The sequence below is a fragment of the Pseudochaenichthys georgianus genome, chromosome 14 (genome assembly GCF_902827115.2).
Source record: "Pseudochaenichthys georgianus chromosome 14, fPseGeo1.2, whole genome shotgun sequence".
In the NCBI taxonomy this organism is placed as follows: domain Eukaryota; kingdom Metazoa; phylum Chordata; class Actinopteri; order Perciformes; family Channichthyidae; genus Pseudochaenichthys; species Pseudochaenichthys georgianus.
The window spans coordinates 8,602,617-8,674,705 of NC_047516.1; the positions used below are offsets into that span (position 1 = coordinate 8,602,617).

General features: G+C 41.0%; 2 protein-coding genes and 2 long non-coding RNA genes across 5 annotated transcripts in view; 3 read left to right on the plus strand and 1 right to left on the minus strand.

The window, feature by feature from the left end:
• The first annotated feature begins 34,582 nt into the window (after window positions 1-34,582).
• Window positions 34,583-36,962, plus strand: LOC117458903 (uncharacterized). Its single transcript, XR_004553457.2, has 4 exons — window positions 34,583-34,665; window positions 34,761-34,916; window positions 35,255-35,344; window positions 36,153-36,962. It is a non-coding gene; the product is annotated as an uncharacterized lncRNA (long non-coding RNA).
• A 3,187-nt stretch (window positions 36,963-40,149) lies between these two features.
• On the plus strand, window positions 40,150-54,348 carry sap30l (sap30-like). 2 transcript variants are annotated; one of them, XM_034098898.2, is made up of 4 exons: window positions 40,150-40,951; window positions 42,733-42,855; window positions 44,472-44,570; window positions 49,610-52,199. In XM_034098898.2, the coding sequence occupies exons 1-4, from the start codon at window positions 40,766-40,768 to the stop codon at window positions 49,673-49,675; spliced, it is 474 nt and encodes a 157-aa protein (XP_033954789.1). In that variant the 5' UTR covers window positions 40,150-40,765; the 3' UTR covers window positions 49,676-52,199. The 2 variants fall into 2 exon arrangements, with proteins under 2 accessions (XP_033954789.1, XP_033954788.1); XM_034098897.2 differs by lacking the exon at window positions 49,610-52,199 and adding an exon at window positions 52,206-54,348 and having other exon boundaries at window positions 40,164-40,951.
• Window positions 54,349-56,168: 1,820 nt separating this feature from the next.
• On the plus strand, window positions 56,169-58,033 carry LOC139435090 (uncharacterized). The gene is made up of 4 exons (XR_011644361.1): window positions 56,169-56,256; window positions 56,569-56,777; window positions 56,892-57,016; window positions 57,099-58,033. It is a non-coding gene; the product is annotated as an uncharacterized lncRNA (long non-coding RNA).
• Window positions 58,034-71,963: 13,930 nt separating this feature from the next.
• LOC117458109 (heart- and neural crest derivatives-expressed protein 1-like) overlaps window positions 71,964-72,089 on the minus strand; it is a 3,336-nt gene continuing 3,210 nt past the window's right edge. The window contains exon 2 of the mRNA XM_034098366.2: window positions 71,964-72,089. This exon is cut by the window's right edge and continues 1,420 nt beyond it. The gene's annotated coding sequence lies outside the window, so the exon portion shown is untranslated.

Consider the following 72,089-nt stretch of genomic DNA (forward strand, 5'->3'; position numbering starts at 1 on the left):
CTTAAGACCTTCCTTTTTGATAAAGCTTATAGTTAGGGCTGATTAGATTCAGCCCCTAGTTTTGCTGATATAGGCTTAGTTTGTCGGGGGACATCTTACTTCTTCCTTCTCTCTGTCTATACCCGTGTACACTCATGTTCCGATTAACCCAGCTTCCCCAAATGTCTTTCTTTTTGGTGTCTATATACGCTGGGATCCGGAGTCATGGATGATCCTGCGGTCCTGTGTCCTGGATCGCGAGCGCTGGATCTTGAGTCGTGGCTGTGGTCCTGGATCATAGGTCCTGGATGGATATCCTCGTGGATTCATCTTCCTATTATACACACATGCATTTCCAAACATTTGGACTACCTATGTTGCAAATGTATTATCTTTTCAATTTACACACGGCATCTATTGCACGTCTGTCCGTCCTGGGAGAGGGATCCCTCCTCTGTTGCTCTCCCTGAGGTTTCTCCCATTTTTCCCTTTAAACTGGGTTTTCTTTGGAAGTTTTTCCTTGTACGATGTGAGGGTCTAAGGACAGAGGGTGTCGTATTGTCATACTGATATTCTGTACACACTGTGAAGACCACTGAGACAAATGTAACATTTGTGATATTGGGCTATATAAATAAACATTGATTGATTGACAGATACAATGGATAGGCTTTTATAACCAGAAAAAATTCATGGTCTTTTTCAAACATCTCAATATAACAAGTAATTGCTTTTTAAACACCTACATACAACCTTGCTTAAATAATTATATGAGAAAGCTGTAATAGGTTAAGAAGACAAATGTTGCAAGCTAATCTTATAGTTTTATAACATTAATGTTTCTACACCCACACACAGCCATAGCATACAATGTGTTAATCCATTAGAGACACATTATCTCCATTTTCTGTGGAAAAAAAATAGTTTTAATGACTAATTTCAGAGATCATTTAAAAAGGTTTGGAAAGAAGCGGACTTCCTTAAATAGAAAATAATACATTTATTGCAGCAGATTAGCTGAGTTTATTTATGACCACAGAGCTGTTATCAGAGCATTGATTTATACTGCTGCTGGAGAGCAGGAGGAAGGAACATTACGAGATGCTCTGCGGGGTCTTATTTAGATATAATTGCGAGAACGGACTCCTGATATACTATGTTAAATCCAGAAGTCAGTAAACACCATTAATGATTAAAAGTTGATAAATCACACACGCAACTTTTCTTGTTTTTCCCTCACAGAATGGCCTCATCTGCTGCTGAGAGCTACACATTTACACAAACAAAATGGTCTGTTTCTGTTTTTTTTCTTTTCTGTGGTCACAGGTTCAAACCCCACTGCAGTCAGCATGTTGTTGTGTCCCTGGACACTTCACCTGAAATTGCTCCTGTGGGGATTGCCCACAGTATTGAGTATGTAAGTCGCTTTATATAAAAGCATCTAACAAGTTAGATGTAATGATAGTCTGACTATTTCCTCCTTTTCCCCCAACTGACAAGGTTTCTGGAGGGCTTTATCACCTAACCATAAACAGACAATAATTATTGGGCGAACAACTGATGGGATAGTTGTTTTTAGTAGGACCACTTTTTACAGCAGGTCTACATAACTGTAGGAGCATCTGACTTTTTAAAAAAATAAATTCAGCCGTCTTGACCTGAAGCTGAAATTCACTCTTCAGGTGCTTTCACTACCATGTACACATGTAACATCAGTTCTCATTCATAACACTCCGTTCGATGTCTCACTATGGGATGCGCCTCATCGCGGAGCAAACAGAAGCATCAATCTCATTACGCCAATCCTGATTGGCTGGTGATCTTGACGTCAACGTCAGGGGAAATCACCCCCTATAAGTAGCCTGCGCCACGACGCATGCGTCATTCAAACACCTCTTCTCGCTTCAGAGCACATCTCTAATGGTAGCCGGGCTAGCTAAACAGTCCACAGACTGAACCAAAAGCTAATTTCGGTCGACGGGCGTTAGCCGGCTACCCTATTCTGCCTCGCAGAAGAGTATAGTACTAACACACCAGTTTGTATTATAATCAACCTCGCCGTTCTTCCTCTGGAATTAAGGTAAGGTTTTGATTCTCAAGCTGGCAACACACCCGTTGCCAGCTTGTGTTTTTTCCCTCACTGCCGACACCACGGTAGCGAGGACGTTGTTTCTTTTCTCTTCTCACGGAGGAGAAAAGGATTAAAAGGATATTACCACACCAGGTAATATTCTTTGAGGAAAAAAGACCCACACTGTCCTTTTTTCTCCGGATTAAAGACAGATTGGTAACACCTTTTTTCTCGACGTACCTGTTAAGAGCGGGTCCTCTCCACGCCTCGCGGCGAACGAGATGGACGCCTCTCTCCCTCACACCAGAGGAGTCAGGAACTTGGAGGCTCGGCTCTGCGGCTGCGGGTTGAAAGTGTCAGGCACAGACTCACACCAGATCTGTTCGTCCTGCCTCGGGCTGGAACACGCCCAGGAGGCCATTGACAACCCCGGCTCGTGCGGGCATTGTGCCCGCTTCACTATGAAGAGCCTCCGCCGAAGGTTAGCACAACAAGCTAGCCTGTCGGGACAGGACCCCCTCATGTCCACTGGTTTGCCGGCTGGCAATCAAGACACGGGGGCGTCCGCCGCAGAGATGGAGCCCCTCACTGGGTCGGTCTGGGGCTCATCGACAGCGGCAGCCATAAATGTGGTATGTCAATGTCACAATAGCATAGACTTTGTACTACTCTCATTATTCTCCAGTCCATATAATGTTGGGATATAAATAACCCAAATTTAGAATTAAAAATACAAGTTGATAAGAAAGTGAGAAATGTGCACAAAGCTCTAATGACATAATTGCGAAAAAAGTAGAATTCTCTGTTGCTCTATCTCTGCGTGTGGAGGATTTGTCCACACAGCAGCAGAGAACAAACAGCAGTGGGAATTTAACTCCCATAAAAGCTGTTGCTTGTAATAACACTAATAACCAGGAAATGAAAGTGGACACCAGATTAACCCAGCACTGCAGTGGAACGTTCAGTTGCTCTCTGTCAAATTACCACATTAGTCCTAATGGTCACGCAGCGCTCGGATCGTACTCAGCCCTCAAACTGTCACACTATAAACTCTCTTTATCAAAAACACTTGTCTGGTCCAATGCAATCATGTTCTTGCTTTTGAAAACGTTGACTTCATCTGGGTGTTATGTATTAATATTAAAATGGTTGGACATTGTATAATTATTAACGATGTGCTAACTGTTATATAACTTTTTTTGTTGGTTATTTTATGATTTATGATGGCTTTGTTATATTTGTTATGCCTTTACTGGTAGCATCTTCTGAGCTTTGCTCGTATCCCATTGCTCTGTTCATACATGATAACAAATTATTAATAATTTGCATAAAAAAGCAGTCAAGGAGGTATAGCCTAAAGATAATTTAAGGACTCATGTGATGTGAAGAAATGTAACTCAAGGAAAACTCTACCTGAAATAGAGGGATGCGCGTGTGCTAAAAGATGATGAGTAACCTTGAACTTCCAAAAATCGAAATCTTCCAGTCAGGCTCTTAATATATAAAAACATTTAAAAGTCAGAGAACTTGCAAGCAGGCGAGATGGCTGCCAACACTTTCCAGGAAGTACTGTCAGCTTTTGCGTGACAGATTAGCTTTTGCCATTTTAATTCCATGTGACATTGTCAGGATGTCAACAGGGATTAAAAATGAAGACAACAACAAGAAGGACAGAAGTGGGCATTTTGTAAAAAGTGGGTTGAATGTAGGGCCGCCCCTCCCTACAGGCCAATCACGCAGGCTGCAGAGGGCTCCGCCCAGAAGGCCTCAGCTGCTGTGCGCAGTTCTCCGTGGAGTTCTCCGCGCACCCCCACTGACACGCGAGAGTGAGAGGTGACAAGGGGAGCACGTCTGTAACCCGACACCGTTGCAATGAATCGACATCTGACCAATCACGGCTTTGATACAGCCACTAGTGCAGGTGAAGAGATGTCTGTGACAAGACAGTTCTCATTCATAACACTCGAATGTCTCACTCGATGTCTCACTATGGATGCGCCTCATCGCGGAGAAAACAGAAGCATCAATCTCATTACGCCAATCCTGATTGGCTGGTGATCTTGACGTCAGCGTCAGGGGAATCCACCCCCTATAAGTAGCTTGCGCTACGTCGCATGCGTCATTCAAACACCTCTTCTCGCTTCAGAGCACATCTCTATTTTAGCCGGGCTAGCTTAACAGTCCACAGACTGAACCCAAATCTAAATTTCGGTCGACGGGCGCTCGCCGGCTACCCTTCCTGCTTCGCAAGAAGGCTGCTAATACTAACACACCAGTTAGTATTATAATCGACCTCGCCGTTTCTTCCTCGGGAATTAAGGTACGTTTTTGATTTTCTCAAGCTAGCAACACACCTGTCGCTAGCTTGCTTTCCCTCGCTACCGACACCACGGTAGCGAGGACGTTTTTCTTTTCTCTTTCTCACGGAGGAGGTAAGGATTAAAGAATATTAACACACCAGTTAATATTCTTTGAGAAAAAATACCTACACCGTCCTTTTTTTCTCCAGATAAAAGACAGGTTGGTAGCACTTTTTTCTCGACGACGTACCTGTTACGAGCGGGTCCTCTCCACGCCACAAGATGGACGCCTCTCTCCCTCACACCAGAGGAGTCAGGAACTCGGAGGCTCGGCTCTGCGGCTGCGGGTTGAAAATATCAGGCACAGACTCACACCAGGTCTGCTCGTCCTGCCTCGGGCTGGAACACGCCCAGGAGGCTATTGACAACCCCGGCTCGTACGGGCATTGTGCCCGCTTCACCGTAAAGAGCCTCCGTCGACGGTTAGCACGTCAAGCTAGCTTGTCGGGACAGGACCCCCTCATGTCCGTTGATTTGCCGGCTGGCAATCAAGACGCGGGGGCGTCCGCCACAGAGATTGAGCCACGCACTGTGTCGGTCTGGGGCTCATCAACAGCGGCAGCTGCAGAACCGGAGTCACGCGCCGTGTCAGGCTGGGACCCGGTGGCGGCAAGAGACGCGGGAACGGAGCCCCACGCTTTACCAAGCTGGGGCTCCCGGCTGGACCTCACCATGGTTTCGCCCGCGGAGGATGTCCTGGAATTGGATTATATGGAGGACGAAGAGGGTGCCTCTGAGTTCCTCCTGTCTGATTCGGATGAGCAAGAATATACGATATCTTCATGTCATCGGCTCAGGCTGCAAAGCCGGGAGCGATTGCTGCTCTCCCGGGCAATAGCACACCAGCTTCGCCCTGTCTGAGCATGGACCTGCAGGCCGTGTGTCAGCGTGCCGCGTCCAGACTAAACATCCCGTGGCCCGAAATGGCCAAGGAGACCTTCAGGTCCCTTTACGAGGGGAAACATGTTCCCCAAGCAACGAGGACAAAGAGGCAACTCCTTCCGGTCTTCCCGGAGATGTTGGATGAGGTGTCGGTCTCGTGGAGAGACCGTCCCTTTAGCAATAAGGCCCCAATCCAGGGTGCCTCCTCCCTAGACTGTGGCGGTATGGAGAGGCTCGGCCTGCTCCGCATACCGCCTATGGAACCGCTGGTGGCAGCCCACCTCCTACCGAGGCTGGTCCCGTCACCAAGCAGGAACCCCATGCTGCCAGCGAAGGCGGACCGATTCCAGTCGACCATGACTGAACGGTCCTACCGAGCCGCAGCGTTGTCCGCCAGGGCTTTGAACGTTTCCTCGCTGCTAACCGCATACCAAGCGGAGCACTGCGAGGATCTGTCAAGCAATCCTGGACCCTCCACCTCTGTCTCCGCCGAAGGGTCCAGCCGCTGCCTTCACAGCGGCAGTCCTTCGCCCAAGCTGCCTCGAACCCTGCTCGGTTCAAAGTACCGACACAGCAGAGGTCGCAGCCCGCCCCGAGTCTCCAGCCCAGGCAGGAGACGAGGGCGAGTTGGCCTAGAAAATCTCCGGTTCCGGCTGCAGCCCAGGCCAACCCAGAATTTCGGCCAGCAGTCGAGGAAGAAAAAGCGGATGTGTTCCCGCTGCCTCGAGAGATAACTCAACACCATCCTCAAGTCCGCAAAAACACATGTCACAATATTGTTGTTGTTTCTCACATAAACCATGTTCCGCTGATGCATCCAGGCTTCAGGCCAAGGGCGCATCTCAAAAAAATGAAAATAAAAACAATAAAAACAATAAACAGTCCGTCAACTGTTCCCCTTCTGAGAGCAGCTACGGCCTCTCTCAAAAGGCGGATAATAGACGGGTCTGTGAAGGCACCACCGTCACGCGCATGCGCAGTGCCGGCTGGGGTTGTGAAGGCACCACCGTCATGCGCATGCGCAGTGTCCGTGGGGATTGTCGAAATGGGGTACCACCGTGTTCAGACACTAGAGGGCCCCATAACACAACAAATAGAGACTCAGAGGGTAAGAGACGTGACATCTCCGCTGGTTCTAAGGAGCATACAGTGGGAGATGCTCACAACATCTGGGTTTTCAAGACAGTAACACGGGGCTACAGACTCCAATTCGCTGTCACCCCCCCTCGCTTCTCGGGCATTCTGCATTCACAAGCCTGAGGAGAGTCAGCCCATATTCTAGAGAGAGAGATCCTCTCACTTCTAGAAAAGAGGGCTATATCTATAGTACCCGCCGAGCAGAGTCAGAGCGGCTTTTATTCCAAGTATTTCCTCGTTCCCAAACGAGGAGGGAACAGAATTCGGCCAATACTGGATTTGAGGGTTCTGAACACATATCTAAAAAGATACAAATTCAGAATGCTCACTCACACATCTCTGCTGCGTCTCGTGCGACAAAACGACTGGTTTACATCAGTCGACCTGAAAGATGCGTATTTCCACATCCCAGTATATTACCCACACAGGAAATATCTGAGGTTCGCATTTCAGGGGATCTGTTACGAATACAGAGTACTTCCCTTCGGTCTGTCCCTCAGTCCAAGAGTGTTTGTACGATGTACGGAAGCCGCGATAGCCCCGTTAAGACAACAGGGTATTCGCCTGGCGACCTACCTAGACGACTGGCTGCTTCTCGCACAGTCGGAGCAGGAGGCTGTTACGCAGACAAATGTCCTCGTAAAGCACCTGCTTAACCTGGGTTTCATAATAAACACAGAGAAGAGCATGTTGTGCCCCGCGCAGACTATACTCTTCCTGGGTTTACACCTGAAGTCGGTGCCCTTTACAACCTGCCTGTCAGCGGAAAGAGTGAAAGCTTTCAGAGCTTGTCTCGCTCAATTCCAGCTGCGCAAACATGTTCTCTTCAGATCATGCCTGCGGTTACTGGGGCTCATGGCGTCAGCCATCCTGGTCGTACGACTGGGACGCTTACACATGAGGGAGTTTCAGCGCTGGGTAGCCGCTCTAAAACTAAATCCATTCCGGAGAGTAATGGTTACTGTGAAATGCGTAATGGCACTGCGCCACTGGCTGCACCCGACTTTTCTAGTACGGGGCGTGCCTATGGGTGCTGTCCTTTCACGGAAGGTGGTCACCACGGACGCATGTCTGACAGGCTGGGGAGGTATTTACGAAGGTCGTCCGGTGAGGGGTCTCTGGAGCAGAGACCTCCAGCGGGCGCACATAAATTACCTGGAGCTTTTAGCGGTGTTCCTCACCCTAAAACGCTTTCTGCCTTTTCTCAGAGGACATCATGTCCTCGTGAGGACAGACAATACGACCACAATATCGTATATAAACCGCCAAGGGGGTTTGCGTTCTCTCCAGTTACACACGCTGGCACGCAAACTGATCTTATAGAGCGGCGGACGTCTCCTCTCTCTGAGAGCGACGCACGTACCAGGAGTGATGAACCTCGGGGCAGATCTGCTGTCCAGAGGTTCACCACTATATGCAGACTGGACTCTACATCCAAGGATTGTGAGTCAGCTGTGGGTGCGTTACGGCAGAGCCGCGGTAGATCTGTTCGCATCAAAAGAAAATGCTCAATGTCAGCTGTTCTTTTCAATGCGCGATTTAAACGCTCCGTTAGGCGTGGACGCGCTCGCGCACGTTTGGCCTCCGGGCCTTCTGTACGTGTTCCCACCCCTGGCTCTGATACCTCCAACTCTGGCCAGAGTGAGAGAACAACACCACACACTTATCCTGATAGCTCCGCACTGGCTGGCGGAGATATATCAGCTGCTGTGCGGGCAGCCATGGCAGCTCCCACTACGCAGGGACATACTGTCTCAGGCGGGGGGGGCGATCTTTCACCCACACCCAGAGCGCTTGGCACTATTGGCCTGGCCCGTGAGTGGTACAATCTGAATACAGTGGGACTCCCTCAGAAGGTGATAAACACTATTCAGAGTGCGAGAGCTTCCTCCACCAGGTCTCTCTATGACTGTAAGTGGAGGGTGTTTGAGGAGTGGTGCCTTCAAAAAAGGACACATCTCTTTTCAATGTCCTGTCGGGGTGATTTTATCATTTATACAGGACTTGATTGATAAACACAGAGCTTTCTCTACGATCAAAGTGTACCTGGCTGCTATTGCTGCATGCCATGTGGGCTTTGAGGGAAAGACGGCTAGCCAACATCCTTTGGTCTGCCGTTTGATGAAAGGGGCTCGCCCAATTGACATTGAGGCATTTCCTCCGCCGCTGGGTTCCTCCGGGGAATAGCAGCCGGATTTGCTGTGTCCAGTCCGTGCTTTACGCACCTATATGGACAGATGTAGTGGCCAAAAGAGTTTTGTCATAATGACCAACTCTTTGTGTCCTGGGCTAACCCTCAGAAGGGCAAGCCTTTTCCAGAAGGCGGTTAGATCACCGGACGACAGAGTCGGTCTCCGTGTGCACAGACAGGGCTGTTGTTAACGTCGGTCTGTACAACGGACTTGTGCCAAAACTACGACAACTGGCTGCGGAGGGAGACTCCCCCCTTCACTGGAGAACTGCGCTAAAACAGCTGATCACAACGTTCACACTTCTGTTTTCCTCAAGGTTGTGTCTTCCTGGTCGAATGTACTTATTGTAAGTCGCTTTGGATAAAAGCGTCAGCTAAATGCAATGTAATGTAATGTCCCGAAGTACTCCACTAGCCGCCATATTTTGGACATAGTTCGAATGGTGATTAATCATGATTAATACATTTTTAAGCTGTGATTAATCTGATTAAAAATTTTAATCGTTTGACAGCCCTAGTTTTATTATGAAAACGTCGAAACTGGAAATACTGTTTTCAACCCGTAACTTTACATGGAAGCTTGCCGCATATACACGTTCTCCTGACGAAACCTCAAATCATCTTTGTAATATCTATCAAACTATAGATCCTACATATCGACTGGACGTGGATTTCAAAAGTACAATATATACTTCTCGCTAGAAATCTAATCATAAAGCGTTTTAATGGCCAAACTATCCTACAATTTAGGATTTTACAGAGAGGGTTATTTGTGAATAAACAACCCTCTGTAACGTTTGCATTCAACGGGAGCACTAGAGGCCGACCATTTTAAAACGTAATTATAGGTCGTATTAAGACTGCGGTCAAGCCAGCCTCCACTTGGGAAAACACAGTCAAGCCAGCCCGCACGTGATATTGGGGTGCGCGAATATTAGAAGCATTACGGTAAAATCCCAGCGCTGACTCGGTCAATAACAAAAGCACCTATAAAAACAAACCAAACATATTAAATTAAGAAATATGTACTATATAATGTGATCAATAATTATTTAAAACAAACTACGTATAACTACCACGAGTAAATGTAAAATGTAAGGAGTTTCAAAATAAAAGTCCTTTGAAATCTCATATTGAAATCTCATATATGAGCTATCAGCCCTGTGTTTAGATAAGAATAAAACGAAATCTCTCCCTGATCCAAGACTCATCTCACTGCAGGGTGATAGAAGGACACCCCATCTACTCACCCAGAAAAAATCAGGACATTCTGATGTGGAGTTTCAAAATAAAAGACCTTTGAAATCCCATATATGAGCTATCAGCCCTGTGTTTAGATAAGAATAAAACGAAATCTCTCCCTGATCCAAGACTCATCTCACTGCAGGGTGATAGAAGGACACCCCATCTACTCACCCAGAGAAAATCAGGACATTCTGATGTGGAGTTTCAAAATAAAAGACCTTTGAAATCCCATATATGAGCTATCAGCCCCGTGTTTAGATAAGAATAAAACGAGATCTCTCCCTGATCCAAGACTCATCTCACTGCAGGGTGATAGAAGGACACCCCATCTACTCACCCAGAGAAAATCAGGAAATTCTGATGTGGAGTTTCAAAATAAAAGACCTTTGAAATCCCATATATGAGCTATCAGCCCCGTGTTTAGATAAGAATAAAATGAAATCTCTCCCTGATCCAAGACTCATATCACTGCAGGGTGATAGAAGGACACCCCATCTACTCACCCAGAGAAAATCAGGACATTCTGATGTGGAGTTTCAAAATAAAAGACCTTTGAAATCCCATATATGAGCTATCAGCCCCGTGTTTAGATAAGAATAAAACGAAATCTCTCCCTGATCCAAGACTCATCTCACTGCAGGGTGATAGAAGGACACCCCATCTACTCATCCAGAAAAAATCAGGACATTCTGATGTTGTGAGATGAGTCTTGGATCAGGGAGAGATTTCGTTTTATTCTTATCTAAACACAGGGCTGATAGCTCATATATGGGATTTCAAAGGTCTTTTATTTTGAAACTCCACATCAGAATGTCCTGATTTTTTTTTTCTGGGTGAGTAGATGGGGTGTCCTTCTATCACCCTGCAGTGAGATGAGTCTTGGATCCGGGAGAGATTTCGTTTTATTCTTATCTAAACACAGGGCTGATAGCTCATATATGAGATTTCAATGAGATTTCAAAGGACTTTTATTTTGAAACTCCTTACATTTTACATTTACTCGTGGTAGTTATACGTAGTTTGTTTTAAATAATTATTGATCACATTATATAGTACATATTTCTTAATTTAATATGTTTGGTTTGTTTTTATAGGTGGTTTTGTTATTGACCGAGTAAGCGCTGGGATTTTCTGTGTTTTCCCAAGTGGAGGCTGGCTTGACCGCAGTGTATTAAGCGCTTGAATAAACGACATATTTGGTCGTAATAAGGGCTTAAACAATCGACCCATTTGGTCGTATGAGTTGGAGGACTTGTTGCTAATTCTCCCCTTCATGCAGGGCCGGCCCTTGGCACTGGTGAACGAGGCGGTCGCCTTGGGCGCCAGATCTGGAGGGGCGCTGCGCTGGGAGAAAAAAATTAATTTAAAATTATTATTTTTTAAATTGTTATTCTGCCTAATTCTCTGCCCTTGATGTACTACATTTACATTAATAATTGAATAAAGTAAAAACCCTTTGCACCCCGGGCCGGCAACATTTGGCATTTGCCCCTGTTCGATGAGCGCTGCTCACAGCCAAAGTGTGAGCGAGCCTCCGAGCGAGCAAGAGAGAAAGAGAGAGGGCGTGCATCGGTACCGTGGATTGTTGTTGGATTGAGGCTGATAACTACAGCTCAGTGAGGTAAAGGACTCTTGAGTGTTGAGATAGTTCACTTTAGTCTAAGTTATCTCAGTGGGTCTCAAACGGCATAGTCACAATTTATGTAAACAAATATTTCCAAGGCACTCCTTTATAGTTATTAGGATAAATACAGGTTTGAAATCATTCCAATGTATAGGCTACTCTATAGGACAGTAAACCAAACATATCATTTGAAACTGGAGATATTAAAAAATGCATGAATAAATAAATTTTAACTAGGTAAAATAAGATATGAATGAACAACAAAAATAAAATACGATACATTTATTTGTTATTGGCTATGGTAAGTTATTGGTTATGTTCAAATACTTATTTGATTATTAAAATGTAAACCGATCTTTTTCATATGGGTGTTTTAGAGTTGTACCCCCTAGATCTAGTCTCTAGTAATTCTGCTCAAAGTGCACCAGATTGAAGCATTTTACTTTCAAATGTTAAAAAAAATCTTGATATTAATATAACTCATCCATGTTAATTGTGTTAAGGCTTAAAGTTACGCATTATGGGCGCAGCTGCAGCAGTGTCAGGTGGATGCCGTCTCAGGTCGTGTTAAACATCATAATCGATGTTTACAATTTAGTGACGATGCATTTTCAGCTGATGCAAAAGGATTATAAAGAGTTTATTAGAACAATAATGCTGTTCTTCCAACAAGTCCTCCAACTCATACGACCAAATGGGTCGATTGTTTAAGCCCTTATTACGACCAAATATGTCGTTTGTTCAAGCGCTTAATACGACCTATAATTACGTTTTAAAATGGTCGGCCTCTAGTGCTCACGTTGAATGCAAAAGTTACAGAGGGTTGTTTATTCACAAATAACCCTCTCTGTAAAATCCTAAATTGTAGGATAGATTGGCCATTAAAACGCTTTATGATTAGATTTCTAGCGAGAAGTATATATTGTACTTTTGAAATCCACGTCCAGTCGATATGTAGGATCTATAGTTTGATAGATATTACGAAGATGATTTGAGGTTTCGTCAGGAGAACGTGTATATGCGGCAAGCTTCCATGTAAAGTTACGGGTTGAAAACAGTATTTCCGGTTTCGACGTTTTCATAATAAAACCAATGATCAAATGATTTAACAGTGATATCTGCAGTACTCATCCACTAAAAAACATCAGTTTATCCTAGTTAACTATACGACATTAATGGGTTTAAATTGTGTACAATGCTTTTGTGTTTTTCCCATAGGTTTTTCTCTTTCGATTCTGAGAGACGCATTTCTTTTTTCAGAGGTTTTTATAGGCTAAAATCACGCCGCAATGCACGTCGGGATATGGTGTTTATGTGATATGAAATCGGAAAACATTTTTAAAAAAAAATAATACTTTATTCCGAGTGTTCTTGCTTTTCTCTTTGAAAGTCATCACATAACGGCATTGTAATACACGGTTCGGCTGCATTAAATATTACATATCTGCCCTAGATATGTATTTATAGAGCCCTGATCAGAAGACCTTTTGACAAATTGGAAGAGATGCCGCCAAAACTGAATACGTGACGTGGACCATAAATATATCAACAATTAAACAACATCTTCCATTTCTTTTCACGCAATACGTCTCCTTGCAGTATCAACACTAATTCGGCTGACTTTTATATTTGATCCAATTAGTAGATAGTCTGTATTTACACCATAACGGTGCACAGCTGATAGAAAGGGACTTTTTTGTAGTTTTTAAAGATATTACTGATTTTCTGAACTACCTTTCCAACTCCTCATGCAGTTGACTGTTACAGGTCTATACAAGTTCATGGTACAATCATAGACTGTATATATAAACAATGCATAATACAATGATGTGTTATGTGTGGGTACAATGCATAAGCTCATCCAGAATGCAGCGGCTCGTCTGGTCTTCAACCTTCCTACATTTTCCCACACCACTCCGCTTCTCCGCTCCCTTCACTGGCTTCCAGTAACTGCTAGAATTCACTTCAAGACACTGGTACTTGCGTACCATGCTGCGAATGAATCTGGCCCTTCCTACATCCAGGACATGGTTAAACTGTACACCCCAGCGCGTGCACTACCCTCTGCATCAGCCAAACGACTCGCTGCACCCTCGCTGCGAGGGGGACCCAAGTTCCCATCAGCAAAAACACGTGGGTTTGCTATCCTGGCTCCAAATTTGTGGAATGAGCTCCCCATTGACATCAGGACAGCAGAAAGCTTACACACCTTCCGGCGCAGACTGAAAACTCATCTCTTTCGACTCCACCTCGAGCGATAGAATTACTAACAAACAACTGCTAACAGAGCACTTATATACTAATAAAGGACTGGCTTATCTATAGCCAGTTGAGTAGCACTTGAAATGCTTGGCTCTATGAAACCTGATGTACTTATATTATTCTGTTTTCTTCAAGGTTGTGTCTTCCTGGTCGAATGTACTTATTGTAAGTCGCTTTGGATAAAAGCGTCAGCTAAATGCAATGTAATGTAATGTAATAAGCTTCACATTGAGAGACTGAAACTGTATTTTGCTTTACCGTTCTGTTTTAATTTCACAATAAAGTGAATAGTCATATTATGTTTGATATTATTATGTTTTATTAACTAGACCACTGGTCTAAACCGCACCTCCTAGTGGTTAAAGCACGTTATTGAATTTAGTTGTTGAATAAGTTATATTTGATGAAAACATTTAAATATTAAGAGTAGCCTACATACAAAATAGGGGTCAATGATAGAAATATAGAATAGAAAAGATCAAGAAGATACTGTAGTGATCTCTACAATAAAACAGTTTAGTGCAGGACGTCCAAAGATATTATGTGCAAAACAGACAAACTGATAAGGCTGAATTTTACTCAGGTGTAACTAAAGTCTGATTTAAGGGTTGTTTATATTTCACATCATTAATAAGAATCTGCAAAGTAACAAAAATAAATGTAGTAGAGTAAAAATACCAGGTTAACCTCTGAATTGTAGTGGAGTAGAACAAAGTACATGCTGCTGTAAGAAAAACATTTCCCAACTTGGGATCAATAAAGTATCTTATCTTAAGATGATCGATGGTTACTGCCATATTTGCTAAATGTGCATCTGAACCTTGACAAGTGCATGTTTCAGGCTTATCAATTAACAACAGGAGGGGTCACAGACATAAGACCAGCTGTTAAATAAAGCTCTTCTGACCTTAGCTGTCATGTGGGTATATTAATGCTGCCCATTATGGACACAAGCAATTTTCACCATGTATTAATTATATGTTTTAAATTTGATAACACCAATGTGTTTCGTATCCCCTAAACCTCCAGGGATGTATACAGTTTAATACTGGCAACTTCTAATTGTGGGAAATACGAAAACGTCTTTTAAAACTACAATTCCCAATAGAGACGTGCCATAGAACATGTTGCGAAACACACAATAGCCAGCAAGTGTAATTCTGGGGGGTGGAGGGCTGGGCTGGACCCGTCCAAGTCCAGTTTTGGATAGTCTGGCGTGGTTCCATTCCATTTCAAAGAGCTGTTTGACACTCGGCGTAACCTTGTCACACTGCCACTCCAACATCCAATCACAGAGCTTGAGGGCTAATCACGGGGTTTGTAAAGCAAGGTGGATGTTGTAGTCCCAAACGATAGCTGGGGATTCTGGGTAGTGTAGTGTCTTCGGAAATTCTGTAGTGTCTAAACTCCAAAAAAACAATTAGTTTCTCCGAATCGAAGGTTAAAAACACAAAAGCATTGTACACAATTTAAACCAATCAATATCGTGTAATTAACAAGGATAAACTGATGTTTTTTAATGGATGAGTAATGGAGATATCACTGTGTAATCATTTGACAGTGTGGGGAATACTTCCGGTTTTATTATGAAAACTTCGAGACCGGAAATACTGTTTTCACTCACGCTAACTTTACATGGAAGCTGCCCCATATACAGTACACGTTCTCCTGGCGAGACCTCAAATCATCTTCGTATATCTATCAAACTGTAGATCCTACACATCCACTGGACGTAGATTATAAAAGTACAATATACACTTCTCGCTAGAAATCGAATAAAAAAGCATTTTAATGGCCAAACTATTCCACAATTTAGGATTTTCCAGAGAGGGTTATTTGTGAATAAACGACCCTCCGGAGCGTTTGCAATCGACAGGAGCATGTTGTTTCTTACACGACCACTAGAGGTGCTACACTTTAAAACGTAACTCTGGGTCGTATTTAGCTGCTGAACAATCAACCTATATGGTCGTTTTTTGTAGGAGGAAAGGCTGTGTTCTTCAACCGTGTCTGATGGAGTCCGGCTCTAGACAACTTGCAACCCTAGGCGAGATTTTAGCTCAGATTTAAATGAACTATCTAAACACTGAGCGAGTCCTTGCTTACTACCTCACTGAGCTGTAGTTATCAGCCTCTAAGTCTGACTGGAGAGGACTCTCCCTCCACATTATTTTAGAAACATCTTATTCTTATATCCGTTAGAGCAGCTAGCACCAGATTCTAATACCAACATCGCTGGTACCGGCGCGCCCTCCCTCTCTCCCTCGCTCGCTCCCACGCTCACTCGCACTTTGGCTGTGAGCTGCGGGCGGCTGATAAGCCAACATCCCCCATTTTCATCACTTACTGCGCCCATCGTACAGGGCAAATGAAAAGTGTAACCGGGGTGAAAAGGGTGTTACATTTACTTAATTATGAATATTGTTACATCAAGGCCGAAAATTAGGATTAGGATTAGGATTAGCACCAAAGGTTTTTTTCCCTCCCAGAGCTGCCAGCGCAGGGCGTCCCCAGATCTGGTGCCCTAGGGGAACATCTATAACGCCAGAGCTACAGGCCAGCCCTGTTCCTTCCTATTAAGTATCAAGTACTAGCCAATCAGGCGCAGAGGAGGGCGGGTCATTTGCTTTGAGCATTTGTTATTTTTTAATTTTTGTATGTATTCATTTATTTACTTACTTACCTACTTATTCATTCACATACATTCATTATTGTTTAAATGCTTAATTTGAAATAAAAATCAGAGACAATACAAACCAATGACAAAAAAGACAAAACAAAAAGGACATTTGTACATTTTGTAATGCCTGACTTTGTTTTACATTATATTAAATTGTGAAATTAAAGGTCTTAATAGATTTTTTAGTTTTTTAACATAAGCTAAGATTGTGCATTATTGATTCATTGCGTGCGTTGTAAGTGTAGGAAAGTTGGGTTTTGTTCCAGGTAAATTCTATATAGCCTATTATTTGTTTTTTTGCCAGCTGCCAAGAGACAGGTTATGGCTAAATTAGACAGATTGAGGGTCACATGAAACAAAGGTTACCAGTTGGAGTGTTGTGCAAAATCTAGTTTCCAGACCTAGGACTTTCTATTATATTAGTACAGACCATAACTCTGTGCATCACGTCTTTACCCACATTTAGAAGGGCCTTTTGCTGTACAATCAACCACAAACTGTCATATACAGTAGGGGAGGCCTTGACTCACACAGCAAACATAACCATCATCTCAGTTTTGCATACCTCTACTAATTCACCATAAGACTCCAAGTAATTCCACTCTGGGCACTTTTCGGCTCAGTTAATATTCATGGTGCTGCACAAACACACTGATGGGACATCAGAGGCACAATCCAGAGAGGTTGGTTTGCACCATCAGCCCAATAATCACTAAGAGCTTTACAGCATCTCTAAAGTGATGGTTACGATTAAAATTCAGCTTTTAATGAAGCCAGGCAAAAAGAGAGAACGGCGTGGAGGAATTCTACCTGACTGAGTGAACCTTAATTTACTTTAATGCAGCCTGCTAATGGTGTTTTCGTGTTATGGCGGTGGGTTGCAAAACTGCCGCTAAAACAGTTTGATGAGTCAAGGTGGGAGGGTATAACCAATGTCTTTTAGACTCTCAAAACATGTTTACTAAATCGGCCTCAATATGATTGGACCATGCCATTTCTGCAAATGCTCAGTTTTGCAGCCTGTGTTAGAAACCTGGAGTGGAAACTCTCCAACAGTCAACATTATTTTTTTCCTGAGTTGATTTATTCCTGTCTCACTTTCTGTCCACCAAGAAAGAGTAATATTTGGCTTTTATGAATGACTGACTGAGCTTCTTATTATAACTGACTTTCACACTTTTCTCACTAAATCTCCAGAAAGCTAATCTAATTTACTTTTCTGCAGACAGAGCAACGCTGTATACACACAGACTTCTTTTAACTTTTTATTTATCCAGGAGCTCCACTGAGTATAAAAAAACCTTCAGTCTTTCAGAAGTGTCTTCTGTTGTGTATTTGTGGGCCAAATTGGTATTATAGGACATCCGTTCTTCAGAAAGAGAATAGAAATAGAACATGTGGAGGGAATTGCTTTGATGTGCCATTCTCACCATTCACCTCCATTATGTTGGGGATTGAAACAGATATATCAAAACTCTATACAAGAGGCTGAGGATATACCCACAAACCCAGTTTAAACAGAAAACAGAAGACATGAGGAGTTTTAATGCAGCCTGGAACTTTTTTTTTGTATTTCTTCTCAAATATTGTTTTTGCATGTACATACAGGTAGATTTCATGCATCAGCAATTATCCATTTTAAATATTTTAATACCAATTTTGTGTAAATTTATGCTCAAAGTTACAAAAATGAAGCACTAAAAAGGTAAAACATTCATTATCACCCGAATATATTTACCCAATATACATATATTCCCAAAATTGATATTTCCTGCATCCCCCGCACAGAGCAAAATAAGAGCAGTGAGTCACGATGTTGAGTCACTGGCTTGGCTCGTCAATCAATTTGAATTTACTAAATATTTTTGCCTCAGCTTACTGCTAGATACTGTTAGAAATTAAAATCAATGTTTTATGGCATAATGTACCTTAAACATACCGTCAGTTTAAATGCTATTTTATTCTGGAAAAACCCGGAAGTTCTCAATACTAAGCTTTTATTCTGAAAATCCGTCATGACGACATCCGGGACTACTGCCCATTAGTATCATTAAAGTGGCTATTGACGCCGTTAACATGTATTACGTATCTAACAGATATTCCCCACTCAGCGAGACACCCGCTGAGAAGCCAACTCTGGTTATTGGTAGCTCTATTATGAGACACGTGAATTTAGAGACCGAAGCCTCCACAGTCACATGCATTCCGGGGGCCAGAGCGGGCGACGTTGAGGCGCATCTTAAACTGTTGGCTAAAAATAAACATAAATACGGTAGGATTGTTATTCACGTCGGTGGTAATGATGTTCGTTTACGCCAATCAGAATGCACCAAACTTAATGTGGAGTCGGTGTGTAGTTATGCTAAAACAATGTCGGACACCGTAATCTTCTCTGGTCCCCTCCCCAATCTGATCAATGATGACATGTATAGCCGCATGTCATCATTTCAGCGCTGGTTGTCTTGGTGGTGCCCAGCAAACAATGTGGGCTTCGTAAATAATTGGACAGCCTTCTGGGGAAAACCTGGTCTGATTAAGAGAGACGGCATTCATCCTACTTTGAAAGGTGCAGATCTCATTTCGGCAAACATTTCAGGGCTTTGTGGACTTAATCCATGACAAACTGGAGTTGAGACCAGGAGGCAGAGTCGCAGTCTTACACGCTTCTCTGCGCTCTCTCCTAGGCAGTCACCCATAGGAATCCCGAACCCAATAAAATACCCAATATTAACGGTGTGTGTGTCTGCCCAAGGACAATTTAAGGTAAAACCTAATAGAGGTGTCATACATAATAACCTAATAAAAGTAAATGTAACAACTACTACAGTGCAACAAAACAGGAAGATTAAATGTGGTCTCTTAAACATAAGATCTCTAGCATCTAAAGCAATATTGGTAAATGATTTAATATCAGATTATAATATTGATATATGCTGTCTCACTGAAACTTGGTTGAGACATGAAGAATATGTCAGCATAAATGAGGCCACTCCACCCAGCCATGTCAACACTCATATTGCTCGAGGCACGGGCCGAGGAGGTGGAGTTGCAGCAATCTTTGACTCAAGTTTACTTATCAATACTAAACCAAAATTAAATTATACCTCTTTTGAAAGCCTCGTTTTTAGTCTTACGCATCCGACCTGGAAAACTTTGCAGCCAATCTTATTTGTTACAGTGTATCGTGCACCAGGTCCTTATTCAGAATTCTTATCAGAATTCTCTGAGTTTTTATCAACTTTGGTTCTTAAAACAGACAAAGTAATTATCGTAGGTGACTTTAATATTCATCTTGACGATGATAAAAATAGCCTTACTGTTGCATTTAACTCTATATTAGATTCTGTTGGTTTCTGTCAGAGTGTAAATAAACCAACCCACTGCTATAATCACACTCTCGACCTTGTTCTGACTTATGGTATTGAAATTGAGCAACTATTAGTCGAACCGCATAATCCTGCTTTATCCGACCATTTCTTAGTAACTTTTGAAGTACTGTTACTAGACTACAAAGCATTAGTCAAAAGCTCTTGCAGCAGAAACCTATCTGTTAGTGCTATAGCCACATTTAAGGAAGAGATTCCACCAATACTTAACTCGATAGCATGTCTGCATGTAGGGGAGGAAACTTATACAAAATGTACACCACCCCAAATTGATCATGTTGTTGATAGTGCTATAGATGCGCTGCGAATAAAATTAGACTCTGTTGCTCCTTTGAAAAAAAAGAAAATAAAACAACATAGATTAGCTCCATGGCATAATGCCGAAACCCGCAAAATAAAGCAAAAGTCTAGACAACTTGAAAGGATATGGCGTTCCACTAAACTTGAAGAATCTCGTTTAATTTGGCATATTACTCTCAATGAATATAAGAAAGCACTGCGTAAAGCGAGAGCAGCCTACTACTCTTCATTAATAGATGAGAATAAGAATAATGCAAGATTTCTTTTCAGCACTGTAGCCAGGCTGACAGAGAGCCACAGCTCCATTGAGCCTTCTATTCCCATAGCACTCGGTAGCAATGATTTTATGTGCTTTTTTAACGATAAAATTGTTACTCTTAGAAACAAAATTAATGACCTCTTGCCTTTGACCAGTATAGTGTTATCAACAGCTCCCGGAAACGTAAGTTCTAATATTACACTAGATAGTAAACTAGAATGCTTTTCAGCCATAAGCCTTGAACAATTAAATTCAATGATTCTCTCTTCTAAACCATCAACGTGCATGTTAGACCCAATTCCAACTAAGCTGTTGAAGGAAGTTTTTCCATTAATTAGCACTTCTTTATTAAATATTATGAATATGTCTTTATTATCAGGCTATGTTCCACAATCATTCAAAGTAGCAGTGATAAAACCGCTTCTTAAAAAGCACAACCTCGATCCAGAGGTTTTAGCCAACTATAGACCTATTTCTAATCTTCCGTTCCTCTCAAAAATTCTTGAGAAAGCGGTCGCAAAACAGTTGTCTGATTACTTAAAAAACAATGATTTATTTGAAGACTTTCAGTCTGGCTTTAGAACACATCATAGCACAGAGACAGCTCTGGTTAAAGTCACAAATGATATTCTAATAGCCTCAGACAAGGGACTTGTCTCTATTCTTGTTTTGCTCGATCTCAGTGCTGCATTTGATACTATCGACCATGATATCCTATTGCAAAGACTAGAGCACTTAGTTGGCATACAGGGAACTGCTTTAGGCTGGTTTAGGTCCTATCTATCTGAACGCTCTCAGTTTGTACGTGTTAACGATGAATCTTCCAAGCAAACCAAAGTTAGCCATGGAGTGCCACAGGGCTCAGTGCTCGGACCTATTTTGTTCACATTATATATGCTTCCGTTAGGCAATATTATAAGGAATCATTCTGTAAACTTTCATTGTTATGCGGATGATACTCAACTATATTTATCAATCAAGCCTGATGAAATTAATCATCTAAATAAAATTCAAGACTGCCTTAAGGACTTAAAAACGTGGATGACCTTAAACTTTTTGATGTTAAACACGACCAAAACTGAAGTTATTGTACTTGGCCCGAAGAATCTACGAAACAAATTATCTAAAGATATACTAACTATGGATGGCATTAATTTGGCCTCCAGTGAGACTGTAAGGAATCTTGGTGTTATATTTGATCAGGATTTATCCTTTAACGCCCACATAAAATCAATTTCAAGGACCGCCTACTTCCATCTACGTAACATTGCAAAAATCAGGCATATCTTGCCTCAAAACGATGCAGAGAAACTAGTCCATGCATTTGTTACTTCTAGGCTGGATTATTGTAACTCTTTATTATCAGGGAGTACCAAGAAGTCAATCAAGTCGCTTCAGCTGATTCAAAATGCTGCGGCTCGTGTACTAACCAGAGTTAGGAAAAGGGACCACATTACTCCTGTTCTGGCTGCCTTACACTGGCTCCCTATAGAACACAGGATAGAATTTAAAATTCTTCTTCTCGCCTACAAAGCCCTTAATGGGCAGGCGCCATCTTACCTTAAAGAACTCATTATACCCTACTGTCCTACTAGGGCATTGCGTTCCAAGAATGCAGGGTTGTTGGTTGTTCCTAGAATCTCTAAAAGTATAATGGGAGCCAGAGCCTTTTCTTATCAAGCTCCACATTTGTGGAATCAGCTTCCAGTTTGTGTTCGGGCGGCAGACACCCTATCCGTTTTTAAGAGTGCGCTTAAGACCTTCCTTTTTGATAAAGCTTATAGTTAGGGCTGATTAGATTCAGCCCCTAGTTTTGCTGATATAGACTTAGTTTGTCGGGGGTCATCTTACTTCTTCCTTCTCTCTGTCTATACCTGTGTACTCTCATGTTCCGATTAACCCAGCTTCCCCAAATGTCTTTCTTTTGGTGTCTATATACGCTGGGATCCGGAGTCATGGATGATCCTGCGGTCCTGTGTCCTGGATCGCGAGCGCTGGATCTTGAGTCGTGGCTGTGGTCCTGGATCATAAGTCCTGGATGGATATCCTCGTGGATTCATCTTCCTATTATACACACATGCATTTCCAAACATCTGGACTACCTATGTTGCAAATGTATTATCTTTTCAATTTAAACACGGCATCTATTGCACGTCTGTCCGTCCTGGGAGAGGGATCCCTCCTCTGTGGCTCTCCCTGAGGTTTCTCCCATTTTTCCCTTTAAACTGGGTTTTCTTTGGAAGTTTTTCCTTGTACGATGTGAGGGTCTAAGGACAGAGGGTGTCGTATTGTCATACTGATATTCTGTACACACTGTGAAGACCACTGAGACGAATGTAACATTTGTGATATTGGGCTATATAAATAAACATTGATTGATTGATTGATTACATATAATGTTATGAAAGAGATAAGGAGGAGAAAAGGCATGTGGAAGTAAGCAATGAATGTAAAATGTCGAAATCCTCTGTTTAACGCGATATCGGACACAGGAGAACGAGGGGGGAAGTCCCCTGCGTCACTACAGCTCCCAGAGAGGAGGAGCGAACAGCGAGCAAGCGGGAAAGACGAATGCTTGTAAGCTCTCTTCTGCACGGCCACCAAGGGAGAGGGAGCTGCAGCCTTACTCTCCTGTTCGGACAATATTCTGTTTGTGACATTATCACGCTTTTTATTAATTAAAGTACCAATTTGAACCTTCTCAGAGACTCCATTTAGTTTCCCTTTAAACTTCTGTCCTGGACGCTAGAATAATCATACACAGATAACAATACCCTGAGCTATTATCCTTCTTCTTCAGTGTCAGCCAGGCAAAATTAGATTTTCTCAGACTGGAAGATGAACTCTTATCAACCCTCATGTTATTTTGAATATCAACAACAGAGAGAGAGAGAGAGAGAGAGAGAGAGAGAGAGAGAGAGAGAGAGAGAGAGAGAGAGAGAGAGAGAGAGAGAGAGAGTGAGAGAGAGTGGGGGGGGATGTGAGAGAGAGTGGGGGGGGATGTGAGCCATGGTTTAAAGCTCTGAAAAGATTATTCACAGACCATCTTTGTGGTCGCTTCAGAATTACTTTTGGGTGACTTTCACAGTCTGTTTGGTCAAAGTTTAAGATTCCAAAAATATTTTATAGCAGACCATGTCAGATGAAACTCGGAATCTTTAAATGGGGATTAGCCAGGTCAGATAATTGTTCAGGTGATTTCCTGAATGATTTAAATTGTTAAAACCCTGAACCCTACAAAGCAAGAGGGCAAAATAGTTTCTTCACTGAGTACTTTGTCTAGTTTCTGATGTAAGAGCAGATCTCTCAATGTCACAGGCTTCATGTAGCAGCTGAAGTTATTTTCCTTATTCCTTACATTATATTTCTCTACAAATTTGTGTTGTTTTGACATTTGTAGATCGCTGTGAAAAAAGTGTCAGCCAGATGCGTCAATGTAAATGTGGAGAAAACAACCATCCACAAAATAAGAAACAGTATTCCTTTAACGGATATTTATGATAATGTAGTAATTTATTTCATTTTTAAGTGAGTTCTTATGAAATAACCACATTTTTCATGACAAAAATAATACCTCTGCATGTGGCTTCTCTCATGGCTCTAATAGGACTTTTTCCTTTTACATTGCCTTCCACACAAAACATATGCCTTGACCTGGTGTCGGGAAAAAAGCTGTAATGAAACATTGAAACACCACGGCTATTCACATTTTAGTATGCATATACTGAGAGTAGCTAATGTTTATTAGGGTGTGTTCACACCTAATAGTCCGCTCTCTGGTGCGCACCAGACCACAGTTTGTTACATTGTTTCATTTTTCAGAAGGTTCGGTTTGCGTTCAGGGCAAAACTCAAACGGACTATAAACTTTAAACACAAGTCATGTGCTCGGAAATGCTGTTCAACCATTGGTCAGACATTAAGGGGGTACAAACGCAAATCCCGGCAATTTCTAGCGGAGCCTCCGCCATGGAGCATCGGCACTTTCGGCAGGTTATTATCATGCTGCTGTTAGTCTGGAGATCAACAGACATATGATTATATAATCAGACAACGTCCGTTAAAAAACATTATTACATGGCTTTGTTGACTGTATACAGTTTGGCTGAAACTAACTGACAAGACAAGAGCGACAAGAAAACAGCGGTGCAGTAACGGGCAGAAACTGTTTGTAGATGTATGTGCATTAATGAATAAGGCAACTCAGGCTGTGTCTCAACGCCGTGTATTCACATTGAGCAGGCAATCATACAACTGAGGTATATTCACGTGAGGCAGATATATATATAACACAGGCACAATACGTCCACAGGGTGGAGCTGCAACCTAGCCTAAACCACCCTGTAACATCTCCCTTCCTTTTGTTAAGTAACAACACAGGATCAATACTGCCATTAAACTGTTGACCTTCAATCAGAACATTAATCAAATGATTTCAACAACAAATAGTGCACATAGCAGAGACACTTCAATAATAGCCGGATCCGAACACATCAGCAATAAACTCAAAACAATCAATCACATTTGTTTTACAATCTCTTTTACAATCTCTCTACTTTTTTTCAATCTTTATCTTCCATGTGTGTTGGAGTGCGCACAGTCCAAGTGTGTGTGTGTGTGTGTGTGTGTGTGTGTGTATGTGTGCGTGACCTAGAGGTCAAGTCTGTCAGGAGGTCTAATCAGCCGTCCGCTCCGGGAGATGGCCCGGCCCTGTAACTCACGGCATGGTGTATCCCCAGTCTGCGGGGAAGAGCGCGACGACCCCGGGGGTGATGGCCTTGGAGACTCCTCGGGGACGCCAACGACCTCTCTGGCGCTCCCCCCACTCGCAGGCTGCTCCGGGGCCGATTCTGGGAGAACTGACGGCTGGAGAAGGGCCGCCTCTGCTGGTCGAAGATCAACCCTGTTGCGCCGATACGTGGTCCCCTCCACACCGACCAGATAGGACCGGAGTCCCAACTGCTGAAGGCACACACCTCTCCTCCATCTGCCCGTCCTGTCTCCTGGGAGTGGCTTCATCCGTATGGGCTGGCCGACGTTCAGCTCCGGCAGATCCTTGGCTGATCTGTCATATGTCAGCTTTGCTGCTTGATGTTTCATTTTCAGCTTGTCAGAAACACCCATGACGACCTGAGGCACCAGTAGCTGATCGGCCACAGGGAGAAGGGTTCTCAGTCTCCGCGACATAAGCCGCTGTGCTGGGCTGCAATGCATACCCTCAGTGGGCGTATTTCTCCAATGCAATATGGCCCTCCAGGGGTCCTCTTTGGCACGGTCTGCCCTTCTGCACAGGCTCTTTACAATTTTCACTGCTGACTCCGCTTTGCCGTTAGCTTTTGGGTGCCTCGGTGAGGACATGACATGCTCAAAACCCCACTCTCTCGCAAACGCCCGGAACTCTCCACCGGCAAACTGGCCTCCACCATCCGAAATGGCCCTGTCTGGGACACCATAGCGTGCAAACTGTGCCTTGCATCTACGGATCGTGGTGTCCGCTGATAGGTCAGGGAGGAGGTCGATCTCCCAAAAGTCAGAATAATGGTCCACCACGAGTAAGAAGTTCTGTGCTGCGTAGCTGTACAGATCCATGCTTACTAGCTGCCAGGGACGTGTGGGGAGCGGGTGTGACATCATAGTCTCTTTCTGTTGTTCGTGTGCATACTCATTGCACACAGAGCACTTTTGCACATAATCCTTGACTTCCCCTTGCATACCGGGCCAGTAAAGTGTATCACGGGCCTGCCTGTAGCACGCCTCGCCCCCCACGTGGTTGTAGTGGATCCGTCTCAGCATTTCCGGGCGCATAGCTTTTGGAATGATGACGCGCTGACTCCTGAAGAGCACGCCATCCTGGACACTTATCTCATCTCTGATGGCCCAGTAGTCCCTGACGGCTACAGGGGTCTCCTCTTTGTGTCCTGGCCATCCCTCCAGCACGACAGACTTAAGTGTTTGAAGACACACATCCTCCTCAGTGTGTGTCCGAATCTGTGTCAGGCGTTGGCTGCTGACATTTAAATAGTCTGCCTGCTGAATGGACGCCGTGTCACCCTGCTCCTGCTGCATGCTGCAGACCATCTCACGTTGGTACAGTGTGTCTGTTCTCTGTGGCGGGGTGGTGGCTCTGCTGAGCGTGTCACTTATGTACATCTCAGGGCCTGGCTTGTATACCACCGCAAGGCAGTAGTTCTGAAGTGTGAGGAGCATGCTCTGAAGGCGCTTTGGCGCACTGAGGAGGGGCTTGGTGAAGATGGACACCAGCGGGCGGTGGTCGGTCTCTGCAGTCACATCACTCCTCCCATATAGGTAGTAGTGGAAGCGTTGGCAGGCGAATACGATGCTCAGGCACTCCTTTTCAATCTGTGCGTAATTTTGCTCTGTTTGGGTCAATGCCCGGGAGGCGAATGCGACAGGCTGTCCCCCTTGAAGCAAGCAGCAGCCCAGACCCGCCTGACTGGAGTCGCTCTGTACGGTGACTGGCTTGCGGACGTCATAGTACCTTAGGACTGGCACCGCCGTGACCAGTGCCTTGATTTCCTACATGGCGGCATCATGTTTGGGCAGCCAGTGCCACATCACATCCTTGTCCAGCAGTCTCCTCAGCGGCTCACATACCGCTGACAAGCGTGGCATGAATCTGGACAGATAGTTCACAAATCCGACACACCGCTGGACCCCTTTTGCATCTGTGGGGTTTGGCATGTCCAGAACCGCCCTGACTTTTTCAGGGTCAGCCTTGAGGCCCTCCGCGGACAGTATGTGGCCGTGGAAGCGGACCTCCTTCACTCGGAACTGCAGCTTTTTCAGGCCCAGTCTCAGTTTTACTTCCCTGCATCTGTCCATCAGAGCGATGAGGTTTGTGTCATGGTCGCGATTGGCCTCATCCTCTGTGTCCCCACAGCCGACTATAAGGATGTCATCGGCTATGGGCTCAATCCCTGTCAAGCCGGCCAGCAGCTCATGCTGCTTCCTTTGATACAGCTCTGGGGCAACTGACACACCGAAAGGGAGTTTCAGCCAGCGTTTCCTACCCCACGGTGTCCAGAATGTTGTCATCAGGCTGCTTTCTTCATCCAAGCGGCACTGCAGGAATGCATCACGTGCATCCACCAGGGTGAATATACGTGCCTTTGGCAGCTTATACAACACGTCATCTAAAGTGGGCATAAAGTAGTGGGACCGTTTCAGAGCACGGTTGAGAGCCTTCGGGTCAATGCATAGTCTCAATTTGTCTGGCTTTTTCACTATGACTAGATTGCTAATCCAGTCCGTAGGTTGAGTGACTGTGGTCAAGTGTCCCTCCTCTTCATATCGATCAAGCTGAGCCTTAACAGCTGCCTTGAGGGCCACTGGAACATTCCTGGGAGCACACTGCACCGGTGCCACAGTGCTGTCCAGCTCAAAGTGAATATCACCGGGCAGAGACTCAACAGGGCTGGTGAACACGTCGTGGTAGGTGCTGACCAGACACTCCTTGGTCAGGTCTCCCTTCCTGCAGTGCTCCACCTTATTCAGCTCCTCAGGAATGGTGAAGCGTATCAGACCAAGTCTCTCACATGTCTCACCCGAAAGCAAGGGCCTCTGGCCAGTATGCACAATCTCAAAGTCCAGTCTGTGCGTCTTACCCCTAATGACGCATTGTGTGCTGTACACCCCTAGTGAGCTCATCCACTCACTGTTGTATAGTTTTAATCTGGTGAGACTCTTCAGAAGAGGGGTTCTAGGCGCCAGTGTTGTCTTGTCCTTGATGCTCATCACATTGCAAGTGGCTCCAGAGTCGAGCTGGCACCTCTGAACCCCACTTTGCAGTGGCAGGTTGACAAACCACTTTTTACCTCGAGTGTTCACAGCCCCCACGCTCTCCGCTGTGTACACGTCTCTCTCATCGCTGTCCTCCAGTTCCCCTGGCAACGGGTCATCCACAGCATTCAACTGACGTGCCTGCTGGCCTCTTTTCATGCATACTTTTGCAAAATGGTTAGCAGTGCCACACGAGCGGCACGATTTACCAAAAGCAGGGCACAGGTCCCGCCCACGCTTGTGCCGTGTGCCACAGTACTTGCATTCGCCAGCGTCTCTCATGCTCTGTGGTTGTGCAGATGTGTTGGTGGACTCGGATGGCCTGCTGCCAGACCTCCGTCCATATCGCTGTCCTTGTGTGGCATTAATGCTGTCCCCAGGTCCAGAGCTGCCCAGTGACATGGTTTTTAACTTGCTGTCCATGACCTCGGCTGCACGGCAAATTTTAATGGCCTCGTCCAATTTAAGGTCATTTTCCCTTAGTAAGCGACGTCTAGCACCCTCGTCAGTTATCCCGAGAACAAGCCTGTCCCTTATGAGTTCATCTTTTATAGCTCCATATTCACAAGATGCAGCCTTTTCCCTCAGCCTGGTAGCAAACGCATCCAAGAGCTCTCCATCCTCTTGTTTAAGGTTGCCAAAAACGTACCTGTCAAAGATTACGTTCTTTGCGGGTGTGAAGTATTGCTCCAGTGCCACCAGTATAGCACCCGCATCTTTTTGTTGGTCCGCGGTGAGTCCCAGGTTGTGTTTGTAAACATGTCGGCAGTCGTTCCCCATTAGCCTCCTGAGCGCAGCTGCTTGTACCGGATTTACTTTCTCGCTGAGCCCGGTCGCAAGCAGATAATCCTCAAATTCTGCTCGAAAGCTCACCCAGTTGCCGTGGATGTCCCCCGCCATCTTCATAGGCTCCGGAGGTGGGATGCTGGATGCCATTGTTCCAACGTGACGCTAATGCTAACAGGCTAACTGAAACTGCTAAACCTCACCAAAACAAATAAACGCACTCTGTCTCAGCGACGGACAGTAGCATGCAATCCACAGCTGGGTCCTATTTGAGCTTCTGACACCATGTTTGTAGATGTATGTGCATTAATGAATAAGGCAACTCAGGCTGTGTCTCAACGCCGTGTATTCACATTGAGCAGGCAATCATACAACTGAGGTATATTCACGTGAGGCAGATATATATATATAACACAGGCACAATACGTCCACAGGGTGGAGCTGCAACCTAGCCTAAACCACCCTGTAACAGAAACCCTCCTTTTTACGCAGCGGTCCAGACATAGACATCAGACGGCGAGACATATTCAGTTGCCAGTTACTTTGGCATTAGGGCAGGGATATCTAGATACTTCCCAAGGTTTGACATAATGAATTGTGCTACTTTTAAAGCAAGCAACGATTTTTTCAAATCTGTAATCATGAAGCTCCTCAAAAACGCTATCGAAGCAGTTCCTGCCGTTGCTACGTTAGTTCAAACAGTAACAACGGACTATTTTTCTTAGCGGATGCATGTAAATGTAAATACATACAACTATTTTTTAAATCAATAAAATCATTTTCTAAATCCACAAAAGCATTTCAAACCCGCCGCCACTGCGTCAAGCCGTTGTGTCCTTGGGCAAGACACTTCACCCGAATTTGCTGCTGTGGGTACTGTCCACACAGTACATGACCGTTACATGTATGATATGTGTGTAATGTGTACTTGTATGATATGTGTGTAATGTGTACTTGTAAAGCGCCTTGAGGTGTGAAGATGGGCGGAGTGGCGCAGTGGGCTGTGCGTTGATCATCAGATCAAGGAGGCCCACCTCCGCCGCTGCTGTGTCTGTAAAGCCGTTGTGTCCTTGGGCAAGACACTTCACCTGAATTTGCTGCTGTGGGTACTGTCCACACAGTACATGACCGTTACATGTATGATATGTGTGTAATATGTACTTGTATGATATGTGTGTAATGTGTACTTGTAAAGCGCCTTGAGGTGTGAAGATAGGCGGAGTGGCGCAGTGGGCTGTGCATTGATCATCAGATCAAGGAGGCCCACCTCCGCCGCCGCTGTGTCTGTAAAGCCGTTGTGTCCTTGGGCAAGACACATCACCTGAATTTGCTCCTGTGGGCATTGAGCATCTGGAAAAGCGCTTTAATAATAAATGTAAGGAATTATTATTATTAGATTGACTGTATTTCTGATCATTATGCAGTAAATCAAAAAACAGTGAAGTGTATGTTTTAGTGACTAGAAAATGAGCCTATCACTCAAATATCAGTGGCATTTGGGGAGGCATTATAAAGGTGCAGAGCAAATAATTAGAATCACTGATATGGCCCACCGCCTAACATTATCAATTTGCATATGCATATGCACCATCTGTCTGCAGAGTTGCCCTTTCAAAATACCATGAAAGGTCAGATAGCAATAAGTCAAAGTGCCTCCACATGCTTGGCGAGAGTGCCTGATTTAGCACTTATGCATCGTCGGGGCTTAAAACAGTGAACATATCACAGAAATGTATCTTGATCATTCGGTCCTTCTGTGTTTGCTTTGTGTGGGTAATTTAATGTACAGCACTTTAAGTTGCAAAGAGGATGTCGGAGTTCAGGCCGGTATCTGACACTTGTTGATTCTTTCTGTTTTTATATTATTTGTTTTTATTTACAGGGTTCCTATGAACTCAGCAGATCAATGTCTGATGACTCACAACAACTCAAACTGACGGCCTGGCTCTTTGAAATTATTTTGATGCCCAAATTTGCTCCTGAATATTGTTAAAATGACTTATAACTGTGATTAATAACCTATTAACTATATAAAATGATTTTCATTGGGTCTTGTAGACTTGTACCATATGTCTTATAACACTTCAAGATCTCAGGACTTTTTGTCTGAGACTTACAGTGGCATCAGAATAACGGAAAATTAATCTCAAATATCACTAAGAACTGATCCTCTAAATTTCTTTATTTGATTCCAAAACCTTAAAGTTTTCCTCTTTTGATTAAATTACTTTGAGGAGGAAGAAACTGATTTCACAGATAGATCACATGAAAACGCGTGTTCTTAGTGGCCTGATCGGTGATTCATGGCTGTCACAGTGATAACTTATTTGACACTTTTTCAACTTAAAAGATTCACACTTTATTTTCTGATCGTAGCTCTGCTATATGTATTGCATAAAGTAAGAACTGTCTTCTCATAAAGAATTACAGCAAAATATATAACCACCGCCTTGCTTTTTTCACAAATGTGCTGTTTATACAATTAATTTTGACAGCTTTATCTTTGCCCTCACTGCCTGCAGTCTTACCTCAGAGTATAGGTTTATATTTATTGTTTCTCAGCCTCTCTATTACTGTCTGTCTCCTCCAGAGCAGAAGTGTCTTCATCATTGGTTGAATGGCTGAGGTAATGGATTACACTTGGAGAGCCAACATTGGTTTCTTTCTCTAATGTTGGCATTTTCCTCTCCTCCTTTCAACCCTTTACTGATATTTCACAGCTTTTTGCATTATCGGAGGCACTTTTCCATAGCCTTTACAACATTCACAACAGAGTTAGAGCATAAAAGATGTTTATATTCCAAGGCCTGCGCTGTGTTCCTTTCTCTCTAACTTCTTTGTGTGTGTCTGTGTGTGTGTTTTTGTGCGTGCATGTTATTACAGAAATTACGTGTTTAATCACACTCTCAAAATATGGCTATAGCATTTTTATTTCTGATTATTGCAATATATCTTTGGTATTAATAAACTAATACGTTGACCTAATCATGTTGAATAGTTTGTCAAGAATCTATATGTACACTGAAAAAAAGGACTTTTTGGCTTTGTAAATATTACTTTGATTATATGTTTAAATTCTACAATACATTACTATTTCAGTAATTTTACTCAAAATGTCTCCTTTTATTTAATGTGTTACTTGTGTTTCTAAGTAATTTTGAATCTTCATTTTCATAAGTGAATTTTAACAATAGCACTAAGTAAATATTACCTAAATTATTGTATTACTGTACAACCTGTTAAAGCTATTGAAATGTACATGGGAAATGCGAGTTAACTGTGGGTGACGTCAGGGGAGAGTATTTCCCGCGCACATTGTCCCCGCAGTCAAGCACGGACAGTCCACTCAGAAGGTTGACATTTGAGTGGAACTTGAAGACTGCTTGGTCGACCATTTCATTTGAATATTCATCGATGTGGAGTCATGTGAGTATGTTTATGTGCTTGGTTAACTTGTTACATTCCTATTAGCTTGTCAGCTGAAGTCAGTATTTGGTTATTAAAAATGTAAGGCCAAGTTAGCTAACATTAGCCGACAGAATAGCTGGCTAACTAGCTCGTTATCGTGCTAGCAAACTTAGCCCGGTGTCATGCAAGTTCCACACATCAGATGTAATATTTTTTTTTTTAAAGGCTTATTTGAAACTTCAAAGTTCTCGACTCCGACAACATTCGCCGTTTATAATGGAAACTATGGCACTGGCGCACTTCTTAAACATTTGAATAGTTTTTTATTTCGGGAGAGGGGGGTGTTCATGGCTCCAGCTCAACAAAAGAAATACTCAACAGTATGTGCGACGCTACGTGATGCAGTCAGTTTCACTGCAGCCTAGAGAAGGACAAAGTGGTCAAGGAATATTATATTTGCAATGACATATGAACAGCGCGATTTAAAAGGTGAGTGTGTTTGCCTCCATGGATTCACTGTTGGCGCTTTTCCAGTGCAGCACGTAGCGCAGTTTGGTTTGTCCCGGCCCGTAACAACACACTGATACCGGTTAGTAAAAACCATGAATTAATGCTTTGACAAGTCTGTGGTTTGTACTCGTTTCACTTTTGTCTAGTTTCTGAACAGATCTGAGGAGCTGTGAGCGCTGAGACTCCGTTTACACGAGAGCTACTGTCAGTGCTACTGCTAACGCTACTGCTACTGACCATTCTACAGATGTTAGTACACCATCTACAGCTCGACCGTGCTACCGATGTTAGTGAACAATCTACAGCTCCTCTACCACAACCACCAGCAACAAGTGGACATGGAGAATTACATTAACTAGTACATGTTGCTAAATCCACCGCGGGGCATAAACAGAAGGGCAACCATGCTCCGGGTCTTCTTCACTGTTTTTGGTATATTTTGTGGCGGCAGCAGCGCCACTTACAGGCCTGGCATATGTACTACAGCGGGTCAAGCGGTCTCGTCTGAACAGACACGTTAAATTAAACAAATGCGTGTGAACGGAAGACTTTTTAGAACACGCGTACTGTGCATAAACGCAAACGTTCCCGTGTAGAGGCAGGTCTGTCAATGTATTGAACGGTTGTATTTTGGATAAAAGTATTATTACGTTATTATTACTTTGAGTATTGATTAGCCTTGAATGCAGTGACAAGTTGTATGTGAGTTCCTGTTAGAATATTTTTTCGCCGGTCAACATGTCCGTTAAAGTTTAAATCTTCCAGACAAAATGAGTGCCGGTCAAAGGTCTTCTTTGTTATTTATTGAGCTTTAAAACAAATTGAAATGATTGTAGATTAACTACATTATTCAAAAGTGAACAGAAATGTACAATAACAAGGGAATAATAAATGGAGCGCTCTCCCTCTTCTGACAGCCCGCCAGTATCAGCAGCTCGAGGATCAGTAATGAGTGACCCGACAGTAAAACTAAACATATATATTACTATTTTAGGTAGTTTGAGAGGTCATTAAAATAGCTACGTATAATATTGTAACCTGAAGTGTGTGTTTTGTTCCGCTCACCGCTGCAGGTGATCATACAGAGCTGCATGTCGACTCGTCAGCAGCAGCTGATCTCTCTCTCCCGTCAGAGTAGACTTCACTCGCGTTTATGTCCATATCGCTCAGATCCAGCTAGTTCTAGATAATTATAGACTACCTGCTTATTAAAATACCTAAACAATAAGCGTCGCTATGCAACCGGGTGAGGCCGCAAAGTATAGCGTAGCATTATGCATTTGTTTACATGCCCACCGGAACCCCGAGGCATTACCAACAGATCAACGCACAATCAACCCATCCAGGACATCTCTTTCTCCACATTAAGTGTTAGACATTAGAGTTGACTATTAATTATTTTTTAAATAACATTTTACATGATAAAAATGGCTCTGAATGTATATTGTTGTGTTCATATTTAAGCAATAAATTGCAAGACAGTAAGTTCTGTCATTTACATAATTCATTTCTAATGTACTTTCTATATATTTCACAGGTTACCAAGGGAAATTGAGTCATTCAGCAATTTCGTCTTCGACAGCTAGAGAGAGTAAGTTCATCAACTCAGTACTGTTAGAAGTTTAAGTTGACATATAAATGTTTTTGTAACATGGTTTAGTTTCAAGAGGTTTAAAGATTGAATTCATTTGTGTTTTTTTCAGATTCCACTAGATGGGTGTGCAAAACATGTAGCTTTGAATCTAACAAAAGGACAGGATTGTTAAAGCACTACAGGCTAAAACATGTAAATGGTGGACGCTGCAACTCAGTCCCTTGTCTTTATACAGATTGCCCTTGTTCGTTTAAACATTTAATGTTTTTATCACCTTGTTGTTTCAGATCAAAGAGGAGTTCCAAAGGATTACAACAATTCATCTCGAGCCAACCTTTTTGACCAAACTGGACTTTTACACCCCAAAACTGCAGGAGATATTTGGGACAAAAGGCGGAGTTGCAGGCACAAAAATAAGACCCCTGCTGGATTCACTCAGTCAGGTAAAGTGTAAAATTCATACAATTGCAATCGATCAATGTATGTTGGGCTCTTATTCACTGAGAAAAGATAATAATAATAATAATAATAATGTAATGATCTGGCGGGCCTGACCAAGACCCAAAGCCAGCAGGGCATCTACCCAACTGACCCTGGGTTTCATTTGGCACATCATAGGATGTTTTAAGTTAAATGTGTATCAACTCATTTGTATGCACAGCTTGATCCTGCTTTGCATCCTTGCACCTAGTTGGTGCCTTCTTTTGTAGCAGGTTCAATTGACCATTACGCAACATCTTTTGCTTTCTCTCTACAATAATGTACTTGTCTGTTTTAACAGCTACATGTAGACGATAGACGAGATGCCATCATCCGCTGCTTGATGGAGTTCCTTGGAGAGTCTACAGAGGAACTCATCAAAGACTACCAGGTAAACGCTCTGATGATTGTTGTACATGGATATCTCTACAAGTTAGTGACTCATGCCAGTATGTGGAAAAGGCATGTCCTTTTAATTAAGTTAACATTTAGATGAAATAAATTGGTATTTAATATATTTAAAATAAAAGCAAACATTTTACTTTATTCCATTCATTCTTTTTTTCATTCTTTCTCTAATGATCTTTTTTTACATTCTGATTCATAATTTGGTTTTCAGTAGAATTGAAGATGTGAGCCTTTAAACCCCCGATCCCACCTCATTTTCGCTAAACTGAATCCAGTACTATAGCTTTTACTTCCTGCTTGGAACAGAGCAGATTTTTTAAACCAAGAAATAAAAGTGACTACAAATTCCCTACATAACTTACCCCGTCTTTATCTACAAAAGGAAAGGAACTATAACATCAATAGTTGGTTAAATACTAGGGCTGAACGATAATAAAAAATTTTTTTAATTGCAATTATTTTAACTGATATTGCAATTGCGATATCAGGAAATTATCATCATTATTCTCATTTTCATTGAAACATTTTTAAATGATCATGGTGTGATTTTTGCGAGGATTTGTAGCAAACAAAAAGGTTTTCTTTACATTTTTCCTTTTACAAATATCGCACCTGCTGCGATTTGAAAATTGTTGTAGGCAATATTGCAGTTTCGATAACATTTTGATTGGTAGTTCAGCCCTATTAAATGGCCACTTTAACCTAATGAATGACCTTTTGCATATTCAGTCACTTCAAATAAAACATGTACAGTAAAGTGTATCTCATCACCGATTCACATGTTTTGACAGGATGTGAGCAAAGAATTCGTCAGAGAGGACTATGCTGAGCACGTCATGAAAATAGTTGTCCTCCGTGGAAGTGCAGCACACGAAGGCCCTGCCGATGTGTCCATCATCATCGAGGGAAGTGAGGTTCTTGATGACTGCAGATGTGTGTCAAAGGCTTGCCTTCTGCTCACAGGCTTCATATATGCAATGAACTTAAGTTATCCACCGAAGATGAAATACACTTTTGAAGTATTTCAGAAGCTCTTTCTTGAGCTAAATGTCCTGAAGATGTCTCCAAAAGTCCATGCATTGTGTGCATGGACTTTTGGAGTGTATACAAAGGTGTTTCTTCAACTTGCAGTTCAGAGGAAATACTTGGTAGTTATGGTGTCTAGCAACAGTGACCTTTTTCATATGTTTTGCCTGAGCCCACTTTGTACAACTACATGTTTTGTATATTGTTAAGATAATGTTTCAAAACCTTGTTGAGGGGGTTCTTGACACAGCACTTTTTTAGTTTCCCCTGGAAACAGTTTCATTTGTTGTGCTTTGAGTATTTGCAGCTCAATGCTGCACATGTCAAATTGGTGAAGATGTTTTCTTCATTTGATTGTGTTTTGTATGTTTTCTTGTGTGCGTTGAATTCTCAGGGCCACTGTACAACTAGATATTGTGTAATTATTCTCTATAACACTAAAAGCAAGGGATGTCAGGGATGAGTGATTGCACTTAGTTTTCTTGCAAAGTCATGTGCTGAATATGATATGAATGTGATTTTTTGGTTTTTTAGCTCAGAATTCTACCAGTGTTTCAAAACATAAAGTTGCTGTTTTAAAGAGTACATTGTTTCATGTTTTTTATGCCCATATTTAACAGGGTATTGCTGTTAAAGGTAGAATACATATTATGTAAATATTACTTGTATATTTAAGTAAAAAATACTATGCAATAGTGAGTACACTCAAATAAGAAAAACAGAATGCACAGTAAAGTTTACTTGTGTACCTGTAGTTAGAAACACTTCTGAACTGTAAGTAGAATTTACTTGAAATGTAGGTTGTTAAATTTACTTAGAATTTCTGCGTGGAATATTGTTACCGAGGTTTTTCTAAGTAAATGTCACTCCACTTTTTTTTCAGTGTATATGTGCTTGTGATAATCGTACCCTTTTTCCAAATGTATTGTTACATGGACAAACAGCCCCAGCAAGTCACATACAGCGACATATGGTGAGGTAAAGCAGATTCAGATTGTTTTGCAATCTTTTTCTGAAGACCGTGTCATTGTGTTGAGACAGCTCATCAGATCCCCATCTAGAAATAGTCTCCGCACAGAGCAGACCTGTTTGTCCTTTCACGTTCCACAGAGTGTCAGAAGATGAGACAGTATTGGAAATGTTCCATTCCCCTCTGTGACAGGCAGGATAATTGGCTTTCAGTCACATGTAGTCCACTGGAGAAGCGGGTTTTCATAAAGTGCTGTATAACACCAAAGTTGGGAGTGTGGGGGATCATGTGTGTGAAGGAAAATGTGACATAGCCCTTTGGTTCACACAGGTAGAAAAACTGGTTTACTGAGACAAGTAAGAGAAAGTACATTAAACTAAATGTGCGTGAAAGTCATTTTACATAACTATAATATGACTCTCATTTCCCTAGTGTGTCTATTTTACTGTAATATATGTCCCATTGGTGGCGACCAGTTTGTTGTTGGTTGGATGTTGGTTTCCAGGCTGGATATTTTAATGGTTGGTGCTGAATGAGTCCGAAAAAGATGTGTTCTGACCAATGAATGTCCTAAGGGGGTTATATGTTAATAGTTTCAACCCTGGTTATTATTTTGAGAGCCAGTCCTACAATGTCATTGAAAAATGTCCAAGTCATCTCGTAGTCTCTCAGCATATAAGGGAATGTAGCATAGGTTGCAATGTTTGCCTTGCCTATTTTTCACATCTCCACTCAATAAGAAGTTGCTCTTTCAAGCCATATGTGTTTTCATGGAAACTTTCCTTGCCCTCTCTGATTTGCCTCTCTTGTCACCTCTGTTGCTCCCCTCCCCTTTATGACTTCAATCATCTCTGTGACTGATGGCGCTAAAACACACTTTTTTTAAATGTTAATCTCATAATCATTTTCATCTGACAACACACAAGCTGTGATATCTTTTAGCCATTTATTCATGGCTGAAGTAGAATTGCTCCTCAGTGTGGCCCATTTCCCTGAGTCTCCTGGGATGTCATATAACGCTCAACTTGTCACACCAGCTTTGAGAGGGAGAGAGACAGAGAGAGGTGCAGGGACAACTTTGAATACATTGAGAGACCACTTTACATGTTATTGCCTCTTAGAGGCATTTCCCTGATAATATAAACCTCTAAATTGCAAAGTGAAAAACCTGGTAATGTTTCTGCGCTCCATCATCCACCACTTTTAAAGTCAATCAGTCAGTACACAATCAGTATTCCCCTCCACTCGTGACATACATGGGTGAGAAGGCTATTACGTTTCCACAGTCTCCTGTCAAAGATACCCATTAAATAGTCTTTATTGAGCCCAGGTCCATTACCAACAGAAAAGGTAATCCAATTGTTGTTACTCCTTTAGTATTTTTTCATAGTGTCCTCTCTCCATCTTCTCTCAGCTATTAGGCGAGCATGATGAGGCAGAGAGTGTGCACATGAGAGCAAATATCACATTAGACCAAGGACAACAAACAAAGAGCATCATTAGGAGAACTGCATAATAAAAACGGCTTCACATTTAAGTGGACCTTTAAAGCTTTTCCTCGCTCTCTGGGTTTGCTGATGGCCGCCTCCCCAAATGAACTCTAATCATAATGTGGCCAGTTCAGTCTGCTATAACAGCCTCTCGTGGTTTCAAAGGGTACAATATACAATATTGGGACTTGACTTCAGGGATTTATTCCCTTTCAGCCTCTGGAGCATTAATGAGATTGGACACTGGTGCTGGATGTTGAAGTAGCGGTTCCATTTTATCCCAAATTATGTTAGAGCTCTTACCAGACCCATATTTCTTCCACACAAAGGATGCTATATGGTCTAAAATACAACTATATGCAGTAGCTTTAAGATTAGGATTAGGCCAATGGTGGGGAATAAAGTAGAGCCTATGATTTACTGAAAATAGTTGTATAACAATTTTCTCCTCTAGAGGGAGCTTTATCAAGAATACCATAGCCTTTGGTATGTTTAGTTATTGATACTATGAATATTTTTCTTATAATTATTTGACGAAAGTTTTACACTCTAAATGGCAATGGACATTTGAACAACGTATGCCTACATTTTTTAGATTGGCATAGTTAAATGGCAAACTCTTTTACTATTCACTATCTGAATTGTAAGATCCATTATTATTATTATTATTATTATTAATTGTAAGAGCCAGTGTTTTTGAAACTAGACTATTAGAGAATAACAATTAAACAGCCTTATCTGTTAATGTCTTAAATGCTCCCTCCCTTATGGAATTACAATTGTCCTTTTTTAAAGTTTTATTTATAGCATTCTTATTTGTGAATATCTATCTCCCTCGCGTGGTTATAGGTGGAATCACGTGGCGATGTCAACAGCTTGTTCTTATCTTGTTGATCACACATAACCCATTCACTAAAGTTATGTTCAAGTATTTTAAATGGTAAACAATTATCTGTATGACATAAATAAGTACTATGTTGATGTTGTATCCGCAGTCTGGCCCAAAGAGCCGTATTCATAGTTCAGATTCCGACTTGAATGTGGATTTACTGTTCATAGCCTACGATTAGGTCGATGTATCAAACTAGTCGAGTTGTAAAATCCTTGAAAGATTTCCAATAAACTGTCTCTGAAAATCACAACTCTGCTGTATAGTTAGAAGCCGCTTCAACCATCGGCGATGCCACATTTAACTCCCTTTCAAGTTGAAAACATGACAGCGAGTGTTACAGGAAGAGACGGTAAAAGGTAGACGGTTCTTTCAGCCAATGGAATGGCATAATTTCCCCACTAAGCCCGCCTCCATACACAATTGTCCAATCATCGTGCGGGACAGGAACTTCCGCCACGGAGACGGAGCATTTCCATTGTACGAGCTGTTCTGAAAGAGTCCCGCGATTGTTGAGCTGCAGTATCTTAAGTGCGTGGTTTCTTCAAAGTTGTAACATTAGACGTAGCCGATTGTCGTCTTTTAGCTTAAAATCGTATGAGATTGTTGTCGCATACGAATCGTCCGGAGGGTAACGGGCTGTTACTGGGAAGAAGTGCGACGGTCTCACCATAGGAATTTGTTAGCGGCAGCTCAGCCACCTTGCGGTCCGGCTAACACCGTGGCTAGGTAACGTTAGCTGCAGCTCTGTTGTGGCGTGAATCTGACGGAAATCTGTAAGAATATGTCCTCAACCGGAGGCTGTTACGCTTCGACATAAGGGACTAGAGTGCACAAATAAACAACAAACTGTTAGTCCTCGAACTAGCCACTTAGCCAAGCTAACTAGCTAGCTAACGTTAACGCTACGGGATTGTCTTTGACAAAAGGGCAACCCGTCAACAAGAGACTTTGTAGCCAAACTAACGCGTTTTTCGCTATTTTTTTATTTATTGAGCTATTGCACGAAGAGCATTACAACAGCACAGGATGAATGGATTTAGCACTGAGGAAGACAGCCACGATGGACCTCCGGCTCCGCCGTTTTATGGACAGAGCTGCTGTCTGATCGAGGACGGAGAGCGCTGCGGCCGGTCAGCTGGAAACGCCTCCTTCAGCAAGAGGATCCAGAAGAGCATATCACAAAAGAAGCTCAAGCTTGACATTGACAAGAGCGTAAGTTAAATAACATGATCTTTGTTTTGAAGTTTAAACCAGTGATTGTGAGTGCCAGACGATAGCTCAAAGTTAGCTAGCTCTCAGCTGTCAGCTAATGCTATGTAGCCTGTCGGCGACGGTTGACGAAAATAAACAAAAGAGCACCGTCATAGAGTTGTATCTTGTTGCTGTATCTGTTTTCACACCTACAACAAGTCAGACCTTACGTTTACTGTGCTAGCTGCCTGGACGACGTGCAGGACAACAGGTTCCTGTCCACACCAACTTCCAGCTCATTACAACAGTTTCATACAAGACGCCTCCGCAGCTCTTCATAAAATGGCTGTTGCCAGAGAAGCCAGAGCTATGTGTTGTTTAACCTCAGTCTGTTAAAGTACCCTGCCTTATTTTGGAGTGGCATAAACTATTGTTCTGCTAGAAATAACACCAATACATGCTCCATGTTAATTTAGCTTGTTTTTTCTAGTTTTTCATTTTGGCTTACTTTTGACAAACAACCAATGTTGGGAAACGTGTTCTGGCCTTCCTTGAACCCAGTGAAAGACACATGTGGAGCTAATTGTCAGACACACAACCAAGGCTGGATCACCAACCAAGCAAATGTCCCAAAGGCCCCAGACCTCAAGGGGCCTCTTCTCTGTGTTGTAATTTGATCTATAGCGAAGCTGTTTAGGATTATGCTCCACTGAATTTGTCACAAATCTGCAGACGATATCTCTTACAGCTTCCTAAAACCCAAAGTGACGTCTTGAAATATATTTGTCAATGTTTGTTTGGCCAAAAGTGATCGTATGTACAAAGCATTACATTGGAGAAGATGCACCAACATTTTTTTTTATAATAATTGTCAACTACTTAGTTAATGGACTAATAGTCTCAGTTTTACAATCTCGCCGTTCTTTATTTCAGTACTAAGCTTACATGGTGTAATATCGTTGTATATCGTTATATCTTTAAATAACTCGGCAAAAAGCAAACACCGGGAGTGGGTCGTTTTCCTGTCATGTGTAAGCTGCTCTGTGCCCTCAACCTGGGGAGTACTGATGCATAAAGAGTGCCCCCAAGCACAGAGCAATGTGGCCCAGAAAAGTGTTGCTGTTGTAAACCATTCTTATTTAATTCATTGTATCCAGGGGGAGTTGTTATTAGTGTGTGTTGCTGTTGTTGTCCCAAATGTTGTTGTGGCTAGTGGTGGTCTAATGGATAGTGAGGTGGGGTGAAGATCGGAAGGTTGTGAGTTCAAATCCACTAGTGTGCCCTTGAGTAAGGCACTTAGCCCTTAGTTACTCCAGGGAGAATGTCCCTGTAATTGGTAATTGTAAGTCGCTTTGGATAAAAGCGTCAGCTAAATGAAATGTAATGTTTTTTTACAGGCATGCCAAACTCATGTGATTAGTCACGTGTTGTGGCTGTGGCTCAGGGAATACATGCACATTGGTCAAGAGGACAGTCGTACATTGTTCATTTGGAGCTGCAGTGCAGTTGAAGAAGCACATGCCAATATAAACAAACTTTAGTTCAGATATTGACATAACGGACCATTTGTAGTTATGGTTGGGTATCAAATCTCAACACTACGTCTATTTTAAGATGCTTGTCAAAATCCTTCATTACTTGCTGCTCGGATATTGTATTAAGACTGGTATTATAGAATTTCAAATGAAAGCAAATCTTGTCTTGCAGTGGGTATTGCTTTGGTCCTATGCTGTGTTACTGCGAGAGCAAACATATGTTTTGATGTTGGACTCCTCCTTTAATACTCGTTATTATCGTTATAGGTGAGACACCTCTACATCTGCGACTTCCATAAGAACTTCATCCAGAGCGTCCGCAACAAGAGGAAGAGGAAGACCAGTGACGATGGAGGGGAGTCCCCGGATCACGACGTGGAGGTGCCTGAGGTAACGGGACTGAAATCTTTCTTGCAATGTTCCACACAAACAACACAGATGAAGCACAATGGAAAAAGAAGCAGTCCCAAAGGCTTTACAGAGGAACATAACAAACTAGGATGATAGTTTATATAAAACCTTAAAAACACCAACTCATGGTGACATTTTTGTTACAATATGCTTACCTAACAACAACAAATGTAATCGAATCAAATTTAATTAATTGTGTACTCAGTTATGTTTGTTTGCTTTTGAGTGTTTATTACGGCAATGACCCAGTTTCTCCACAGAGATATTAACGTTTCATCGCTTTTAAAAGGAGAGAAAGAGGCAGCAAAAGCCTCATAGAGTCTTAACCTGTGGCGGGGGCCTCCGGGCTTCTTTTTAACAAAACTGTGTCTCGGGGCTTCTTAACATTTAAAAACCTATTAATGTGTCATACCCATTTAACGGTAAGAAACTCAGCTAACTGACATAACGAACAATTTTTACCGAAACAAAACACAAGTCTCACATGAAGCGTCTAAATGAGCCCTGAGCGAAGAAATGCTAACACACTTAGCACAGAACTCTAGGTATAAATTCCCTTATTATATATCGGATATAATATATATATATATCTGCACAAACAAGATATTGATTAGCAAGCTGAGATTCCACAGATTCTAGGGGTATAAGTATCACCAATGAGTGATCAGAACAGACATCACAACACAGAGCTTTACGGAGCAAAAACGGGACATGGTCTTACCTATGCTGTTGTTCTGATAAAAAGTTGTGTTCAATGGAATTAAAAACGATAAAAACACTGCTGAAGGTTAATCCATAGGTTAATGTGTCTGAAATGATTACTGATAATCCATCTTCATATTTATGTCAATAATGGAGTTTTCATATATAGCTGCTATGATAGCTATCAGAGTCTATGACAGCTTCCGGTTTAGGGCATTCTGGCTACGCATCACTCATTGACCAATGGGTAATGTTTAGATGGATTTTAGGAACTTCCCTTCGATTCTATTGTCTCTAACGGTTAAAAAGAGGTGTCAATCATCAAAGTCGACCGAGGGGGACCAGAGATATGGAAAATCCACCCAAATGACCCCAGAAGTGTTTTTTTTTTGCTAAACCTCTCTAAAAAGGTCAAATGTCACTTGTTTTGCATCAATCTTACAGGGTACTTGCATCAATCTTACAGGGCACTTATTAAATGTTTGGATTCCTAAAGCTTTTAGTCTACTATCCCATCATTCAAGGGTGGTTTTCACTATAAGTAATGTTTTTTTTTTGGAGGGACACTATAACTTAGATTTTTTTACTAGGTTCGATCTGAATTTACTTTAAACGTTTAAAAAAATCTATATTGATTCTGACTTTTCTACATCCAACTCACAGGTTTATCATTGCTTTGAGGACAAAGATTATAAGTTTACCCCTTTTTAGAAGTGAAGTTATAGTCATATGTTCTGGGAATGTCATTTTCGAGCCTGAGACCTGAAAAGCAGGCTCAGTGCTTAACAGGTTAAGTAAAGCATTGAAATGTGTCAAAGATTAAGCGGACTGAAAAGATACCGTCCCTCAAATTTCACTGACTGACTGCCTCCCTGTCTCTGCTGTGGTTTCAGGTGGACCTGTTCCAGCTGCAAGTGAACACGTTGAGACGCTACAAGCGACACTACAAGCTGCAGACCCGGCCTGGACTCAACAAGGCCCAGCTGGCAGAGGTAAGAAAACACTCGGAACTGAATGAATGTTAAGATATTCTCCACTACATGTATGGTGCTTCCTACTTTGTACAGTTCAAGGGGTTGCTGTGTTCTCCACGATGTGAATGCTGCATATTAGCCCCTTTTCATCACAGTTACCATTTAAAAAAAAGCTGGAAAGTGTAACAAGGGTAGAACTCTAAAGGTTTAAGAACTCAGGTCAACTCTGGTTTTGGTTTATGTTAAAAGCAGCGTAATATTTTGTTATGTGATAGAGAAAAGAGAAGGGCAGAGAAAAACAAAGAGAGAAAGGACTTTATTTCTGTTTTCATTCGATCATACATTTGAAATAAACATCCATAAACAGCAGGGGTGTAACGGTTCACAGAATTCACGGTTCGGTATGTACCTCGGTTTGGGGGTCACGGTTCGGGTTCGGTACAACAAGAAAAAGCAAAAAAAAGTCCCAAATGCATAATTCCAGGTTTGTTTTTTATTTATTTTGAACATTAGTGCAAGTTTCAGTTTAAAAATAAGGACCTCTAACATTTTGAATAATTAACTGTATTACGTCAGTGAAAAACAAACAGTACCACACACACACAGATGGCCATATTATCTATAATGGCTAGGGGTGTAACGGTATCCTTATTCGTCCCGTACCGTCATGGTTCGGCACATGCAGTCACACGGCGAATACGCCTTTTTCTACGAGTGGGAAAAACGTCTGTCACTCAGGGCAGTATTACACTATATATAATCCAGGGGGCGGTATTGAGCCTAAAAGCCAGCTGCCCGTAAATAACAAATGAAGAACAAGAACAAAACGAACACAATACATGAAGAAGAACAGTTAGTAGCTACGGCGAGTTCACACAACACACAGGAGCTAGAAGACCCACCTGCTTCTTTTAAATCAGCTGTGTGGGAACATGTCGGGTTCCCTGTGGACTACAACAATGATGGGGTGCGAGTTGTGGATCGGATGAGGACGGTGTGTCGGCGTTGTTCGACAGCGGTGCGGTATGCTGCTGGTAACACGTCAAACATGCTCAATCACATCCGAGTCAGTGTCAGTCCCCAGCGAGAGGGTTTTCTCGACGGCAGGTGACTTTAGTTACCGCCAACAGATCTGCCCTCACTACTGACAACGTAGACAAACTCATCTTTTTGAAGAACAACTTGAAAATAGAGTAAAGCTTGAGTACCTTTATTTAGGCATAATGGCCTCACACACACACAAGTTAATTACACATGTTAGACATTGCTCCTAAAGGTACAGAGTTTATTTTGTTTTTTATTTATCATTGTATTTATTTTATATTTTGACATCAGGAGATGTTATACAGTTCTGTATTGCCTTTTATTGATTGTGATTGAAACTCTTTCTTATTATTTATTTTAATATTTTCAAGACATTCTTTTTAGTTGTACAGCTTTTTGAACCTTTTTGTTTGACATCAGCCATTATAAATAATATGGCCATCTGAGTGTGTGTGTTACTGTTGTTTGTTTTTAACTGTGTAATACAGTTAATGATTCCAAATGTTAGAGTTCCTTATTTTCATACCAAAACATGCACTACTGTTAAAAATAAATAACAGCAAAAAAAATTACCGAACCGTGACTTCTGTGAACCGTTACACCCCTAATAATGGCTGATGTCAAACAAAAAAGTTCAATAAGCTGTAAAACTAAAAAGAATGTCATGAAAATATTACAAAATAAATAATAAGATGGTGTTTCAATCACAATCAATAAAGGCCGGGGTTCTCTACTATTGCATCAGGGTGCAGCATAGCCGTTGAAAAACATATGCCAAAAGCTTCCGTTATTTATTTTTGGTCTCTCGGCTTTCATGTCTATTGGCATCGTAAAAGCAGCTGGGATCAGCTGTTGAACTGCTGTCTTTTGCAGTGCTCCGTTGATTAGCAAATCTGGGTGATGCCTTCTGATATGATTAGCATACCGCACCGACACACCGTCCTCGTCCGATCCACCACTCGCACTCCATCGTTATTGTAGTCCACAGGGAACCCGACGGTACGGGACGAATACGGATACCGTTACACCCCTAATAAACAGTCAACAGATTGTCCCGATTGTGGGACAGTTGCGCATGGAGGACATCTTTATTTCTGAAACTAGAAATGCCCTGCCTCTAGCAGCAGCAGACTATTGACTTAGGTTGCATTCACATCTAATAGTCCGCTTCTTTGGTGCGCACCGGCAGCGAGTTTGGTACATTATTTCATTTTTCAGAAGGTTTGGTTTGCTTTCACACAGGCAAACCTCAAACGGACTATAAACAGTCAACAAAAGTAATGTACACGGAAATGCTGTTCAACAATTGGTCAGACATTAAGCAGGTAAAACCATGGAGCATCGGCAGGTTATTTTCATGCTGCTGATAATCTAGAGAGCACATCAACATACTCTAGCAGACGGCACATATTATTATATAAACGTACAACGTGCATTATAAAACGTTATAACAGATATAATGAGACGTTCTGCAGTAAGGAGGAGGTTTCAACGACGACAGGTGGCACGTGTAATGTGGCCCTTTTGCTGTACATAGGGGACCAGAGAGATGAGCTGTCACAAAAGCAAATGTAGCATAGCTTATGTTTATAGTTGGGCTCACTATCTTGTGTTCAAGATATTGTGGAGTTTGTCATACCAAATACAATTGTCTTTAATATCGGGGGAGCTGTCACTTTTCTGCCGTTAAGCTCCAACGTTATTGGTCTTTTTATCGGTACTGGAGACATTTAAAAAATATGTCATGTATTATTGCTACATAAGCATTATATCGCAGTCTTATACCTCATTCACGCCAACGCAACTCCGGTTCAAGCTCCGTGCTAGAGCTTTTCAGGTTCAGAACCGGTTCTTCGGTTTAGCTCCGGCTCTTTCCACACCGCCCAGAGTCCGACTGGTGCTGCGTCATTGCCTCATCGTTTGCGTCATGACGTAACCGTTTGCGTGCCTGCTTCATAAAGCCAAACCGCGCAGAAACCCCTCACAGCTGACACCGACAACAACAACAATGGCCGATTGTGCTCCAGCTTCCTCTACCTCTTCGGAAGACCAGATTCCCAGCAGGTAGCTGGTCTCTTCAGTGGACCACTGCTGCTTGTTAAGTTTCTCCATCGTTGTGTACAAACTGGATAAAACATGCTTGTTGTTGTTGTTCAGGATTTGATCTGCCCCTGCCCCCGCCTCGACGTAAGCGTGACGTATGTGGTGCTTTTGCTCTGGCCGGACAATTTGTTGGTGCTTGAAATGAACTGGATTCCGGAGCTAAGAGGCTGCTCCGCTGCGGTGTGAAGAGGAAAACCCGGTGCTTTTCATGCTCCAGCTCCGAACCGGCCCTGAAACACCGTTGGTGTGAATGAGGTAGTAGTGTCGCCAACTCGTTTCTAATATGCAAAAAGACAAACAAATGCGTCTATGATGTATTTTCGATCTTTCCAATCCGGAAGAGAGATCTTTCTCTCCCCCGTCTGTGTGCGAGGGGGCGGGGCAGTTTACACACACACGGCTGCTACATACATGCAACACACTGCGAAGATGGCGGAAAGAACGCGCTCCGGGGTGTGGTTAAACTTTACGCGTCTCGATCTATGGTCTTGAGGTTGACAATGCTCGTTACCTTAAGTGCAATAAGAGTTTAGCATGTAAGGGCGGTAACACGAGCAATTTGTCTAAACATTTAGCAAAAGTGCACCACATTCAGATGGAGAAATGCACCGGGTTCGACTGTCTTTCTAGTAGCTCTGTAGCCCCATCCACGAGTAACTTTTCAGGTGTTATGTATGCTAGCAGCAACACACAGAGTTAACTCAATTATACAAACATGGGTTCATGATTAGAGGTAACAGAGTTATTTATTTTGTTAAAGTTTCAGCTATTCTGTTTACAATTCTGTCATCAGATTATTTAATACGATTTGTTAAAACACTCTTGTTTCTTTTGATGTGAAATATTATTTATTTACTTTTAAATAAAAAGCAATGTTAATTTTGTTCAAAATGTGTTTAGTTAATTTAATAATATATGTATTTTTGAATCAAGTATTCATCTTTATTGTCTTCATTGTTAGTTTCCACATGCCTAAAACAACCTCAAGCTAAATCTAAAAGTTGATGGCTAAATAAGAGCGTTTGAGAAATTGTGCAAGGCATAATAGTCCGAATAGTGGATTAATCGATAGATTAATCGATTATCAAATTAGTCGTTTGTTGCAGCCCTAGTGACGGAGCTTTTTTACTTTTGCACAACACTATTCAACAGTCCGGTTAAATCCATTCTGCTTCCTTCTTTAGCTAAAATGTTTGAAGACCTCCACGTTCTTGTGTACCTTTTCCAAAAGTTGAGAAATGTTCTCTTCTGTCCAGATATCCAGAAGGCATCTGTGTTCTTTGTAGCTCCGCGTTTGTCCCCATCCACTCATTTTGTTAGCCACAACTGGCTAACTTCTCCTCCGGTAACCAGAACAGGAAATTACACGTAAATACTCCGCTTCCTATGCTTTGGTGCGGACTGCATTCACACCAGCGATTAACCACTCCAGAGTTCACTAGCAAGCGTTGACCACCTCTTTTAGCCGGACGAGAGTCTGGTTGTTTAGTTCACATCAGAGGTCTCGGACTGCGTTCAAACGAACCGCGGCGAGGGGTAAAACGTTCCAGGGTTCGAGTAAATCGTACTTAACAAAGCTGGTGTGAGCGCGACCTTAAAGACTTAAAAATCAATCCTCTTTATAGTCAAATTAACTAATTCTCAAAACCTTTTAAAGCAGCTCCCTATAAGTTGGAATCTTTGTTTACTTACTTTTAAATTACGTTGTTTATTTCTTAATAACTATTGTCTAATAGTGAAATGATGTAACACTGAAAGCCATTAGGCCACCCTCATTAGGTGGACCCGGCCTCTTTCTTCTTAACCTTCAGCTCCATGTCACTCATTTGCTGTGATATACACAGTGTCACAGGTCCTATTCTGCAGTAATTGGTCATGGAACATGTTGGACTGATTTTCCAACTGGACAGGTGGACTCCATGCAGCTGGCTCGGCCCTCGTCCGTACAAATGCTTCCTGTATGCAGCGCTCTCTGACGGCTTGGATGTGACTCGGCTGGCGCGCACAGTGGGAATGAAAGAAAACTGGCTGTTAGTTGAATGTTTCCCCAGGCTTTAAGTTAGGTTCAGTCTCCCCTATTAATGAGCCTCCCACATCATTAATAAAGGACCAGTCAACAGCCCCAACCAGTCACAGCTGGCCCAGTCTTCGGCCCCTCTCAGGGACCCAGTTAGAGGCTGCATAGAGGATGTTTGTTTACTTCTCTTTGAGTCTGCTTTAAAAATCCAAACAACCAGTTGTATGCTTCATTTAAGTATTGATTACATGTCTACCATAACAACATATTCATTTGTTAGTGTCTTAAAAAATTAAATGACTTGTATTCACCATAAAACAATTATTACAAAACTCTTAAGTTCCATTATCCTATTTAGTTCCCCAGAAACAATAAAATGTTCCAAATGTGTGGCATTGGTGCGCAATTTCCTGAGTACAGTACAAAATTATATTAAAAAAACTCTTAACTTTTTTTATTTAATATTCTATATTTCTGATCAAACTTCTATTGTGACAATATTGTTGGGTTTAATACTGAATCTTTAATTAAATATTTAAACGATAATGAATATGTGTTGATTTAATGAGGAAATGTAAGAAAAAATAATAAAACAGGCAGTTCAAATATTGTAAAAATGTAAAAACAATGACAACATTTTACTGTAATGCATCCCTTAAAACCAGTTAAAGACACATGCACTATCTTGATTTAAAAGCTGAGACGATATCGCTCATATCATGATATTGGTATAGTATCCATACATTTCCCAGCCCTATAGAGTGGCGAAGTCCCTCCCCTTCCGGGGAAGCTCCATGGGACCTTATTTCGGAAAAATGATATATTGAAGTCAATGGAGAGAGAAAACGTATCTTTCGATCCCGTTTGAATTGTGCCACGAATTACACATATGATGTTTGTCAATTTTAAAAGATAATTTTGCAAGTCAAAAAAATGTAAATGTGTCATAAAACTGTGAAGTAACACATTTTGTGTGTGTGAAACGCTCAATTAACTACATCTCTGGTCTCGCAGACTCTCACAACAACACACGTCACCAAGATGGCCGTCACTACTGTCAAAAAAGCGATTGACTACCCTCACTATCACCACAATGAAACACGTCCAGAAGAATGTCATGCAAAGCTACCTGCCTGCCTGCCTTCCTTTGATTCTCTCTGAACTGGCTGGTCTTTTTAATGTTTAATGTCAACCATTTGTGCGGATAGCATGAAGTAAAAAAAGATCGCCAGTGCTAATGTAGCGTTAGCGGTAGCATTTCTCACCCGGGCTTAAATGGTGTATTATAGAATGATCACACCGGTGTGACAGTACTCTTCAAAGGGTTCACGAAATATGACGACTACTCTTACTGTTTAACATTTAGGGTTACTTGATGTTACTTCATGTTAAGGCTAATACAAATGACAAGGCTAAGGCTGTAATGCTAACTAACGTGCTTGCTACTAGCTAGGTAGCTGACTTGATCCAGCCACTCCTGGTCCTTTCATCAGACGGGAAGCGAAAGAACGAGCGAGACCCATTGCTGGTATGATAACAACCTGGTACTAAGCACACAGGCATCTTGTTAAAGTTATCTTATCTTAGCTATCTCTTATATTTTGCGGAAGAAAACAATTGTGACATCAATACATTCTTTTTCCGAAATAAGGTCCCATGGACCGGAAGTCAATGGAGAGAGAACTTATCTTTCGATCCTGTTTGAATTGTACCATGAATTACACATGTTTGTCAATCTTAAAAAAATATTTCCATGTCAAAAAAGTCAGTTTGTTGTAAAACTGTTGAAATATAAGACTGACAAATACGCAACTAGAAAGACTACAAATCCCAGAGTTGCGTAAGTGATGTCACAATTGTTTTCCTCCACTATGAGCTAGCTAAGATCAGCGACATATAGATATAATATATTTATATGGCGCTGGCTAAGATAAGATAACTTTAACAAGATCAGCAATGGGTCTTGCTCGTTCTTTCGCTTCCCGTCTGATGAAAGGACCAGGATCAAGTTAGCTACCTAGCTAGCACGTTAGTTAGCATTACAGCCTTGTCATTTTTATTATCCTTAATATGAAGTAACATTAAGTAACCCAACATGGGTAGTCAATCGTTTTGTTGACAAGACAGTAATGATGGCCATCTTGGTGACGTGTGTAGTTCATTGAGCGCTTCACACAAACAAATATTACTTCACAGTTTTACGACATTTTTAAAAAACAAAATTTTAATTATCTTTTAAATTGACAAACACCATATGTGTAATTTGTGGCACAATTCAAACGGGATCGAAAGATAATCTTTCCATTGACTTCAATACATAATTTTTTCGAAATAAGGTCCCATGGAGGTCCACCGGAAGGGGAGTGACTTCGTCACTCTATTGGGAAGCAGAAACTTGCACATCAGAACATTTCTGAAAAATATTGTGTTAATTAACATGAGAGATATTTTCAGAGTTTTCCTTTTAATCTCTTTCTCCTTTTTTTCAGACGGTGAGTCGTCACTTCAGGAATATCCCGGTGAACGAGAAGGAGACTCTGACCTACTTTATTTACATGGTGAAGAGCAGCAAGAGCCGCTTGGACCAGAAAGGCGACGGCGGGAAACCGCTGGACTAAACATCGCAACACAAAGCACAGTAGCTACAACGAAACCATCAATAATCCACAGCTATTTCATAAACCCGGACAGCACTAACGGCAACAACAACTGCAACCCTGCACCGTCCTCTCCTCTGTAAAGACAGACTCTTGTCGTCCTCGGAGGACATCTCACTGAATTGGAGGAGAATTCAGGGTGGGATGAGATATCTCTCGCTTATTATGCCCTTTTCATATAAAAACTGTCTCTGCGCATGTTGTCACAATGGTCATTTCCTCTCCCTCTTCTCCGAAAAAAGCCAGACTGAGGTCCCGGGACTCACTCCACAGGGTTTTTATGTTGTCATGCTGTAATGTAATCTGTCGATATGTACAAAAGAACAGCGTCCAATCTTAAGTAAGTTGGTTGACTGCAAAGTACAATATAGCTGCCTTAAGAGTAAAAAAAACGAAGTGTGTTTCTGTACATTTGGGGGAATCTTTCTTTGCCAAGTAGACTGTTAACACTTTCACAGAGAGGAATGCTTGTGCCAAACAGAAACGTTTGTTGGAATTGAATGATGTTGAGTGGGATTTATTTTTCTTTCTTTTTTTAAACGTGAATGAATGAATTGTTGGAAAGGGGCGCTGCCTTAGCTGAAGTTACATCCAGGGATCAGGGTCAGTTTAACCAGATCAAGAATTCTTGATTCTCAATAATGTCTAAAAGAAAGAAGCTGATCTCAGTCCTACATTTTAATCTTTATTTGCCCTTTTCCAACTGGATCTGATGCATATGAAGACCGATGGTGGTGAATGATGTAGCATTTAGCTATGACCCACTCTTCTCCTTATTGCTAGCTGTTTAATGTACTTAACAACACAAACATCACAGGTGTTGGTAGCTTATTTTTTTTCTTTGTAACCCAGTTTTCTACTAAATGTTTTAGTTCAGCCTCAAGTTGTATAAAGTCTATGTGGATATAATTTAGAATTGTTTTGTCCCATCTTTCTTTTCCACCAGAAGTGGAACTTTTGTGTGTGTGAGAGATAGGGGTCTAAGAGTAATTATTTGCACCATTTTAATATTTAAGAGCAGTGTTTATATTAGACTGAAGTCTTGATTTGATACTTAAAATACCCAGATGCATTTAAAAAAAGTGAGTTTTCCCTTTGCCTTTTTAAATAATTAATTACATATATCAACAAAAAAAAGATATTGATGCGTGCCTTCCATATTGCAGCAAAAATCGAAATGTCAGTAGAAGTTGGCCAATGAGGTCTTAAAGGTTATTTCATTTGTATTCCCAGTTTAATTATGACTGCTAATTAACATTATTACCCTCAATGTCATAAAGGAAAGGTCTAGTTTGGCACCAAAAGTCGCATCACAACAAAACAGGATTTGTTTTATGAGTTAATTTAAATGAAACTCAGTGACTCTGCATCTTGGCAATTATTAAATTCAGGTAATGGATTCACTGTTTGATGAATCGTCATTTTTTGGATCGTATTTGTCAATAATATTGAGCCAAAACTGTTATGGGGAAAGTAGCCTTTGGCAGGTAGCCACTTGTGTCACCTGTTGCAACATTTGGTGTGATCTAAAACTGCTCAAAAACTAAATTGTATGTATATTCCTAACTCACAGCCAACACATCTAGACAATTGACAACTATGGGTTTTTGCATCTTCCCACAACAACTCTTCTACATGTCCAATTATTTGTTGTTTTCATTGTGGTGACTACATTGTACACACAGTTTGGGATTTCTGTATGGATTTTTTAATCACTTTGCATCCTCTGTCACACATCTTATTTAAGGTTGTTCACCAAACTGAGTTGTCCTTTCAACAAAGGTTTATATTTTTATTTTGGTGTCTGTTATATTTTCAGTTCTGCTTGTAGGTTTTAGTGTCATGTAGATAACACCCAACTTTAACATATAGGCCATGCCACATTAACCTTACTGTTGTATTAGAAAAAAACATATTTAAATATGGCTGCTTATTGCTCCTTATAATAATAAATGTATTGTACAGATAGAAACAACGGTCTTGTCTCTGTTCATTCATACTGCTCAAATGTTGTATATATTTCAGCTGATTTTACAATACGTTATGTTAACACCCAATTAAAGGTGGGGTAGGTAAGTTTGAGAAACCGGCTCGAGATCGCTAGAATTTGAAAATACACAACCGGAGAAAATCTGCCACTTCCTTATAGAGCCCCTCCTCCAACACACACGAATATGAAGGTAGATATGGTGCAAAATGCGAGAGCGTGAAAACCTGATGTGAGCACTTGGAGAAAAAAAATCTGAGTTTGTGTGCATACATTTACACCTGTATAAAATATCCACGTAACTGTGAACCAAATGTACACTTGTATAAAATATCCACGTAACTGTGAACCACATTTGAAGTCAGAGAAGGAGAAAAAAATGAACTTAGTGATGAAATGTTCACTTGCAGAAAAATACATATTTTTTAAATATATTTTCCATTAAAACTGCAACTTTATTTATTACAACCTCTCAAATCAGTCATTACAACTTGACGAATCTGCTCTGTGGCAGTATAAATCGACGAATCTGCGGTCTTGACTTTTGCTACACTTCTTGCGATAAATGTGTCGCAGAGTAATTTTCACCTGGATATGTGGGGGGTTGGAGCGAAGGGGCGGAGCTATCAGAAGGACGAGGCTCGGGTGACTGGAGACTGCAGGGCTAACGGTTCGTGTTGCTACCAGTCTGAGATGGGTCTGGCTCATAGACTGTATATATAAATGGACGTAGGGTCCGTGACGTCACCCATAGGATTCTGCAGAGTTGCCGTTATATGTCTATGGTTGTCAGCATAGACATATAAAGAGTAGACGCCGCATCGACCGCTGCTGCCTATTGGCGCTGACGAGCCGTGGGGCCGCCATCTTGGACCGGTCACCCGCTCCACTCAGTGTAATCTGTCTGGCAGGCGCAATGAAGTGTCAGCGCATTTTATCAATCATAACTCGCTGAATACAAAACTGATTTTCACGGGGGGGGGGGGTTTCTGCAAACGTCATATATGTAGGCATGATACCGGACACATGATTCGGCGTATTTTAATATTCATAGTAGGCTTAACAGCAATAGAATATTCTGGTATTTGATAGCCTATGTTATGTATGATAGGTATTTTGCAAAAGACACACGATATATAATATATACACACACATAAAAAAAACACTAATGGTCTATATATGATAGAGAAGCATATTGTGTAGGCCTATACTCAGCTATTTTAATAAATTGAAAAATGAAGAAACAATAATACATTATACATAGACAGAAGTTATATATCAGTAAAAATGAATATCTATGTCATAAAAAATGAAAATGTAGGGATGTGGGATGAATAAAGTAAAATCTAATCTATCTAGGAAGAAGAAGGAAGAAAATAAGCTTGACCTCCTTCTTAAAATGTTTTTGTGTTGACTCTCAAATCTCCCGTTTTTATTTTGAAGGTTTCCCAAAGACAAAGATATGAGAAAGAAGTGGGAAGTTGCTTTGAGGAGGGAAGGGTTCACTGCAAGCGAGTCATCCGTGATTTGCAGTGAGCATTTAAGCAGGACGAGTTTGACAGGACAGATTGTCCGACTCAGAGATGGTGTTATTCCCTCCATCTTCAGCTTCCCGGTTCACCTCCAAAGTGTGTGTATGTGTGTGTTTGTGTGTGTGTGTGTGTGTGTGGTGTGTGTGTGTGTGTGTGTGTGTGTGTGTGTGTGTGTTGTGTGTGTGTGTGTGTGTGTGTGTGTGTGTGTGTGTGTGTGTTGTGTGTGTGTGTGTGTGTGTGTGTGTGTGTGTGTGTGTGAAAAAAGGGCAGGTCTACTTCCAGAAAAGCTGAAGAGAGCCTGTCTGTGGCCCCTCAGGACGACCCAGAAGCTTCAACCTCACACTCACAACCTCAGCCTAATGATGTGAGTATTTCTATTTTCAACATCATATCATAATGGTCCTAGACAAAGTAAAATCTCTCTTGTTTGCTGCCACTCATATTAAACACACTCACAAATAAACACATACACACACAATTGAAGACATGTTGAACATGCATTCCTGGCACACTCACACACGCGCACACACACACACACACACACACGCATGATGCTGGCAGTGGCTTTGACAGGTGATGACTATAAGAAAGAATGTGGGCCATACTCTAGTTGTGTCAAAGTGATGTGTGTGAAGTGAAACATCACTCAAACCATGTTCATCCCTCTTTCTACTAGGATCATAGCTATGTCTTGCCTGCTTCTCCTACTGCTCTTAAGGCCAGACTCAATGAAGCTTTAGCAAGAGTGGAGAGTGGAGAGCGAGAGAGGAAGAATGCCATGGCTAGAGAAAAGAGGGCAGAGACCACAGTGAGGACTCTTTTGGGGGATTTGAGGGAAAAGAACCTCATTAATGAAGAACTCAAAGAGGCTTGATTTCTACTCAGGTAAGATGAAATTAGCACTTTGAAATTCATGTACATCTTACTCTTACACTCTTTATTAAACTCCTTTGTTATTATATGAAGGGGACTTATTAATTTTTTCTCATACAATTTCAGATCTTCAAATAGACTTGAAGGCAAAGCAGGGCCATGAGTACTCAAAGGACCACAGAGAATGTGCCCTCACACTCCATCTACATGGTCCAAAGGCATACAAATACCTCAGAGACTACAACAAAAAGGTAGTCTTAATGTTGTTCAATTTCATTTTTGGAAATTACGGTTGCAAGTACGTTAAATAGCTACTTCTCAATTTTTTTACAGGTGGCTGTGTTCGGTGGATGGCAAGCTTGGCCTGAACAAGATGATGCTGGATATGCTGGAGAGAAGATGCCAGGACGACCAGGCTAAATATGGATGTGTTTCACTCATGTTGGATGACATGGCCATCAGAAAACATGTGCAATATAATCCACATAACCAGTCAATGTCTGCTTTTGTAGACATGGGTGATGGAAACAATGAGACCGATGCTGCTACTGAGGCTCTTGTGTTCATGGTGGTTGGCCTACACGGACATTGGAAGGCTCCCATTGCATATTACCTGACGAAGTCTTTGTCACCTGAAACACAAAGGGTCCTAATCTAAATCTAAAATCTAATCTAATCTATCTAGGAAGGAGAAGGAAGAAAATAAGCTTGACCTCCTTCTTAAAATGTTTTTGTGTTGACTCTCAAATCTCCCGTTTTTATTTTGATGGTTTCCCAAAGACAAAGATATGAGAGAGGTTCTCAGTCATGCTTTGGAGGAGCCGCATGCACGGGGCATTCGGGTGTCATGAGCAACTTTGTGTAAATATGGTTTGGGTGGGGTGGTGTCATGTTCTTGTGTTTAACTTGAACATTTACATTTTTTATATAGATGTAGAAGTACATTTTCATTTTTTATGACATAGATATTCATTTTTACTGATATATAACTTCTGTCTATGTATAATGTATTATTGTTTCTTCATTTTTCAATTTATTAAAATAGCTGAGTATAGGCCTACACAATATGCTTCTCTATCATATATAGACCATTAGTGTTTTTTTATGTGTGTGTATATATTATATATCGTGTGTCTTTTGCAAAATACCTATCATACATAACATAGGCTATCAAATACCAGAATATTCTATTGCTGTTAAGCCTACTATGAATATTAAAATACGCCGAATCATGTGTCCGGTATCATGCCTACATATATGACGTTTGCAGAACCCCCCCCCCCCCCCGTGAAAATCAGTTTTGTATTCAGCGAGTTATGATTGATAAAATGCGCTGACACTTCATTGCGCCTGCCAGACAGATTACACTGAGTGGAGCGGGTGACCGGTCCAAGATGGCGGCCCCACGGCTCGTCAGTGCCAATAGGCAGCAGCGGTCGATGCGGCGTCTACTCTTTATATGTCTATGGTTGTCAGTACCAGATGTGTTCGGGGTACCAGATGTGTTCGGGTGTATTTCCGTCGCTCCCGTCATCCATCATATCCGTCGACTCACCTCCCTCTGCTCTGCTGCCACACACCGGCCGTCTGCGGAACTGCAGCAGGAGGAACTCGGTACAGCTTGTTATGTGTGTGTGTGTACTTGTGCACATAAATAATGTTTCTAATTATTTACAATTAAAAAAAATATATATTCTGCGTTACTTTAGCCAACACTTTTATAAGGCCACGAGATTAGATAATTACGAAATGTGTAGATGGAATACATATCTTTCAGGTTGTTATTTTGTCATTGTTTAATGTTTTATTTATCTTTTAGTATTTTTATATAGTATCTGAACTTTGGAGAGGAGTTGGGAGACACACGACACATCAAATCACATCTACAGATCAAGACGACGCGAATGGAAGTACTCCCATACTCCTAGCGTGAACATGTTTGTGAAAACGTGGGCAAAGTCTCCGAAAATCCTAATAATAAGCTCATATTTGAATTCCCCATAAAAAAAACACATCATTCAGTAAAAACAAGGCACCACTGATCATCTGCTCCCTGATCTCTGCGAATTGAAAGTACTTATTGCCGGAGATCGCATGCTGTGGTTTTATTAAATGTGCCAAGTGCTAGGACTGTCTTATGGAAGAAAGCTTTCAGATGTGCAGCTCCACTAACATGGAACAGTCTGCAAAAAGAATGGGAAATTACCAAGCTAGTACCACTACATGTTTTTAAAGCTTGGTTGGATGCTACACAATCAGATGCTGTTGGCACCTGTACATGTGGATAGATATGTTGTTCTGTTTTTTATGTTTTGCCTTTGATGTTATTCCATCCCATTTATCTCAACTCAAGTTAGTATTAAATGCAGACAACTCCAAACTCATGATATTCTCAAATGGCAAAAAGTTAACTTCTTTTCTCCCCAACATTTGTACTGTTCAAGGGACTGATATTTACATTGAAAGGGTCACTACATACACATATCTAGGTTTTATTATTGATCAGAATTTATCTTTCAAATCACACACTGAAAATGTTGTTTTAAAAATTAGGTTTCTCCGTTCAGACAAGGACACATTTGATCTCTGCAACGTTTTTACCAGTATTGGATTCAGTATCTGCTTTACATGAATGTCTCTGACCAGTGCCTAAAGAGTTTGGATACTGTGTACCATTGAGCATTGTTTTATTACATATATATATATATTCTGAGTTTGGAATAAATATGCACTTTATGAAAATTATTAGTTGGTTACTGTTAGTAAAAAAACAGTAAGGTTAATACTGGATGTTTGTTACACTTGGATATGTTTTCATTGGACATTCAATTCAATGCCTTTATTTATCCAGGTAAAATCCCATTGATATCAATGATATCTTTTTCAAGGGAGACCTGCAGCAGTAGGTTCCACATGAAGACATACCAACATAAACAACAGAACAACATATCTATCCACATGTACAGGTACCAACAGCATCTGAGTGAGTAGCATCCAACCAAGCTTTAAAAACATGTAGTGGTACTAGCTTGGTAATTTCCCATTCTTTTTGCAGACTGTTCCATGTTAGTGGAGCTGCACATCTAAAAGCTTTCTTCCATAAGACAGTCCTAGCACTTGGCACATTTAATAAAACCACAGCATGCAATCTCAGGCAATAAGTACTTTCAATTCGCAGAGAGATCAGGGAGCAGATGATCAGTGGGGCCTTTTTTTTACTGAATGATGTGTTTTTTATGGGGAATTCAAATATGAGCTTATTTTTAGGATTTTCGGAGACTTTGCACACGTTTTCACAAACACGTTCACGCTAGGAGTACTTCCAGTCGCTTAGTCTTGATCTGTAGATGTGATTTGATGTGTCGTGTGTCTCCCAACTCCTCTCCAAAGTTCAGATACTATATAAAAAGTACTATATAAAAGGTAAATAAAACATTAAACAATGACAAAATAACAACCTGAAAGATATGTATTCTATCTACACATTTCGTAATTATCTAATCTAGTGGCCTTATAAAAGTGTTGGCTGAAGTAACGCAGAATATATATTTTTTTTAATTGTAAATAATTAGAAACATTATTTATGTGCACAAGTACACACACACATAACAAGCTGTCCCGAGTTCCTCCGGCTGCAGTTCCGAAGACGGCCGGTGTGTGGCAGCAGAGCGCTGGGAGCAGAGGGAGGTGAGTAGACGGATATGACGGATGACGGGTGCGACGGAAATACACCCGAACATATCTGGTACCCCGAACACATCTGGTACCTACACCGTGAAGCCCTTAGTAGGCGGAGTCGGCCACTAACGGCTCAACAGTGACGTCAGAGTTCAACTCCCGCCTTCTCCAGCCTGCTCCAAATAAGGGCAAAGAGGCGGAGCCGAGGCGGGACCTGCTGCCACCGAGCTGGAAGTTCCAGAGCTAGCTGAAGCTACCAAGCTAAGCTAACATGCTCCCCATCTGCACGCTGCCGTCGCATTTTACGTTTCTAAGGTAAGCGGCCTTGAAACTATGCAGCAAAACTATAAATAATAATCTAAGTTATTGAGTTTTTAGCATAATACTTCAGAATCTTAAAACCCCTTAACGTGTGTATGCAATTGTGCTAAATTCAACACTGGAATCAAGCATATATTAATGTTTGCATGACATTAGTTATTTATATTTTGATATCACTTAACTATACATTTAAGTCAAGCTAAGGTACATGTGATGTTAGCTAGTTAGTGCTCTTACCTGTGAGGCCTCCTCCAAACAGCATAATAACCAGACTGTATTATTCAAACTAAGTACCAGTTCTAGATCCTTGACTTTAGACAAACAATTCAAAAGACAAAATGTATTTAAAGACCAATCTTTATTTGAATGTGCCTCTTAACCTGATATATTAGTTATACAGTAATAGTATTGACAATCTAAAAAAACTGAGCAACTCAACAGTCAACTTTATGTTTCTTATTGTCTAAAGCATTTATTATTTTCATTTTCCCCCTCTCATATTCAGTGTGGACGGATTGAGACAGCGTGGTGTCCAGAGGGCTGCAGAGACTTCAGGGAGAAACCTCTGTGATGGACGTCCTGTCTGTTGGTTTGGAGAGGACTGAGGGTCTTTCCTCAGCGAGGAGGACCAGGGCTGATGAAGGAGCCCATGCTGGGCATAGCTGATACCAACTGCACAGGCCTAGTCTGTCACTTTATTTGACTAAATGTGTTTACTTATACATTTAATAGGTTTACACCTTCTGTCCATATGTGCTTTTTATTTAAAACATTTGATTAACTTTTGGTTCACGTTTCAATAAATTGTATTTGTATTTGCACTCCTTTTGTCCATTATTCTTACTGAAAATGTTAGATTACACATTCACATCTGACTGAAGATTGGCCCCATTTATTTGTGACGTTGCAAACTCTGCGGTACAAGGCACAAGTGATGTGAAGCTCATAAAGTGAGGCAAATAGAAATAATCAGCTGATGGAGTGTAGATGTGGAAATAGCTGCATTCGATCAGCTGACTGTTTTTACAATAAAAGTAGTTTCTTAGTGAATGTCCTGTACTGATCTTAAAATCTCATAACATCAGCTTTTAATGTTGCTCTTGGATGTTCTTCTTGACCCTCAGAGAAGGAGAACGTGTTGTGTCTTTCAGGCATGTCCTTTCCTAACAAAAATGACAGGAAACATAAAACATATTATTGCAGAACAAGTGTGTTATTTATGAAAGCGGTGTGTTTGTGTGTTTAGGGGCTGTAGATATAATTATTTTGTAATTGTAATGGTTTTTTTTTTTTTTACAGTGAGCTACAAAGACAATCAGATTATGAATGAACAGTATGAAGTTCATCAACATTGAAATATATGTTATTATCAAAATAATATTTAACTGTTATTAAAACGTAGTGCAACTGTAGAAGCTTGCTCTGTTGTCTCACTGAAAGAATAACTTTTACCACGTTTTTTACAGACAATATTGAGAGATAAATAGTAGCAGTTCTCACTGTGTTAAATATCTTTGCCTTCAATACATTAAATTAGAAATCTGACAAAGTCATATTGCTAAATATCTAAATGTAACTTTTTGCATGGAATAAACCCTCAACTTAACTGATGTGTAGGTGATCTAGTATTTAGTATTGTTTAATGGAATGTATATCAGTGTATTAAAGTCAATACTTCATTCATTTAAACCAATATCTTTCTTGATTCTTTGTACAGTATGAAAAAAGAGTCTTTGTACCTGAGCTGAAGTTCTCTGCTGTGAGGAGTCCAGTTCTGTCTCTCACTCTCTGGTCCAGCCTGTCTGCATCATCTGGACACTTTAAACAAACAGATATATATATATATGTAAAGTACCATGTGTACAAACAATATAACTTATTCTCTTCTGTTGAACATGTTGGATTGTGTATTGTCCGAGTCAGGGTCCTTTTTATTTTACTGTAACTTTGGAAGTTGTGTTACCAATGCTTACTGTTTATTTGATACCCATTTGGTAATGCAATTAATAAAAACAATAAGGTTTGGGTTCGTTCTTCAGATGACTGTGACGTTAACGTGTAAGCTCGATAATGAACTCCAGCTCAATCAACCATATTGTAATATCTAAGTAATCATCTTGAAATATGACATTAATAATTGTAATATACACACATCTTATTGTGAGGTTGATTTCACATACACTACTTCGACATTAGCTTGTCTACATACTTGAGCATAGCCAATTTAAATTAACCTTAGATGCATACAGTTCTACCTACATAATAAAATATCTAAGTTACAAGGATGTAACCTTATTTTATCAACCTCAAACAGAAGCCGTTTGTTCAACAGTATTATCCCACTTAACGCTTAACACTTGTCTATTTCGTTTTAACCTTTATATATACAGTCTATGATTTTAACTTGGAGGCTATGATTAGCATCGTTAGCACCGATGTAGCTACCACTAGCTTACATGCTAACTCAAGCCTTACCATTCATTACGTAGCTGATTAAAATCATTAACACATAAATAAAGCACTCGAATTTTATTTACCGCATTCATGCACCGTTTGTTTTAACCGCAGAGCGAGTCACAATACTCCGATATATAAGCATGAAGAACAAACAACCACGGCCGGCTACAAGTTGTGTTTCCTGGATGAGCTGAGCAGGCAGAGTCCCAGTAGCTTCACGGAGCAGCTAGCAGAGAGGCAAGAAGCTAACAGCGGCAGGCACTTGACAGAGCCGTCACTCAATGTGACCACACCCTAATTTATGCCCAAACTTTAAGACCTAATATAAATAAAAGGGTCGTGTTAGAAAACAATTCACTCACAGATCCATAATCATGAAGGTGGAATCTAACTATATCGATAATAAAAATGTATGGAGCCAGGGACAGAAACATGTTTTTTTCTGCTGTAAAGTTGGGCATTTTAACATGGGGGTCTATGGAAATTGCTCCTTTCTGCAGCCATCGCCTATCGGCCAATATATGAACTGCAGTGTGTGGCACTTCCGTATTGGCTTCCCGGCTGTTCCCCAGAGTTTGCCGCTTGGTCTGGCTGCAGACCGCAGCAAGGAGGCGTTTCCTATAGGGGCGTTTCCTATAGGGGCGTTTCCTAACCTTTTTTTATCCAATAGCAATTTAAGGGATTCCAGCTGCTTTTATAAATCCTCGCAGAAGAAGTCATTGTTCTAGTGATGGGAATTCCGGCTTTTCTTGCTGAGCCGGATAATTTGGCTCACCAAGAAGAGCCGGCTCTTTCGGCTCCCAAAGGGCTCTTCAGTTTACCACGTATTATACCTTTTAATTAAATCAAATGTAGCCCTGTTTTGACTAATGATTTATATGTGTACACATATATCACTTAAATTATTCAAGACATCCTTTGTACTAAAGTATTCAAAAGTAAAAATTACATGTTTAATATAAATGATTTGCTGTGGCCAATTGTTTTCATTGCATTTACAGACCCGTGTAACTCTCTGATACCACCCAATGAATGCATTGACTTGCTTGTAGAACCACGCTACACAAAACAAATGGCAACACCTATAAAAACTATTTAAAAAAAGGGGCTACTGTATCAACCTATATAAAGTATATAAATATAGTTTTTCTCCCTGCAGGAGAGGGGAGCGTGCTTTGAGATCAACTGCTAGGCTGCAGCGGGGAGAAGAGGGGGACAAAAAGAGATCTCCGTCCTCCGTGTTTTATTCTTATAGAAGTAAGAAGAGAAGTAATGGGGCAGAAACCCTCCTTTTTACGCAGCGGTCCAGACATAGACATCATAGCTACGGCGACATATATTCAGTTGCCAGTTACTTTTGGCCAGGGCCGGCCCTGACCAATTTGCCGCCCTAGGCAAGATTTTAGCTGGCGCCCCCCCCCCCCCCCAAAATGCAGACACTCACTATGATTCGCATGTGCATGGTTGTGGCATGACCACAAAAACAAAGATATTGACACAAGATGTGTGCAACTGTATTTAGTTTCCTATCCATTTGAACATGATTTAAGTGGGGGGGGGGGGTCCTCTAGGGGGGTCCGGGGGTATGCACCCCCGGGAAGACTTTTTATTTATTTATATTGAAGTTAAAAGCATCAATCTGGTGCACTTTGAGAGCAACATTAGGAGATCTATGGATACATCTCTCAACACCCATATGAAACAGAACTGTAAGCAGATTTTCTTTTTCTTTATGGATATTTTACAAATCACTCCCCTTTCAAACTGTATTCTTGTTTATTAATAGCAACTTTTTTGTACTGTCAGTATTTTATACCTGTTTTTCACCTGTTCTCTTATTTTTTTATAACTATAATGATCATATAAAGGTGTGCCTTTACCTCACTGAGCTGAGGTTATCAGAGCCTCTCAGTCTTTCAGGAGAGAGCTCTCTCGCGGCCGCTTACACAGTAAATTCCAATGTTAATAAAAGCACACAGAAGCTGTGTACGTTTTTTGGGAGTTTGATTTATTTTAAATGAATACAAATACAAAATTAAAACCTATAATTGCATACTAAAACCATTATTTCAAAAAAAGAACAATTTCACATAAACCTTTGGTTTTTACTGGGACTGGGGCAGTTCAACTTGATTTTGGGGGGGGGGGTGTGCCATAGTTTATGGGTGCTGTACGCAATATAGGCATAGTTCTGTTAGTATAAGATAATAAGATGTACTTTGTTGATCCAAAATCGGGAAATTGTGTTGTTATGACATAACATATAACTTTCTTTTTTTTCGGCGCCCCCTATGGGTTGATGCGCCCTTAGCATTCGCCTATGCTGCCTATGCCGAGGGCCGGCCCTGCTTTTGGCATTAGGGCAGAGATATCTTTCAAGGTTTGACATCATGAATTGTGCTACTTTTAAAGCAAGCAACGATGTTTTCAAATCTGTAATCAAAAAGCTCCTCAAAAACACTATAGAAGCAGTTCCTGCCGTTGTTACGTTAGTTCAAACAGTAACAACGAACTACTTTTCTTAGCGGATGCATGTCAATTTAAATCAATACATAAAACTATTTTTTAAATCAATAAAATCTTTTTCTAAATCCATAAAAGCGTTTCAATTATTATTGGGAGTCATGTCGTTACTTTGTTGAGAATGTGGCCATGTGTAATAAGCGGGATAATGTCCACATTGCACATTGCATAATGTGCCTTCATGCCGATCTAGATCCCTCCGCAAAAACAAAACAAAAAACGTCTCGTTCGCGGGCGAGAGCCGGCTCCCGTCGTTCACTATAGGAAACGCCCCTATAGGAAACGCCCCTATAGGAAACGCCCCTATAGGAAACGCCTCCTTGCTGCGGTCTGCAATCAACGGTAAGTTTTGCCCATTACTTGCCCAGTATTACTTTGAATATTGTGATTGAGGATTAAATCCGCTTTGAAGACCACCGTTTTATATCGTGCAGTTTAGCGGCAAAATAACGTCAGTTAGCCAGCTAACACTAGCTTTGTTGAGTTTATGCTCGCTAAACAAGTAGTGGTTGTAGTCTATACAGCAGTAATTCATATATGATAGCCTACTGCTTTAGCACTAACGGTTGATAACCGTTTATGAAAATAAAACCAATTGAACTGTACTGAAATAATGACAAATTTTATAATTGTCTTGGGCTCCTGCTGTGTTTTAAAGCCTTTGTAAATTATCCATGCTATTTTCTATTTAGCTAACGTCGAAATAGTGTATGTGAAATCAGCCTCACAATAAGATGTGTGTATATTACAATTATTAATGTCATATTTCAAGATGATTACTTAGATATTACAATATGGTTGGTTGAGCTGGAGTTCATTATTGAGCTTACACGTTAACGTCACAGTCATCTGAAGAACAAACCCAAACCTTGTTGTTTTTATTAATTGTATTACAAATTGATATCAAATAAACAGTAAGCATTGGTAACACAATTTCCAAAGTTACAGTAAAATAAAAAGGACCCTGACTCGGACAATACACAATCCAACATGTTCAACAGAGGAGAATCAGTTATATTGTTTGTACACATGGTACTTTACATATATATATCTGTTTAAGGTGTCCAGGTGATGCAGACAGGCTGGACCAGAGAGTGAGAGACAGAACTGGACTCCTCACAGCAGTGAACTTCAGCACAGGTACTAAGACTCTTTTTTCATACTGTACAAAGAATCAAGAAAGATATTGGTTTAAATGAATGAAGTATTGACTTGAATACAATGATATACATTCCATTAAACAATACTAAATACTAGATCACCTACACATCAGTGAAGTTGAGGGTTTTTTCCATGCAAAAAGTCACATTTAGATGTTAACAAGCACTATGATTTTGTCAGCTTTCTAATTTAATGTATTGAAGGCAAAGCTATTTAACACATAGTGAGAACTGCTACTATTTATCTCTCAATATTGTCTGTAAAAAACGTGGTAAAAGTTATTCTTTCAGTGAGACAACAGAGCAAGCTTCTACAGTTGCACTACGTTTTGTAACAGTTCAATATTATTTTGATAATAACATATATTTCAATGTTGATGAACTTCATACTGTTAATTCATAATCTGATTGTCTTTGTTGCTCTGTTGAAATAAAATAAAAAAACATTACAATTAAAAAATAATTATATCAACAGCCCCATAACACACAAACACACCTCTTTCTTAAATAACACATTTGTTCTGCAATAATGTTTTATGTTTCCTGTCATTTTTGTTAGGAAAGGAAATGCCCGAAAGACACAACATCTTCTCCTTCTCTGAGGGTCAAGAAGAACATCCAAGAGGAACATTAAAAGCTGATGTTATGAGATTTTAAGACCTGTACAGGACATTCACTAAGAAACTACTTTTATTGTGAAACAAAGATCTGCACACCGAATATTTTTGTAGTCTATCAGGACCATCATTTGTTTGTGACGCTGCCTGCACCTCAGAGAAGGGGTGGTTATAGTCAGGCTTATAAAGTGTGGCGAAAAACATAGTCAGCTGATCGAATGCACCTATTTCCACATCTACACTCCATCAGCTGATTATTTCTATTTGCCTCACTTTATGAGCTTCACATCACTTGTGCCTTGTACCGCAGAGTTTGCAACGTCACAAATAAATGGGGCCACTCTTCAGTCAGATGTGAATGTGTAATCTAACATGTTCAGTAAGAATAATGGATGAAAGGAGTGCAAATACAAATACAATTACAATTTATTGAAATGTGAACTAAAAGTTAATCAAACATGTTTTAAATAAAAAGCACATATGGACAGAAGGTGTAAACCTATTACATGTATAAGTAAACACATTTAGTCAAATAAAGTGACAGACTAGGCCTGTGCAGTTGGTATCAGCTATGCCCAGCATGGGGTCCTCTATCAGGCCTGGTCCTCCTCGCAGAGGAAAGACCCTCAGTCCTCTCCACACCAACAGACTGGACGTCCATCACACGGAGGTTTCTCCCTGAAGTCTCTGCAGCCCTCTGGACACCACGCTGTCTCAATCTGTCCACACTGAATATGAGAGGGGAAAAATGAAAATAATAAATGCTTTAGACAATAAGAAATATAAAGTTGACTGTTGAGTTGCTCAGTTTTTTTAGATTGTCAATACTATTACTGTATAACTAATATCTCAGGTTAAGAGGCACCTTCAAATAAAGATTGGTCTTTAAATACATGTTGTCTTTTGAATTGTTTGTCTAAAGTCAAGGATCTAGAACTGGTACTTAGTTTTAATGATACAGTCTGGTTATTATGCTGTTTGGAGGAGGCCTCACAGGTAAGAGCACTAACTAGCTGTACACATGTAACACATGTACCTTAGCTTGACTTAAATGTATTAAACGTATAGTTCAGTGATGGCAACATATAAATAACTAATGTCATGCAAACATATTAATATTTGCTTGATTCCAGAGTTTAATTTAGCACAATTGCATACAAATGTTAAGGGATTTTAAGATTCTGAAGTCTTCGTTCTAAATAGAAAATAGCATGGATAATTTACAAAGGCTTTAAAAACACAGCAGGAGCCCAAGACAATTATAAAACTTGTCATTATTTCAGTACAGTTCAATTGGTTTTATTTTCATAAACAGTTATCAACCGTTAGTGCCAAAGCAGTAGGCTATAATATATGAATTACTGCTGTATAGACTACAACCACTACTTGTTTAGCTAGCATAAACTCAACAAAGCTAGCGTTAGCTGGCTAACTGACGTTATGTTGCCGCTAAACTGCACGATATAAAACGGTGGTCTTCAAAGCGGATTTAATCCTCAATCACAATAATCATATTCAAAGTAATACTGGGCAAGTAATGGGCAAAATTTACCGTTGATTGATGCGCCATGTCAGCGGACTGGTAGCGACACGAACCGTTAGCCCCGCAGTCTCCAGTCACCCGAGCCTCGTCCTTCTGATAGCTCCGCCCCTTCGCTCCAACCCCCCTCCCTCCCCCCACATCTACAGGTGAAAATTACTTTTGCGACACATTTATCGCAAGAAGTGTAGCAAAAGTCAAGACCGCAGATTCGTCGATTTATACTGCCACAGAGCAGATTTGTCAAGTTGTAATGACTGATTTGAGAGGTTGTAATAAATAAAGTTGCAGTTGTAATGGAAAATATATTTAAAAAATATGTATCTTTCTGCAAGTGAACATTTCATCACTAAGTTCATTTTTTTAGCTACAAAACTTTTTTTTTTCTTCTGTGACTTCAAATTTGGTTCACAGTTACGTGAATATTTTTTACAAGTGTAAATTTGGTTCACAGTTACGTGGATATTTTATACAAGTGTACATTTGGTTCACAGTTACGTGGATATTGTTTACAAGTGTAAATGTATGCACACAAGCTCAGATTTTTTTTCTGCAAGTGCTCACATCAGGTTTTTACGCTCTCGCATTTTGCACCATATCTACCTTCATACACGAACGCGCACATGACCAATGAGGGCACGAGACAAATTTGTGCCCCGATGGAAGGCTGACAGGCAGGTAGGCCATCATGGTTGTACTTTTTACAGTATTACGGCTTCTACAGATGACATTTTTTTATGGATATTTTGTCGAAGCACTTAAGATATTCATTGCTATCGGGATGTTAGAGCATTCCATGGAATATAACAACAAGTGTATCTCGAGCCGGTTTCTGAAACGTACCTACCCCACCTTTAATACCATGAAAATGATATCTGTACCTTTTCAAATTAACCATGAAGAATGTCCAGGTTGGATTTGTTTCAGGAACTGCCATCGATCACCACTAGGTGTCGCTACATACCCACATATTAGTTGGAGGGGAAGAGAGAAGGGAGCTTTAACCTTAGGAGACTCCAAAATCAACCCAAATGCAGCAGCAAAATACATTTTTAAGAGTAGATGAAACTTGTTTGGCGGAAAAACTTGTTTGTTGGAGTCTAGAAGACTGCAGACCACCGGGTGCCTTTGAGCCAATAAATACAACTTTTTGCAATCCAGCCTTTGTCAATTGTAAATGTGGATTTACAGAATAAATGTTGCAAATTACTAATCGTCACTGGAGAAATTATGTTCTGTCATTAAAAAAGTGTATCAAATTATACATGTAGAATACAAATGTTGAGGTTAAGGCACTGGCAAATGAGATTATAACAGTCCTTACGTCTTTTATTTTTATTTTTGTCATATTTTTGTTAGACTGACCGGTGGATTGGTCAAGGCCATAAATAAGGAGGTCGAGAAACGACATAATGTCCACATTTGGACATTTATTTAGAATGAATAACATGTAGTATACTCTGCAGCCATATACCCTCACTCACTGCCACCTGCACTGCCTGGCACAAAATGAAACTTTTACAGCCCGAGCCACCCTAAGGTGCTATCTAGATAGAACATGGGGGCCTCAGACCGGTTTTACATAGAATACTGAAACAATATAAACATATAAACAACTATTAATGATTTATTTACAACATAGCTACTAAACATACATCTAACCAGTGGTGGAATGTAACTAACTTTACTCAAGTATACTCTACATTTAGCTACTTTATACTTTTACTCCACCACAGTTTGTAGGCACATGTGTTACTTTGTATTCACTTCATGTATTTTACAGATTAAAGTACTATGACTTGGCAGTTTTAAATAATAAGATACAAATATAATTAGAATATAAAATCTCTAATATATTATTGTATTTTATTATAGATTAAGCTAGCCAGTGTGTGTTTAAAATAATTAAAATAAACCCACCTTTAGGCTACAAAGTCCAACATTGAAGTTATGATCACATTAATACATGAATACTAAAATGATGGTGAATGTTGGTGCTGCATGACGAGTACTTTTTCTAAAAGTAGGCCTATATTTTGATGCTAATATACTTTTGGACTTTTGCGTATATGTACAATTTTGAATGCAGGACTTTGACTTGCAACCGAGTATTTCTACACTGTAGTATCACCTGGGTAGCCTACTTCTTCCACCACTAGCCTATGTATTAACTCCAGAATGAACCCCCTCCGGAACGATAAATAGGTGTTGGTTTCACCGCGGAAACTTTTGTTCGCGCACGGAATTCAACACAGGAGAGCTCAGGGAAGTGTGGTGTACCTGATACGCTCTTATTAATGTATCCATACACCTTTACATGAACGCTTTCAAAACTGCATAAGAGACGTCTGCTGTTCATTCATAATATGTTATTAATATGTTATTTGATCCATGGAAATATCTACAATATATATGAAGTCATTCCACCCGCGTCTAGATAAAACATCATGATTTCAAGTGGCCTGCAAACATTAAACCAATCCAAAGAGGTTCTTGAATGCAACATCTGCTTGTTATATTCCATTATTGTGCCAAATATGTTAAAATATGCTAAAATGGCCTACTGTGTAAGGATCTTGCAAGGATATAGGCTACTGCAAAAATAAAGGTGGGCCCATAATGAAACTCATTAACAACATAAAAGTCTCAATACGTAAAGTTTTCAGACTTGTGAATTTGTTAAGCATTTATATAGTCCATTTGTATTTTAAATAATAATGTAACCTAGTGGTTTTTATTTGGTTAATTCCAGAGCAATTCCTGATCCATTGTTTCCGATGATTATACCCGTAACGGCAAGAAAACGAGGACATTGTTTGGTTATTGGTGTGTAGTATATACTGTTTGTTGAATATTACATTAATTAATTATATAAGTGAAAACACATTGGTCATAGCTGAAGTGACTTAAAATAATTCATTTATTTACGGAACAATATATAACTTCACATCCAATGTACATTTCAATCAACATGTCGCACAGAAATAAACCTTTTTTTTAGTTTTTAGTGTTTGTCGGAGTGAAAGCT

Coding starts and splice junctions, on each gene's coding strand:
- sap30l (XM_034098897.2), top strand. CDS start 40,766: ATGAATGGATTTAGCACTGAGGAAGACAGCCACGATGGACCTCCGGCT. Junction 40,952..42,732: donor AGCTTGACATTGACAAGAGC/GTAAGTTAAATA, acceptor TTATCGTTATAG/GTGAGACACCTCTACATCTG. Junction 42,856..44,471: donor ACGACGTGGAGGTGCCTGAG/GTAACGGGACTG, acceptor CTGTGGTTTCAG/GTGGACCTGTTCCAGCTGCA.